Source organism: Coregonus clupeaformis, chromosome 1, assembly GCF_020615455.1.
Source record: "Coregonus clupeaformis isolate EN_2021a chromosome 1, ASM2061545v1, whole genome shotgun sequence".
Lineage (NCBI taxonomy): Eukaryota > Metazoa > Chordata > Actinopteri > Salmoniformes > Salmonidae > Coregonus > Coregonus clupeaformis.
Genome location: NC_059192.1, coordinates 48,051,225 through 48,123,313, shown reverse-complemented (window position 1 = coordinate 48,123,313; position 72,089 = coordinate 48,051,225). Strand labels below are relative to the sequence as shown.

Here is a 72,089-nt window from a genome sequence, read left to right as displayed (position 1 = left end):
ACAAGTCTTTGGAATGGCAGATCCGAGAGATAGAGATAGAAGATGGACACAATCTTGAAATCGCAGGTAAAATAAGTTTGGTTGCACTCTCCCTTTCTCACACATAGGCTATACGCACGCACACAAACCCCTATGCACAGGTGCGTTAGCCTGTGTTGGGGAAGTGAGAACATCATGCCTTCGCACAATGGAGAAGATTACGCACGATTACGCACACAAATTATTTGTAAAATGAACACATTTTAGTGCATGATTTCTATTGCCATGGGTAGCCGTCTTTGCATCTTAAAACATGTTTATTATTTTGAGACTGTTGTAGGCCTATGCTCTGGGATAAGACACTAATATCTGGAACTCGACCTCCCCTGTCCATGGTGCTGAAATGCTCTAAACCTGAGACCGCACTAAGAGGCAGGGTCGCCCTTGCGCTCTCTAAATAAGAGGATTTCTAGCAGATAGCAGCAAGTGTAAAGTTCTGCTTGAATCGTGTCACAGCTATATGTCTTGTCCAGATGAGAAACTGAGAAGGGGCTCGTTTGGTGTGAGGTCATGTTGTCATCATATCACTACCACTCTCACTCTGCTTGACATGACAGGAAACATTGTCACGTCGGCGTCCAGAGTAGTCTACTAACCTAGCTTCAACCCCGTAGAGTAGACTGACCAAATGCACTGCATTATACTGAACTGACCCCATGTATGATACAAAGGGACAGATCGATCAAAATAGGGGAGTGTTGTAAAAAAAATATTTTTGCTTTGGGAAGGGTTGTGTGGCTTTTTATTGGGCACAGGGGAGGGTAGTGCGTATTTTACCTGGTTTACATTCGCTCTGCTGCTTATATTTTCCCCATAAACAATGGCTTACTTTAGAAACGTTTGTGAAGGTTTGGTATGGTGTGGCTATTATTAAGCTTTAGCTACTGCAGGCCTATGATATGAAGGCAGTGTGCCCCGGCGCACCAACTGACTCCAACAGTTGAACTTGAGGCGAGGAAATCTGTTTCAGGCCTACCAGAGTTACTCCTATAAACTTTATACAAAATATTCGGATTGAACATTTACCAATTAGCCTCCTTCTCAGGGGCGGTGTGTTCAATAGGGCGATATGGGCGACGCACTGCCAAACGGGAAAAGGAAGGGATTTTTTTTCTAATCAATTATATCACGGCAACAGTAGTTATCAGTGTTGTAATCTAGACGTCTGATCTGCCACAGTGCCACTAAATGTCCAATCAGGCTAAAGTCGTGCTTCAAATGGCCCCCCTTTTGGGGCGATTTCAGTCAGGTTGAAAATCGCCCAGAAGTCTGTCATAGACTCCCATGTAAAATCTATTTTTTTCAAATATCAGAGCTTTCAATACAATCTCTATGGGTTTCTGAGGGCTTGCACTTACGCGCTTTCGTCATACGTAACGTAACCATGAACGTAACTAAGAAAAGAGCGGGTAGCCTCATCAATCAATTCACGTACTACTATCAAGATGGCTATAGCGTTCAGTGCAACTCGATTGTGTCTTTGAAAGAAGTTCCTTTTTGTCGGCGAACAAATGAAGATAAATTGGCAACGAAACAATTAGGACCTCCCAGACCAAATTTAATAATTCAACAGGTTTCTACTAAAGGGGGGAAGTCCTACACCCGAGGATTTTCCAAAAATTGGTACGAACGAAAAACCTGGCTAGCAGGCTGCGATGTAGCTAATGCAGTCTTCTGCTACCCCCTGCTTACTCTTTCACCCTGAAGGCGGCACGGCAGACAGCACCGCTTGGACAGCGACTGGTGTGTAACGGACATGCACCATCTTTCAGGAAAGATTAAGAAACATGAGCTGTCAAAGACCCACATGGATAGCTGTTTGAGATTGTCTGCTTTGGGGAGAGTGAACATTCCCACTCAACTGGATGAGGGATACAGGCTAGCTGTCCGCCGCCACAACGATGAGGTTAGTGTTGATAATCACAAGTTTACTGGAGAACTGAAACTGACAAGGCTGACAAGATAGGACCCTTTTGTCCATTGTTATTGGATAGGAACAGAACTTATAACCAGCTCCTGACCTAAATAGATCTTAGCACAACATTTTACTCAACATATCATATTCCATATTCACTATAACAAATATATTTACTACGACATTAGCAAGAACCGCCACATCCTCAGCCGGCTAATCCAGTGTGTGAAGTTTTGCGGAGTGTTTGAGTTAGCTTTGCGAGGCAAAGATGAAACTGAGGGGCTCCACCAACCCTGGTAAGCCAACACTTTTGAGATCAGTCAATAAATGCTTCTGGTATTGACTTATATGCTGCCCCTGTCTTCATGTTGTTGCTGGACATATCTTTTTAAAAATGTGTGTAGGTCACCTAAATCATCAGAAAAATTGCCCCCCCTGAGAATTTTTTCAGGAGCCGCCACTGCTCCTTCTGTACGTCTATATCTGTATAGCAGACGCAGTAGCCATCTGACATAAATAAATGCATGTCGGTGTCATAGCATGCCAGCGGCATATCTCTCTGGGGTTAGGCCTAAGCTTCTCTTCCTTTGTATACTGAACAAATATATAAATAAAACATGCAACAATTTCAACGATTTTACTGAGTTACAGTTCATATAAGGAAATCAGTCAATTGGATTTCACATGACTGGGCAGGGGCGCAGACATGGGTGGGCTTGGGAGGGCATATGGCCCACCCACTTGGGAGCCAGGCCCAGCCAATGAGAGTTTTTCCCCACAAAAGGGATTTATTACAGACAGAAATACTCCTCAGTTTCATCAGCTGTCCGGGTGGCTGGTCTCAGATGATCCCGCAGGTTAAGAAGCCAGATGTGAAGGTCCTGGGCTTTATTTAAAACAAATATTTAACCTTATTTAACTAGGCAATTCAGTTAAGAACAAATTCTTATTTACAATGATGGCCTACCAAAAGGAAAAAGGCCTCCTGCGGGGACGGGGCTGGGATAAAAAATAAAAATATAGGACAAAACACACGACGACAAGCGAGACACCACAACACAACAGAAAGAGAGACCTAAGACAACAACATAGCATGGCAGAAACACATGACAACACAGCATGGTAGCAACACCACATGACAACAACATGGTAACAACATAACATGGCAGCAGCACAACATGGTAGAAGCACAAAACATGGTACAAACATTATTGGGCACAGGAAACAGCACAAAAGGCAAGAAGGTAGAGAAAACAATACATAATGCAAAGCAGCCACAACCATCAGTAAGAGTGTCCATGATTGAGTCTTTGAATGAAGAGATGGAGATAAAACTGTCCAGCTTAAGTGTTTTTTGCAGCTCGTTCCAGTCGCTAGCTGCAGCGAACTGAAAAGAGGAGCGACCCAGGGATGTGTGTGCTATGGGGACCTTTAACAGAATGTGACTGGCAGAACGGGCGTTGTATGTGGAGGATGAGGGCTGCAGTAGGTATCTCAGATAGGAGGGAGTGAGGCATAAGAGGGTTTTATAAATACAGTTGAAGTTGGAAGTTTACATACATTTAGGTTGGAGTCATTAACTCGTTTTTCAACCACTCCACAAATGTCTTGTTAACAAACTATAGTTTTGGCAAGTCGATTAGGACATCTACTTTGTGCATGACACAAGTAATTTTTCCAACAAACAGATTTTCAGACAGATTATTTCACTTTTCAATTATATCACAATTCCAGTGGGTCAGAAGTTTACATACACTAAATTGACTGTGCCTTTAAACAGCTTGGAAAATTCCAGAAAATGATATCATGGCTTTAGAAGCTTCTGATAGGCTAATTTACATCATTTGAGACAATTGGCGGTGTACCTGTGGATGTATTTCAAGGCCTACCTTCAAACTCAATACCTCTTTGCTTGACATCATGGGAAAATAAAAAGAAATCAGCCAAGACCTCAGAAAATAAATTGTAGACCTCCACAAGTCTGGTTCATCCTTGGGAGCAATTTCCAAACGCCTGAAGGTACCACGTTCATCTGTACAAACAATAGTACGCAAGTATAAACACCATAGGACCACGCAGCCATCATACTGCTCAGGAAGGAGACATGTTCTGTCTCCTAGAGATGAACGTATTTTGGTACGAAAAGTGCAGATCAATCCCAGAACAACAGCAAAGGACCTTGTGAAGATGCTGGAGGAAACAGGTAAAGCTTGGTCGCAAATGGGTCTTCCAAATGGACAATGACCCCAAGCATACTTCCAAAGTTGTCGCAAAATGGCTTAAGGACAACAAAGTCAAGGTATTGGAGTGGCCATCACAAAGCCCTGACCTCAATCCTATAGAAAATGTGTTGGCAGAACTGAAAAAGCATGTGCGAGCAAGGAGGCCTACAAACCTGACTCAGTTACACCAGCTCTGTCAAGAGGAATGGGCCAAAATTCATCCAACTTATTGTGGGAAGCTTGTGGAAGGCTACCTGAAACGTTTGACCCAAGTTAAACAATTTAAAGGCAATGCTACCAAATACTAATTGAGTGTATGTAAACTTCTGGCCCACTGGGAATGTGATGAAAGAAATAAAAGCTTAAATAAATCATTATTATTCTGACATTTCACATTCTTAAAATAAAGTGGTGATCCTAACTGACCTAAGACAGGAAATGTTTACTAGGATTAAATGTCAGGAATTGTGAAAAACTGAGTTTAAATGTATTTGGCTAAGGTGTATGTAAACTTCCGACTTCAACTGTATATACACTACCGTTCAAAAGTTTAGGGTCACTTAGAAGTTTCCTTGTTTTCGAAAGAAATGTAATTTTTTGTCCATTAAAATAACATTAAATTGATCAGAAATACAGTGTAGACATTGTTAATGTTGTAAATGGCTATTGTAGCTGGAAATGGCTGATAAAAAAAAAAGTTTTATCTACATATGCATACAGAGGCACATTATCAGCAACCATCAGTCCTGTGTTCCAATGGCAAGTTGTGTTTGCTAATCCAAGTTTATCATTTAAAAGGCTAATTGATCATTAGAAAACCCTTTTGCAATTATGTTAGCACAGCTGAAAACTGTTGTGCTGATAAAAGAAGCAATAAAACTGGCCTTCTTGAGACTAGTTGAGTATCTGGAGTTTCTGGCCATTTTGAGCCTGTAATCGAATCCACAAACCGATGCTGGCATTAAGATTGCACTCAATGAGCTGTATAAGGCCATAAGTAAACAGGAAAACGCACATCCAGAGGCAGCGCTCCTAGTGGCCCGGGGACTTTAATGCAGGGAAACTTAAATCTGTTCTACCTCATTTCTACCAGCATGTTAAATGTGCAACCAGAGGAAAAAAAACTCTAGACCACCTTTACTCCACACACAGAGACGCATACAAAGCTCTCCCTCGCCCTCCATTTGGCAAATCTGACCATAACTCTATCCTCCTGATTCCTGTTTATAAGTAAAAACTAAAGCAGGAAGCACCAGTGATTCGGTAAATAAAAAAGTAGTCAGACAACGCAGATGCTAAGTTACAGGACTGTTTTGCTAGCACAGACTGGAATATCTTCCGGGATTCTTCAGATAGCATTGAGCAGTACACCACATCAGTCACTGGCTTCATCAATAAGTGCATCGATGACATCATCCCCACAGTGACGTACGTACCCCAACCAGAAGCCATGGATTACAGGCAACATCCGCACTGAGCTAAAGGGTAGAGCTGCCGATTTCAAGGAGCGGGACTCTAACCCGGACGCTTGTAAGAAATCCCGCTATGCCCTCCGACGAACCATCAAACAGGCAAAGAGTCAATACCGGACTAAGATTGAATCGTACTACACCGGCTCTGACACTCGTCGGATGTGGCAGGGCTTGAAAACTATTAGACTACAAAGGGAAGCACAGCCGCGAGCTGCCCAGTGACACGAGCCTACCAGACGAGCAAAATCACTTCTATGCTCGCTTCGAGGCAAGCAACACTGAAGCATGCATGAGAGCACCAGCTGTTCCGGACGACTATGTGATCACGCTCTCCGTAGCCAATGTGAGTAAGACTTTTAAGGAGGTCAACATTCACAAGGCTGCAGGGCCAGACGGATTACAAGGATGTGTACTCAGAGCATGTGCTGACCAACTGGCAAGTGTCTTCACTGACATTTTCAACATGTCCCTGACGGAGTCTGTAATACCAACATGTTTCAAGCAGACCACCATAGTCCCTGTGCCCAAGGAAGAGAAGGTAACCTGCCTAAATGATTACCACCCCGTAGCACCCATGTCGGTAGCCATGAAGTGCTTTGAAAGGCTGGTCATGGCTCACATCAAAAGCATAATCCCGGATACCCTAGACCCACTCCAATTCATATATCACCCCAACAGATCCACAGATGACGCAATCCACTCTGCCCTTTCCCACCTTGACAAAAGGAACACCTATGTGAGAATGCTGTTCATTGACTACAGCTCAGCGTTCAACACCATAGTGCCTACAAAGCTCATCCCTAAGCTAAGGACCCTGGGTCTAAACACCTCCCTCTGCAACTGGATCCTGGACTTCCTGACAAGCCGCCCCCCAGGTGGTAAGGGTAGGCAACAATACATCTGCCACGCTGATCCTCAACACTGGGGCCCCTCAGGGGTGCGTGCTTAGTCCCCTCCTGTACTCCCTGTTCACCCATGACTGCGTGGCAAAACACGACTCCAATACCATCACAACAGTGGTAGGCCTGATCACCGACAACAATGAGACAGCCTATAGGGAGGAGGTGAGAGACCTGGCCATGTGGTGCCAGGACAACAACCTCTCTTTCAATGTGAGCAAGACAAAGGAGCTGATCGTGAACTACAGGTAAAGGAGGGCCGAACAGGCCCCAATTAACATCGACGGGGCTGTAGTGGAGCGGGTCGAGAGTTTAAGTTCCTTGGTGTCCACATCACCAACAAACTATCATGGTCCAAACACACCAAGAGGGCACGACAACACCTTTTCCCCCTCAGGAGACTGAAAAGATTTGGCATGGGTCCCCAGATCCTCAAAAAGTTATACAGCTGCATCATCGAGAGCATCCTGACCGGTTGCATCACCGCCTGGTATGGCAACTGCTTGGCCTCTCACCGTAAGGCGCTACAGAGGGTAGTGTGTACGGCCCAGTACATCACTGGGGCCAAGCTTACTGCCATCCAGGAACTAAATTATATACTAGTGGGATTTGATATGTCTTCTTTGTTTGTTAATAATATTATATATGGAAGATAGGTAGGTAGTTGAAAGGAGTGATAATTTTATTTTGACCAATAATTGTGAAAGACAATAATTTAAACACAAAGACAATATTTTTAATGAACTGCTCAAAAAAATAAGGGGAACACTTAAACAACACAATGTAACTCCAAGTCAATCACACTTCTGTGAAATCAAACTGTCCACTTAGGAAGCAACACTGATTGACAATAAATGTCACATGCTGTTGTGCAAATGGAATAGACAACAGGTGGAAATTATAGGCAATTAGCAAGACACCCCCAATAAAGGACTGGTTTGCAGGTGGTGACCACAGACCACTTCTCAGTTCCTATGCTTCCTGGCTGATGTTTTGGTCACTTTTGAATGCTGGCGGTGCTTTCACTCTAGTGGTAGCATGAGACGGAGTCTACAACCCACACAAGTGGCTCAGGTAGTGCAGCTCATCCAGGATGGCACATCAATACGAGCTGTGGCAAGAAGGTTTGCTGTGTCTGTCAGCGTAGTGTCCAGAGCATGGAGGCGCTACCAGGAGACAGGCCAGTACATCAGGAGACGTGGAGGAGGCCCTAGGAGGGCAACAACCCAGCAGCAGGACTGCTACCTACGCCTTTGTGCAAGGAGGAGCAGGAGGAGCACTGCCAGAGCCCTGCAAAATGACCTCCAGCAGGCCACAAATGTGCATGTGTCTGCTCAAACGGTCAGAAACAGACTCCATGAAGGTGGTATGAGGGCCCGACGTCCACAGGTGGGGGTTGTGCTTACAGCCCAACACCGTGCAGGACGTTTGGCATTTGCCAGAGAACACCAAGATTGGCAAATTCGCCACTGGCGCCCTGTGCTCTTCACAGATGAAAGCAGGTTCACACTGAGCACATGTGACAGACGTGACAGAGTCTGGAGACGCCGTGGAGAACGTTCTGCTGTCTGCAACATCCTCCAGCATGACCGGTTTGGCGGTGGGTCAGTCATGGTGTGGGGTGGCATTTCTTTGGGGGGCCGCACAGCCCTCCATGTGCTCGCCAGAGGTAGCCTGACTGCCATTAGGTACCGAGATTAGATCCTCAGACCCCTTGTGAGACCATATGCTGGTGTGGTTGGCCCTGGGTTCCTCCTAATGCAAGACAATGCTAGACCTCATGTGGCTGGAGTGTGTCAGCAGTTCCTGCAAGAGGAAGGCATTGATGCTATGGACCGCCCGTTCCCCAGACCTGAATCCAATTGAGCACATCCGGGACATCATGTCTCGCTCCATCCACCAACGCCACGTTGCACCACAGACTGTCCAGGAGTTGGCGGATGCTTTAGTCCAGGTCTGGGAGGAGATCCCTCAGGAGACCATCCGCCACCTCATCAGGAGCATGCCCAGGTGTTGTAGGGAGGTCATACAGGCACGTGGAGGCCACACACACTACTGTGCCTCATTTTGGACTTGTTTTAAGGACATTACATCAAAGTTGGATGAGCCTGTAGTGTGGTTTTCCACTTTAATTTTGAGGGTGACTCCAAATCCAGACCTCCATGGGTTGATAACTTTGATTTCCATTGATAATTTTTGTGTGATTTTGTTGTCAGCACATTCAACTATGTAAAGAAAAAAGTATTTAATAAGATTATTTCATTCATTCAGATCTAGGATGTGTTATTTTAGTGTTCCCTTTATTTTTTTTTGCAGTGTATTTTTGTAGCCTGGTCGCCAGATCCGTTTGCGCTTTAGCCAACTCCACTGTGGTTCCTTGTCATGCCATGCATGTACAGTAGTATATGGGGCTCTGTTGATGAAGCCATTGAAAATTTACTGTAACCATTTTGTCACGATTTATTGAACCTTGTGAACAAATCAATAAATGACTGACAAGTCTGTTCACTGCTCTCTCAGATTTCCCATCGAGTTGAGTATGAAAAAAGGTTTGATTTAGATCCAGGCCATGATTTAGATAAGACCTGAGCTGAGAGAGGATATTTACTCTCCACAGCTAATGGGCTTACTTTTTGATCAACTTGAAAATCATTCTTTCAACGCTGACAACCTGTTAAAGACAAACACATTTTTATTAAAATGTTACATAGTTTTGTTCAGTATAGTTACTGCAGAGTGATAAGACTTCCCATTACCTCCCTGTCCCGCTATGAAAGGCGCTGGCTACGGCATGAGCTCAGGGTCAGTCCTAGCTCAGTGACTAAGAGGATGACACTGCACTGGACAGATCAACCCTGACCCCTGGGGAGTCACAATCCTGCTTCAGAGCCTCATAACAGGTCAAATCATAACCTAAACCTCCTTAGCATATACAAACGTGACCAGAAATCAAATTCACATCATTAACATATCAAACCTGCTAATACAAAATGTAGCCCAACCAAACACAAAATTGGTATATAATATATTGCATAGTATTTTATTTGTGTTAATATTGAGAAACTGCATGTAAGAAATGTTTGTTGTATCAAATCCCAATTTGTTGTATTGGTTGTATCAAAAAGGCCTGTTTAAATCATCTTCAAGTAACAGCTGTGTGTCTCTAAAATCTGGTCAGGAAAAACAAACGGTTCATCAATATTCAAGACAATGACATGAAGTGACAATAAGCGTTTACAGACAGTCTGTACAAATGTTCATCGCTCTTAAATTATGTTTGATGTAAACATGTAAACAGTACAGAACACAGATACAGATTCAACTCATTGTAGCAAAAACATGATATCAGTAGCATTACGGGTCCTTTTAGTCTTCATCAACTTATACATTTTAAAGCTGCAATATGTAACTCTTTGGGCGACCCGACCAAATTCACATAGAAATGTGTTATAAATCTGTCATTCTCCTTGAAAGCAAGTCTAAGAAGCAGTAGAACTGTTTTATGTGCACTATTTCTATGCTTCCCGTTCTTAAGTTTCGCTTGAGTCTTTTACTTTTGGTTTTGTACACCAGCTTCAACAATATTTTTCACAGTGGTTTAGATGGTACCACGATTCTCTACACTACACTTGCTTGCTTATTTTGTCACATAACCTGAAATTAGGCGAATTATTAAAATTTTAGCAACCAGGAAATGGCGGAGCGATTGCTGCATAATGCATCTTTAAGTTTGTTCACAGACTGTATTTAACACCAAGGAACTGTTTTACGATTAAATTGTCCCCAACTGCCAACTGTTCAGTGTCCCCTAAATCTGGTCGGCAAATTCCTTCATATGATGTGGGAGTACCCTGCAGTTAAATGCTTCTGGAGCAAAGGTAAGAAATTAAAATATTCAATGCTTTGCATCTATTATGTTACTTAACCCTGATAGCCCCTTGAATCTCTCAGTGGAGGCTCCTCAGGGGACGCAGGGGAAGACCATCCTCCTTAGTGAATTTCAGAAAACTTTAAAATAGTGAAACATTAAAATGTATCCTTTTTAGATAATACTATATTAAATATATTCACGTCACCAAATAATTGATTAAAACACACTGTTTTGCAATGAAGGTCTCCTGTAGCCTTAACAGCACTCTGTAGGGAAGTGCCACGGTGTAGCCGGAAGACAGTTAGTTTCCGTCCTCCTCTGGGTACATTGACTTCAGTACAAAACCTAGGAGGCTCATGGTTCTCACCCACTTCCATAGACTTACACAGTAAATATGACAACTTCCGGAGGACGTCATCCAACCTTTCAGAGCGCTTGCAGCATGAACTGACGTTGTACACCCAAAGTGTGGTGAACAGTTGACTCAAAGAAAGACAATAGTTGAACAGTTTTGAACAAATTAATTTCTTCAAAAATGAAGGAGAAGCGAGAGCTAGCTATATTTAGTATTTTTTTCCACTTTCACTAACTTAGAAAATACAGCTCGCTAGTTTAGCCTACTCAAACACTCGACTCAAACATAGGGATGCTAGCTGGTTATGGCTATCTAACACTGGAATTCTTCCAAGACAAGGTAAGCTTTTGGTTTTATAATGTATTGCCACTGGGGCCTGCTGGTGTAACTGCTAAACTTCTTGCTGACTATACACTATACTGCAAGATTGTAGCAGGTTTACTAACGCGTTAGTTCTAGTAGCTATGTTGACTATGATGTTCTAATATTGTGACAATGTAGGCGATGTGTAGCGGTTAATATATGAAGGTTTGGAATGTTTTTTTTGCCTGGTCACAGACAGCTGATGTGTTGTGCACTGAAGTCCACAAGCGAAAGGAAAAGGTGATAGGAGAGCGCGTAGATGCGAGAATAAATTATACAACGATCAAAGGGATCATGCTGTATTGTATGTATGTGGCTGCTATGAAAGTGGTGTTCACGGGTGATCAGGTGTGTATTCATTCCGCCGATTCAGTTGAAAAACGTTTCTTAAAACGGAAGCAAACGGAACGAAACAGGGATAAACATAGCTGAAGTTGTCCAATAGAAACTTGTTTGCAACTGTTGGACAAATGATTACACCCTAGATCAGCTAGATGCAGGCAAGAGTGTGCAAGGCAGTATTGAACGTGTCAATGTATATCACCTTGATTTCTCTCGACCTGTGCACCTAGCGTACTTTGTACACTTTCATTTATAGGCTAGGTCGTAGCAACCTCATGATGGGTTTGGGAAAATTTTAGTATCATGTAGTAGCCTAAACCTATCGATATTACATTGAGCTGGGTAAATAGTCATCCAATATGCTGTAATAGAAATAAGACCAAGCTTATAAAAAAATAATATATATATATATATATTGAGTTCTCCCTCATCTTAAAACGGCACCAACCGCCACTGCTCTCAATCAGAGAAGATTACTGCTGGCAAGCAGCTCTGCTGCTGCAAAAAAAATGTTGGCTCTAAGATGGCAACCACCGCACTCTCTCCCATTTAACCAGTGGACACAGTTATTATTAGATGTTATAACGTTATAACATTATAATTATCGACAGCGAGAATGAAATGGTGCTAGTCAAGGAACAATTGAGACCTGGATTAATTCATATATTTGACTCTAAAGAACAATCTCAGCTAAAGCCCCACACATACAAACAAATGATATATGTATTTATACTTTTGTCTAAATAGAGACTCTGGGAATGGATGGATGGGAGGGGGACTGAAAAAGGTTGGTCACAAAATAAAAATAACATAGGGTGTACTTTCAACTCATAAAGTGTAGCGTAGCAAAAACATGAGCTTTTGGTATCAGTAGCATGACAGGTCCTTTTAGTCTTTCAGCCCTCTGAAATCACAGTTTCGGAGATATAAAACTATAACCTAATCCTAACCTTACCGGGTTTCTGGACCCTGGATTCAGCAATTCCCTGTTAACTGTCAGGTATAGGTAGGCAGAGGGTAGAAGACTTGATTCTGTTAGGCATTAGCAACAGAATGAAGACCGTGGTTCCCTGAAGGTCAGCGTTAATATCAGGATCACATCCATCCCACTTCCTTCCCCCTGCTCACGTGTGAGCAGACAGCACCAGTCCAAAGTGGAGAATCAAAAGACCATCCTGGGAATAAAAACACATACAAGAAAATAAGCACACATAAAACTCATAAATGGAGGCTAACGATATCAGTGCTATTTCCAGACCAGAGAGTAACTACAAATACAGTGGGGGAAAAAATATTTAGTCAGCCACCAATTGTGCAAGTTCTCCCACTTAAAAAGATGAGAGAGGCCTGTAATTTTCATCATAGGTACACGTCAACTATGACAGACAAAATGAGAAGAAAAAAAATCCAGAAAAATCACATTGTAGGATTTTTAATGAATTTATTTGCAAATTATGGTGGAAAACAAGTATTTGGTCAATAACAAACGTTTCTCAATACTTTGTTATATACCCTTTGTTGGCAATGACACAGGTCAAACGTTTTCTGTAAGTCTTCACAAGGTTTTCACACACTGTTGCTGGTATTTTGGCCCATTCCTCCATGCAGATCTCCTCTAGAGCAGTGATGTTTTGGGGCTGTCGCTGGGCAACACGGACTTTCAACTCCCTCCAAAAATGTTCTATGGGGTTGAGATCTGGAGACTGGCTAGGCCACTCCAGGACCTTGAAATGCTTCTTACGAAGCCACTCCTTCGTTGCCCGGGCGGTGTGTTTGGGATCATTGTCATGCTGAAAGACCCAGCCACGTTTCATCTTCAATGCCCTTGCTGATGGAAGGAGGTTTTCACTCAAAATCTCACGATACATGGCCCCATTCATTCTTTCCTTTACACGGATCAGTCGTCCTGGTCCCTTTGCAGAAAAAACAGCTCCAAAGCATGATGTTTCCACCCCCATGCTTCACAGTAGGTATGGTGTTCTTTGGATGCAACTCAGCATTCTTTGTCCTCCAAACACGACGAGTTGAGTTTTTAACCAAAAAGTTCTATTTTGGTTTCATCTGACCATATGACATTCTCCCAATCCTCTTCTGGATCATCCAAATGCACTCTAGCAAACTTCAGACAGGCCTGGACATGTACTGGCTTAAGCAGGGGGACACGTCTGGCACTGCAGGATTTGAGTCCCTGGCGGCGTAGTGTGTTACTGCTGGTAGGCTTTGTTACTTTGGTCCCAGCTCTCTGCAGGTCATTCACTAGGTCCCCCCGTGTGGTTCTGGGAGTTTTGCTCTCCGTTCTTGTGATCATTTTGACCCCACGGGGTGAGATCTTGCGTGGAGCCCCAGATTGAGGGAGATTATCAGATTATCAGGTCTTGTATGTCTTCCATTTCCTAATAATTGCTCCCACAGTTGATTTCTTCAAACCAAGCTGCTTACCTATTGCAGATTCAGTCTTCCCAGCCTGGTGCAGGTCTACAATTTTGTTTCTGGTGTCCTTTGACAGCTCTTTGGTCTTGGCCATAGTGGAGTTTGGAGTGTGACTGTTTGAGGTTGTGGACAGGTGTCTTTTATACTGATAACAAGTTCAAACAGGTGCCATTAATACAGGTAACGAGTGGAGGACAGAGGAGCCTCTTAAAGAAGAAGTTACAGGTCTGTGAGAGCCAGAAATCTTGCTTGTTTGTAGGTGACCAAATACTTATTTTCCACCATAATTTGCAAATAAATTCATTAAAAATCCTACAATGTGATTTTCTGGAATCTTTTTTCTCAATTTGTCTGTCATAGTTGACGTGTACCTATGATGAAAATTACAGGCCTCTCATCTTTTTAAGTGGGAGAATTTGCACAATTGGTGGCTGACTAAATACTTTTTTCCCCCACTGTACATAGGGCCTTAGAGTGGACCCACCTGTAGAGCGTCATCTCCCATGGAGCTCTGAACCTCTCGCAGCGACTGGTAACGGTCCAGGAGGTGGTCTCCACACACAACATCCACCTGCACCACAACGTGACATCATACCACTGCGACAGACTGCATGACATCATATGAGAGTGACACACTGAATGACAACATTCACCTGAGGTAGGGAATATCTGAGAGCGAAAACTGGTAGGTGCAGTTTGGGATGTGCAAATGAAAACCGAAATAAAGGCTACTGATAAATTTCAATTAGACACAGAAATAGTATTCCTAATTAGAAATGAAATCCCAAGTTCAAGAACATTGGGAAACGGTGGCACACCAATTTTTTATTTTTAAGACGTCACCTCATTTCACCTTTTATTTTCGGCTGGGCAGGCCAATGCATTTCGGCAGTTATGCCTTGTTCAGAGCATCAAGAGATACGCCAAAGCCATAGTTTTTTATGCAAGTGCCTAGGTGATAATTACAATTGCCCACACCTGTAAGAGGGCAGTGCATAGTGGTATTCAAAACATTAGTCAACCAACAATTGTTACAATATATATACACAAATTACGGTTGGGCGTTATACAGATTTTCATACCGAACAGATCCAGTACAAGCTTCATTTCGAAAGACCCTACAAAGAACGAGAGACCCTAACCCAGCGGTCCCTCCCTGCCCTCGCCCTTTCTCTAAATCCTCATAATTTGTCCCCCCCTACCCATACAAGCCCAGCTGTCACCACATTTGCCAGACTGGTTGAAAAGGAATTGGAAACTATACTCAAAAATGACAAGGGACCCCAATATCACAATCTTCCTCCAGCCAAAAGATGAGTACTAAAATAACTCCATGAGAATAAGGACATTGTCATAAAACCCGCGGACAAAGGTGGGGCAATAGTTATGGACATGCGCTATCTGAAAAACACCTGAACCTGTCATGTTCCTATCGACCGTTGCAAAGTGACCCTATTGATAGCTTGTTACAACATGCGTCTGACCAAAACTGGATCACGGGTTCCTAAAAAAAGTCACCTATCCAGTCATCCCAGTTATCTATTCCCTTCCGAAAGTGCATAAGAAACCTACTCAGCCTCCACCCAGACCTATTATCAGTGGCATAGGATCAGTCACAGAGCCCCTTTCGAAATTCATATATTTATTTCCTGAAATATATCATTTTTAAGTTGCCAACCTTTTAAAGATGCAAAACATCTACTCAACTGCTTAAACAACTGTCAAAGGGATTCAGATGTACTACTCGTTACGCTAGATGTGGCCAGTCTGTACAAATTCCTAAAATCACGTGACGACTCGGTGAATCCCCCTAATTACTTTGTTGGAGCTCTTGAAATTGGTACTTGCAAATAACTATTTCAGCTATGACAAATTCTACCTACAAACCAAAGGCACAGCAATGGGCACAGCAGTACCCCAGATTATGCAAACCTTGTCGTTGGAGATTGGGAGGCAGTTGAGATGGTCAAAATAAAGACAATAAGCCTTTTCTTCCCCATATTAAGTTTAGGAAGCGCTACATTGAGGACACAATTTTATTTTGGGGTTCATCTAAACAAAATATTGATGACTCCGTTATCTGAACACCACAACGACTTTCCTTCAGTTCACTGTTAAAAGTGACCCCAAAAGTATCAACTTCCTGGATCAAAATATTCAAGAACTTCCACCAATCAGGTGGCAACCTCCCTAAAATGCTCTCACAACGAGAGATGTTTTGGATTGATAGAATAAACACCATGCATTCTAGAGGTCTAAATTATCATTTCCCATTCAGACCATTCTTGTAGACCAGTGGTCTCCAAACTTTTCTGAGCCAAGATCACTTTTGGAGTAAAAATGCAGGACGAGATCTACCGCTCCAAAAAAACATGACTTAAAAAATGTAAGCCTATGCAACATTAACCTATTAAAAAGGGTAGGTAGCATAAACGTAACCACATGTTACATATGGATTTGCATTAGTATACGCATCAAAAGACCCAATACAAAGTCACATCTCACTTTTCTTTTTTTCGAGTTATTACATAAAACCGATCAGAATTCCAAAGAATGACGAAGTAAGTCATGTTGGAGAAAAGAAAAACCAGGGTGTTATGTAATATGGAGGACATGGCAAGCAAGCCTATTCTCTATAATGTAAACACCGACAGAAATAACTTCTAATGTATAACTTCAAATTAAACCAAATCATTTGTACTGATGACTACTGGTTTCAATTACATTTTCAGCCAACTTACAAGCAAATACTAAATTAATTTATTGTTACAAATCAACTTGCAAGGTTGCTAGCCACCTAGCCTGCTAACGTTAGCCCTACTAGCCTGGTAACATTACGATAGCAGTGCATGAGCCAGCCAGTTGCTATCAACACCTAGCTCACAGCTACATTAAAGTAAACCAACGTTTTGGAAATACATAACGCCATCTAACCTGTTATCAAAACAATGTTAACTATATGCAGTTATATTAGCCAGCAAGCTAGCCAGCCAGCTAACGTTAGCTATTTAAACAACTAGCTCTTAGCCTAGCCAACTACCGTGGTTATGGTCGGCAAACTAGAGCCCAACTACTGGAGACCAGCTAGACCACAACACAACCAAAACATAACCTCAGATTAAAAGCAACGAGAGAGCAGATTTACAGATTGATGGATGGGGCCAATCCGATGGTAAAACTTATAAAAGAGTGTAGGCTGAGTTAGCTACCAAAGTGAGGGGGAGGCAGGCACGTCGCCGGGCAGAGGGAGAGTCAGGGAAATCCTAAATAGACAGATTCCAGATGTCAGTCAGCTACTGCGCTAGCACTATGCCAATGTGGAAAAAGTTACAAAAACCCCGTAGCCTACTTCACAGACAACATGCCGAAAAGTTGACGCAACAAAAGGAGAACAGACGAGGTACTACACAATTAGAGCAAGCAGGTATGATTCTCGCTTTCGTTTTGAACCCACAGCAAGAAGGCACCAGACCCTGCTGTTATAATGGGTTCCCACTAGATAACACAGCCAAAGTCCGTAAAGAGTATGCTGCATGGCCGCACGTGCCCCATCTGCTTCTTGTTTACATCACACTTCCTCATGATTAGTGGATTGTAACTCACCACCGCTAACACTTGGTCTGGAATGTAATTACATGCTAGCATGGCTAGTGGCTAACATTAGCCAGTTTGAGCTAGCTACCGAGCTAGCATACGAACTCTGCAGCACAGAGTAGATCCTCCATACAACTTTAATAAATAGTGCATTGTGGGTAGTTTAGACTTTAGGAGATATCCGGAAATAAGTAAGTAAATATGCAATAACTCAAAAACAAAAAACTGTTTGTACTTATTGGTAACCAGATCGTGACAACAACTAAGTTACTAAGTCTGACCACACTGTGTTGTTACATTGGTGAGTAAAAACTCATGCATCCTACCCTTTAAAAAGTTTCTTCAAGTGCAGTCGCAAAAACCATCAAGCGCTATGATGAAACTGGCTCTCATGAGGACCGCCACTAGAATGGAAGACCCAGAGTTACCTCTGCTGCAGAGGATAAGTTCATTAGAGTTACCAGCCTCAGAAATTGCAGCCCAAATAAATGCTTCAGAGTTCAAGTAACAGACACATCTCAACATCAACTGTTCAGAGGAGACTGTGTGAATCAGGCCTTCATGGTCGAATTGCTGCAAAGAAACCACTATTAAAGGACACCAATAAGAAGAAACTTGCTTGGCCCAGAGACAAGAGCAATGGACATTAGACCAGTGGAAATGTGTCCTTTGGTCTGGAGTCCAAATTTGAGATTTTTGGTTCCAACTGCTGTGGTTTTGTGAGACGCGGTGTGGGTGAACGGATGATCTCTGCATGTGTATTTCCCACCGTAAAGCATGGAGGTGGTGGTGTTATGGTGTGGGGGGTGCTTGCTGGTGACACTGTCTGTGATTTATTTAGAATTCAAGGCACACTTAACCAGCATGGCTACCACAGCATTCTGCAGTGATAAGCCATCCCATCTGGTTTGGGCTTAGTGGGACTATCATTTGTTTTTCAACAGGACAATGACCCAACACATCTCAAGGCTGTATAAGGGCTATTTTACCAAGAAGGAGAGCGATGGATTGCTGCATCAGATGACCTGGCTTCCACAATCCCCCGACCTCAACCCAATTGAGATGGCTTGGGATGAGTCGGACCGCAGAGTGAAGGAAAAGCAGCCAACAAATGCTCAGCATATGTGGGAACTCCTTCAAGACTGTTGGAAAAGCGTTCCAGGTGAAGCTGGTTGAGAGAATGCCAAGAGTGCGCAAAGCTGCCATCAATGCAAAGGGTGGCTATTTGAAGAACCTCAAATATAAAATATATTTTGTTTAACACTTTTTTGGTTACTACATGATTCCATATGTGTTATTTCGTAGTATGTCTTCACTATTATTCTACAATGTAGAAAATAGTAAAAATAAAGAAAACACTTGAATGAGTAGGTGTTCTAAAACTTTTGACCAGTAGTGTATATTTGTCCTACATTCAATCAAGCTATCTTTCTGTCCAGATGTTTATTTTTCATACACCAAAGCATCTATTTTTGTATGTTTTTATTGTGCACTAGGAAGTGACTATTACACCAGAATATCTCAAATGTACTACTTCCACCTAAATGCTAATTTGTTAAGTTTATTCTGCTGATCTGTGTATTTGTATACAGTTCCTTCAGAAAGTATTCAGACCCCTTGACTTTTTCCACATTTTGTTACATACAGCCTTATTCTGAAATGGATTAAATAGATACTTTTTTTCTACATACAATACCCCATAATGGCAAAGTGAAAACATGGTTTGAAATTTTGGCACATTTATTGAAAATGAAATACAGAAATATAATTTACATAAGTATTCACACCCCTTTGCTATGACACTCCAAATTGAACTCAGGTGCATCCAATTTCCTTTGCTCATCCTTGACATGTCACTAAAACTTGATTGGAGTCCATCTGTGGCCAATTCAATTGTTTGGACATCATTTAGAAAGAAACACACATGTCTAAGGTCCCACAGTTGACAGTGCATGTAAGAGCAGAAACTATACCATGAAGTCCAAGGAACTGTCCGTAGATCTCAGAGATAGAATTGTGAGGAGGCATATATCTGAGGAAGGGTATAAAACAATTTCTAGAGATTGTTGAAAGTTTCCAAGAGCACAGTTGTCTCCCTCATTGGGAAATTGAACAAATATGGAACTACCCAGACTCGTCCGACCAAACTGAGCAACCGGGCATTATGGACCTTGGTCAGGGAGGTGACCAAGAACCCAATGACCACCCTGACAGAACTACAGAATTTATTTGCTGAGATGGGAGAACCTGCCAGAAGGACAACAGTCTCTACAGCACTTCACCAATCTGGGCTTTATGGGAGAGTGGCCAGACGGAAGCCACTCCTGAGAAAAAGGCACATGACAGAACACCTGGAATTTACAAAAAGCACGAGAAAGACAAATCATAAGGCAAAAGATTCTGTGGTCTGATGAGGCAAAAATGTAACTCTTTGGCCTGAACGCAAAGCGCTATGTCTGGAAAAAACAGGTACAGCTCTTCACCCATCTAACGCCATCCCTATCGTGAAGCATGGTGGTGGCAGCATCATGCTATGGCGATGCTTTTCAGCGGCAGGGACTGGGAGACTGGTAAGGATAGAGGAAACAAAGAATGGGGCCAAATACAGGCAAATCCTTGAGAACCTGCTTCAGAGTGCAAACGACAGACTGGGGGCGAAGATTTACGTTCCAACAGGACAATGACCCCAAGCATACAGCCAAACAAACACAGGAATGGCTTCAGAACAAGAATGTGAAAGTCCTTGAGTGGCTCAGCCAAAGCCCAGACTTGAATACCATTGAAAATCTGTGGAAAGACTTAAATTGCTGTTCACCGCCGCTCCCCATCTAAATTAACAGAGCTTGAGAAAACCTGCAAGGAAGAATTGGAGAAAATCCCCAAATCCAGATGTGCAAAGCTGATACAGACATAACCAAGACGACTCAAAAGCTGTAAATCGCCGCCAAAGGTGTTGTTTCTACAAAGTATTCACTCAGGGGTGTGAATACTTATGTAAATGAGATATTTCTGTATTTCATTTTAAATACATTTTCAAAGATTTCTAAAAACATGTTTTCACTGTCATTATGGGTTAGTGTGTGAAGATGGGTGAAATATATATTTTGAATCCATTTTGATTAAAGTCAAGGGGTATGAATACTTTTTGAAGGCACTGTATATATTGTAAGAATTGTTGGTTGACTAATGTTTTGAATACCAGTTTGCACAGCCCTGACACAGGTGTGGGCAATTGTAATTATCACTTAGGTACTTGCATAAAAAAAAAAAAACATTGGCTTTGGAACATCTCTTGATGCTCTGATCATAACTGCCTAAACGCATGAGCCTACCCAGCCGAAAATAAAAAAAGGTGAAATGAGGTGACGTCTTCTTGACTTAAAAAAATACATATTGGATTTCCGCCGTTCCCCAATGTTCTTGAACTTAGGATTTCATTTGAAGTCCTTGTCATATACACTGAGTATACAAGACATTAAAAACACCTGCTCTTTCCATGACAGACTCACCAGGTGAATCCATGTGAAAGCTATGATCCCTTATTGATGTCACTTGTTAAATCCACTTAAAAATCAGTGTAGATGAAGGGGAGGAGACAGGTTAAAGAAGGATTTCTAAGCCTTGAGACATGGATTTTGTACGTGTGCCATTCAGAGGGTGAATGGGCAAGACAAAAGTTAAGTGCCTTTAAACGTGGTATGGTAATAGGTGCCAGGCGCACCGGTTTGTGTGAAGAACTACAACGTTGCTGGGTTTTTCACGCTCAACAGTTTGCTGTGTGTTTCAAGAATGGTCAACCACCCAAAGGACATCCAGCCAACTTGGCACAACTGTGGGAATTGGCTGGCATTGGAGTCAACATGGGCCAGCATCCCTGTGGAACGTTTGACACCTTGTAGAGTCCATGCCCCGACGAATTGAGGCTGTTCTGAGGGCAAAAGGGGAGGTGGGGTGTAACTCAATATTAGGAAGGTGTTCCTAATGTTTGTTATACTCTGTGTACAGTGCATTCGGAAAGTATTCACACCCCTTCCCTTTTTCCACATTTTGTTACGTTACAGCCTTGTTCTAAAAGGGATTACATAAATAACAAATCCTCAATCTACACACAATACCCCATAATGACAAAGCGAAAACAGGTTTTTTGAAATGTTTAAATTGAGAACAAATTTAAACAGAAATACCTTATTTACATAAGTATTCAGACCCTTTGCTATGAGACTCAAAATTTAGCTCAGATGCATCCTGTTTCCTTTGATCATCCTTGATGTTTCTACAACTTGAAGAGTCCACCCGTGGTAAATTCAATTGATTGGACATGATTTGGAGAGGCACACACCTGTCTATATTAAAGGTCTCACAGTTGACAGTGCATGTCAGAGCAAAAACCAAGCCATGAGGTCGAAGGAATTGTCCGTAGAGCTCTGAGACAGGTTTGTGTCAAGGTACAGATCTGGGGAAGGGTACCAAAACTTTTCTGCAGCATTGAAGATCCCCAAGAACACAGTGGCCTCCATCATTCTTAAATGGAAGAAGTTTGGAACCACCAAGACTCTTCCTAGAGCTGGCCACCCGGCCAAACTGAGCAATCGGGGGAAAAGGGCCTTGGTCAGGGAGGTGACCAAGAACCCGATGGTCATTCTGACAGAGCTCCCGAGTTCCTCTGTGGAGATGGGAGAACCTTCCACAAGGACAACCATCTCTGCAGCACTCCACCAATCAGGCCTTTATGGTAGAGTGGCCAGACGGAAGCCACTCCTCAGTAAAAGGCACATGACAGCCTGCTTGGAGTTTGCCAAAAGGCATGTAAAGGACTCAAACCATGAGAAACAAGATTCTCTGGTCTGATGAGGTCAAGATTGAGCTCTTTGGCCTGAATGCCAAGCGTCACGTCTGGAGGAAACGTGGCACCATCCCGACAGTGAAGCATGGTGGTGGCAGCATCATGCTGTGGGGATGTTTTCAGCAGCAGGGACTGGGAGACTAGTCAGGATCGAGGGAACGATGAACGGAGCAAAGTACAGAGAGATCCTTGATGAAAACCTGCTCCAGAGCGCTCAGGACCTCAGACTGGGGCGAAAGTTCACCTTCCAACAGGACAATGACCCTAAGCACACAGCCATGACAACGCAGAAGTGGCTTTGGGACAAGTTTTTGAATGTCCTTGAGTGGCCCAGCCAGAGGACTTGAACCCGATCTAACATCTCTGGAGAGACCTGAAAATAGCCGTGCAGCGACGCTCCCCATCCAACCTGACAGTTAGAGGATCTGCAGAGAAGAATGGGAGAAACTCCCCAAATACAGGTGTGCCAAGCTTGTAGCATCATACCTAAGAAGACTCAAGGCTGTAATCGCGCCAAAGGTGCTTCAACAAAGTACTGAGTAAAGGGTCTGAATACTTATGTAAATGTGATATTTCAGTTATTTAAAAAAATATATATTCTAAAAACCTGTTTTTGCTTTGTCATTATGGTGTATTTTTAGATTGATGAGGGGGAAAAAACAATGGTATCCATTTTAGAATAAGGCTGTAACGCAACAAAATGTGGAAAAAGTCAAGTGGCCTGAATACTTTCCGAATGCACTGTATATGGCAGAGCACCCAGCTAATAAAGCGAGATACCGGAGTGGGTAATAGGTGCGCTGAGTGCCAAGAAATCAACCTAAACCTCTAATCCCTGTTACTGCTAAACACGCTACGTACAGGTAGCTCTGTTCCCTGGCTGTGCTGTTAGGCTCTGCAGTTTTATATAAGACACACAAACACACTTCCCTCTGTCCTTGTGTGAGCATTTGGCTCTGTATCTAACCCTCTCACCTGGTTACTTAGCCCTGATGTCCTAGAGTGCCCTGGAATTGCAACAATACAGGCCTCTAAAGTATATTACAGGGGATGAAATTGAGATGGGTTCAACATACCGCTTTCTTGAAGCAGAGAGCTCTCTCACATAACGATCAGATATGTGTAAATATTTATGCTTTTCCCTTGTCAGGTCTCCCTCTGAGAAATAGTTCATAACCCAATCAGACATCATGGTAAAGTAAATGGGTAACTCCTCCCACAGACCTGGCAAGTGGGACTCAGCTCCATCTTCCTCCTGATGAAGAGCGCCACATGGCGGACAGTGGCATCCCCCGATACTCGCACATACCGCCTCTCCAAAGGCTGGCCAGGGACACCAGTGTTAGAGCTTATTCATTTTACCAATATAACTCAATATCAACATTTCTTTATGTATGACCATTACTATATAGTGGCTGGATAGCAGCGTTATGCTGTTATTTATTTTAACAGTCTCATACAACCGTTGTTAAAACATGAGAAAATAGCTTGTCAGCAGTAAATTACCTTATAGCTGTCTATGCCTTCTTCCGCTCTGGAAACAAAACAAAACACAACTTTACATAGAATTTTCTTAATCCCTGCCACCAATTTTGTAAAGTTAACCATCAGTCTTGTAACTTCAAATGTTCTCCCTAGTCCAGGGTTTGCCAATCTCAGTCCTGGGGACCCCAAGGGGTGCACGCTTTAGTTTAAGCCATAGCACTTCACAGCTGATTAAAATAATCAACTAATCATCAAGCTTTGATTATTTTAAAATCAGCTGTGTAGTGCTAGGGCAAAAACAAAAACGTGTATCCCTTGCGGTCCCCAGGACTGAGTTAGGGAAACGCTGCCCTAGTCCATATGCACACAAAGGAAGCACTCCAGCACCATCTACTGGTGGAGACAAGAATGACCAGAGACAAACAAACAATCCAATTTCAAAATCTCTCAGGGAATACCCCTCAATCCCTCAAATAGAAGATGCTAGGGAGAGACTCACCCCACAAACTCCAGCTGCAGAGACACGTCCAGTTCAGGAGGGATGGTGAAGACAGACTGGGGCAGCAACTCCCTCCTCTGCTTCTGGTTCTTCAGCACAGGGACCGCAGGGGACGCCATCACTGAGGTCACAAAGGAAGCGTTACAGTAGCATTAGGGGAATGTTCCACACACAGCACTGAGACAGACAGAGACTCAGACATGGCTAAAATCAGAGGGTAGTCTTCAAATACCCAAACCATTTCATATAAACAAAGCTGCATCAAATCTCTACCAAAAACACAATTAACAGCAACAACATTCATCTTATATACCTGGTTTAGGCACCTCCAGTCCTCTCTGTTTGTAAAAATCAATCATCCTTGCTCTCTCCACTGCAACGACATAAAGAGTAAAGACAATACTAATTTTAACTGCAAAACTAAAGATTAACAAGAGGCAGTTGGGGAAAATCTGAGAAATGGAAGGCTTGTAGATACTTACTTTCTTCCAGATGTGGCAGCATCTTGTAAACAATATCTTGCAACTGTCTGTCAGGTCTGTGGAGATGCAAAAACACCCACTATACAGTAAGTATCTACATACCAGTGTATAAGTGACTATTAGCCTATAGCTCATTGTATTAATTGATAATGGGCCAATGGGAGAGGTATAGTAAACTACTGCAAAGCTGACTTCTGCACACGTCGTTTCAGTGAACATTTCTGTTAATCGTGGCAATGTTTTCATTCAAATGAGTTTGCACAATAGTAATATTTACATTTGTGTCCCTTTGGACTGTGCAGAAAGCAGAGTTGTGCAATAGACAAGTGTGCTTGGACATTAATAACAGTAGTGTCTACAGAGAGGCATCAGTATCTGTGCGTCACACCAGGACTTTGTGTTCCAGGTAACTCCCCAGCAGGGAGACTGTAACCATAGAAACAGACTCATGGGATGTCCTCTTTAAATAACACTAATGATGGCAAGTAGAAAAACAACCTTTGATGAAGTCTGAAATCTCTGTTTTTGACCAACTCTCATAAAACTGCATGAACCGATGTCTTCAAATGTAAAACAAGACAAGAGCCTGTGTGCTCGTAGATTTCAGGCAGGCATGCTTACCTTATATTGTACAGTGGCTGTGTCTGGTGGACCACAATGCTGCAATTGGGACACCTGTTGCTGTAGAAGAAGTGTTTCACTATGCAGCTTTTACAAACTGAGGAAAAGAGAACAGATTACAAAGCAAGTATGACTGATGTAATGAGACTGAAGTGATAGCAGTCATATTTCAGGAATATTTATCTCAATCATTGTAACTCACAAGTGTGCAGACACTCTGTTATGGTGGTGGAATCAATGAGGAATCCGCAACAGAGAGCACAGCGGATATAAGGGTAAAATTGATTAAGAGGTTGTTCAGGCTGTGAAAAGAAGAAAAAACACAGTCACAATGGCATTCCACATTACAGAACTGGAGTGTATCACATTTACAGTAGAGTACAAACCATTGTAGCAGCTATCATATTCATAACAGTACATTATGATTCTCGTCACTCTAGCAAAATAAGAAACACTAGATATTGTCCAAGTCTGCAACACTGTACCTCATCCTCTGAATCCGAGTCAACATTATTGGATGTCCCATCGTTGTCGACACTGTTCTGGCGGCTACCATCGGTTGGTGTCGCCTTTTCTGACTGCTGACCGACACTCAAGCAACCGGGTCTTTCGACTTCCGTGGTGCTGTCCTCCATGGTACTGCAAATTGTGTTGATTTCCGTGCCAATAAATTATTCAATTAATAATTTGATAATCACCTGACCCTGGCATTAGCAAGCGTGCTGGCTAGCTCAAGGAATACAAAAAACAAAACACACTACGATAACAGTTCAACCTTTCCCTTAACGGACTACCAATAAACCCCTTACGTGATTTAACTATTAACTCTTGCTTCAATGATTTAACCATTAACTATTGCTTAAACCTTATCGTTAACCGCAAATAAACAAACAAAACCAACTGTAACCTCCTTCTTCTTCTTATGTGGATTATATATGGCGGTTGGCAACCAACTTTAAGGTGCATTACCGCCACCAACTGGACTGGAGGGTGGACCAGAGACCGTGAAGGTCTAAATCAGGGCTGCCCAACCCTTTTCCTGGAGATCTACTGTCCTGTAGGTTCAGTCCAACCCTAATTTAGCATATCTGATTCAGCTAGTTAAGGTCTTGTTGAGCAGCTAATAAGTAGAAACAGGTGTGTTAAATTAGGGTTGGACTGAAAACACACAGGACAGTATATCTCCAGGAAGAGGGTTGGGCAGTCCTGGTCTAAATCCTACCCAATAATCTGGTCTCCCTAAGGAAACGAAATACATCATTAAATACTACATCCCCTGAAGATTTCCCCAGCAGTTCACTTAATCCTTGCTCTTCAACCCAATTACTCCTCAAATCTAATAACAATCGCTCCCTTTTTCTCACATATTTCTGGCACTGAAATAGAACATGTTCCACTGCCTCCATCTCCTCCTGACAATGATTACACCTCCCAGTCGGATGTTTCCCCACCACTTTCATTGTACTATGTATGCCAAGGTTTCCATTAGGAAAATTTGGCGACGGACAACGTCACCGGCAGAATTTAATTGAAAGGACATTTCAGACATTTACCGGATATCCATATGCATTCAGATCTGACTTGGCACAGCCAGTGCCATGAATAAACCAGGGACATTGGCCAAATGAGCCACATTTACGTGTCCTTAAAAACAGCCTATAACTAATTACAGAACTACTATTTCTTGTGTTTCTACAGTTGAAGTCAGAAGTTTACACACACCGTAGCCAAATACATTTCAACTCAGTTTTTCACAAATCCTGACGTTTAATCCTAGTAAAAATTCCCTGTCTTAGGTCAGTTAGGATCACCACTTTATTTTAAGAATGTGAAATGTCAGAATAATAGTAGAGAGAATGATTTATTTCAGCTTTTATTTCTTTCATCACATTCCCAGTGGTTCAGAAGTTTACATACACTCAATTAGTATTTGGTAGCATTGCCTTTAAATTGTTTAACTTGAGTCAAACGTTTCGGGTAGCCTTCCACAAGCTTCCCACAATAAGTTGGGTGAATTTTGGCCCATTCCTCCTGACAGAGCTGGTGTAACTGAGTCAGGTTTGTAGGCCTCCTTGCTCGCACACCCTTTTTCAGTTCTGCCCACAAATGTTCTATAGAATTGAGGTCAGGGCTTTGTGATGGCCACTCCAATACCTTGACTTTGTTGTCCTTAAGCCATTTTGCCACAACTTTGGAAGTATGCTTGGGGTCATTGTCCATTTGGAAGACACATTTGCGACCAAGCTTTAACTTCCTAACTGATGTCTTGAGATGTTGCTTCAATATATCCACATCATTTTCCTTCCTCATGATGCCATCTATTTTGTGAAGTGCACCAGCCCCTCCTGCAGCAAAGCACCCCCACAGCATGATGCTGCCACACCCGTGCATCACGGTTGGGATGGTGTTCTTCGGCTTGCAAGCGTTCCCCTTTTTCCTCCAAACATAACGATGGTCATTATGGGCAAACAGTTCTATTTTTGTTTCATCAGACCAGAGGACATTTCTCAAAAAAGTACGATCTTTGTCCCCATGTGCAGTTGCAAACCGTAGTCTGGCTTTTTTATGGCGGTTTTGGAGAAGTGGCTTCTTCCTTGCTGAGCGGCCTTTCAAGTTATGTCGATATAGGACTAATTTTACTGTGGATATAGATACTTTTGTACCTGTTTCCTCCAGCATCTTCACAAGGTCCTCTGCTGTTGTTCTGGGATTGATTTAAACTTTTCGCACCAAAATACGTTCATCTCTAGGAGACAGAATGCGTCTCCTTCCTGAGCGGTATGATGGCTGCGTGGTCCCATGCTGTTTATACTTGCGTGCTATTGTTTGTACAGATGAACGTGGTACCTTCAGGCATTTGGAAATTGCTCCCAAGGATGAACCAGACTTGTGGAGGTCTATAATTTATTTTCTGAGCCTATCAGAAGCTTCTAAAGCCATGACATCATTTAATGGAATTTTCCAAGCTGTTTAAAGGCACCGTCAACTTAGTGTATGTATACTTCTGACCCACTGGAATTGTGATACAGTGAATTATAAGTGAAATAATCTGTCTGTAAACAATTGTTGGAAAAATTACTTGTGTCATGCACAATAATTTGTTAACAAGAAATGTGTGGAGTGGTTGAAAAATGAGTTTTAATGACTCCAACCTAAGTGTTTTAATGACTCCAACCTAACTTCCAACTTCAGCTGTGTGTAGGATATGTGTGACGTAAACAAAAGGTATGGTCACATTTGTGTTTATGTATTGTTTCTTTGTATTGGGGCAGAAGGCTTTTACTGAAATGTCAGTCCTCCAAGGTTTTGACATTGCGATGACCTTATACTACTGTTGGCCAGTAGGGGGCAGTGATACGTTTTCGCTTTGCACTGGGACTACATGCGATCCTGCACCTGTGTGTTCTCATAATTGAGAGAACCTTTAAAAGAGAAGCCAGGTTCTCTTATTTCATCATTTATCCTGTGTTACAGGTCAGTAAAGTACAAAAATACCACAATATACTTTTGTAACTTGGCTGTTGAAGTGAATGTAATGGTTTTGAACAACATAGTAATTGTATAACTTCGTACTAGACAGAAAACGCATGTTGAGTGTAAAAAGAAATTATGGCGGTGCATTCCTTTGATCTAGAAAAAACGAATTGTTAACTCCTGAACATTTCTATTTTTGAAAAAGACACTCCTGACAATATCCTAAGGGTTTAGAGAATGTAATGTTGCAACTGTGATGTTTAAGAACTTGTAATTGTTGTACTGCAAATGTTAGAAAAGCCGCTAGCTTAGAGCTAGCTCTGGTTAACTATTATCTGCTCCGGTTAGCTTTTGGCTCGCCCCGGTTAGCTGTTTGCTAGCTCCGGTCAGTTGATGCTGGCTTCGGTTAGCGCTATGCTAGCTTGTTCAGTCATTTTCCAATAATTAGCATTAGTCTTGTCTTTCTATTAGCTCTTCTTACACTGGGTGAATGTATTTTGAGCATGAGTATAAAGTAACTTCTTTAAAGGCTTTCATGTTTTAGTCTCCTATGAGGCTATAGTGGGCAACAGTCAACTACATAATTATAACCTAAACAGCTGAATTAAAGTTAAGAGTAAATATGTTTTGGGTATAAATGTAAAGAATTTGAGGATGTGAATTGGAATTTAATATTTCTGATGTGTAAATTAATGTATGTTTGATATGTTTATAAAGTAATATGTCAGGGATTTATGAGACAGAACCTCACGGGTCAGCACTAAATGCATCAGGGCATTGCATGCATAGGCCTATAGGCTTAGGCATCCACTGTATAATATTTATATTTACTGAAAAAATATATAAATGTAACATGCAACAATTTCAACGACTACTGAGTTACTGTTCATATAAGGAAATCAGTCAATAGAAATAAATTCATAAGGCCCTAATCTATGAATTTCTCATGACTGGGTAGGGGTGCAGTCATGGGTGGGCACTCACCCACACGGGTGGGCACCCACACCCAGCCAATCAGAATGAGTTTTCCCCCACAAAATGGCTTTATTACAGACAGAAATACTGCATGGAGAAATGTGCCTTGAGGGATGACGTCAAAGCTTGCGACAGGATGTGTAGTTCTGTATGATAGCCACATTAGCGGATAATTAGCGTTTCATTTTGGGGGGGGGTAATGACAGGCGAATATATTGATAAAAGTTACCTTGTCCGAGAGAGAGTTATATGGCTATCATAACGTCACACCAGCCTACACGAAACACAGACCTTATAGGAAGTAGTTCAAAAATCCCGACACAAAAATGAATGGCGAAAAAACGATTGGAAACACTTCCGGCTTTTACCGCTAGGTTTTATGGTATTATGACTCATACTGTGGTACTCAATATCAGTCTGCTAATACAGGACTAGTAAAGGGCCAATGCAATACTTTTGTGATTTTTTAAAAATCTAAATGTATTTGAGTGTTTACCAGCATTTGTAACTTGAGTCTGATAATTATCTGTTCTAAACAGTTAATCTGATAATACCTGTGGAATATAGAAATACTTGCTTGATATATGTTTTCCAGTTTCTTGAAATACTTAGCAAATGCAACTTATTTCTATGTGAAAACTGAAAGGGTCTATTCATTCCATTTTTAGTAGACGCTCTAATCCAGAGAAATGTACAGTAGTGATTGCATACATTTTCATACAGGTCCCCCGTGAGAATCGAACCCACAACCCTAGCGTTGCAAGAGCCATGCGCTACCAACTGAGCCACATCATCACATCATCACAAACCACTTGGTGTCTCAATGTACTTAATTACTGTATTGTGCATTGCTTCTGTTAATGGTGATGGAAAGTCTACAGGTACAAACCTAGATGACCAGCCTATGTACAATACAGTAATGTACATTTACATTAAGTGGTTTGTGAGGATGGTAAATTAATAATGCATAAAAAGTGGTTGTTTTTAATGTTATTTGATGAAGAAAAATATTTAATTTGATGTGGATGTTTTGTGTCTTTGCCCATAACTTTGCACCTTTTGATGTAAATGTTTGAGGACAGGGTTTTGTTCTTTCTGGATTCCATTAGAATGACAATTGCAGAGAAAGGGACAGGGCAACAACTCTTACAATTCCAACTATTGAATCCTGTTCTTAATTATACAACTACTTTTTTTCCAAAGCAGATATGCTGAAAAAGTTCAGATGTCTATATCGGTCCGCAAATACTAGTAAAGGATGCAGTGCACTACTTTTGTGAGGGGAAAAAATCAAGTTATGTTTTTCTTTTTATATATACAGTACCAGTCAAAAGTTTGGACACACCTACTCATTCAAGGGTTTTTCTTTATTTTTACTATTTTCTACATTGAAGAATAATAATGAAGACATCAAAACTATGAAATAGTATGGAATCATGTAGTAACCAAAAAAGTGTTAAACAAATCAAAATATATTTGATATTTTTCAAAGTAGCCCCCATTTGCCTTGATGACGGCTTTGAACACTCTTTGCATTCTCTCAACCAGCTGTTTTTTTTTTTTTGTCATTTAGCAGACGCTCTTATCCAGAGCGACTTACAGTTAGTGAGTGCATACATTATTTTTTTATTTTTCATACTGGCCCCCCGTGGGAAACGAACCCACAACCCTGGCGTTGCAAACGCCATGCTCTACCAACTGAGCTACATCCCTGCCGGCCATTCCCTCCCCTACCCTGGACGATGCTGGGCCAATTGTGCGCCGCCCCATGGGTCTCCCGGTCGCAGCCGGCTACGACAGAGCCTGGATGCTTTTCCAACAGTCTTGAAGGAGTTCCCACATATGCGGAGCACTTGTTGGCTGCTTTTCCTTCACTCTGCGGTCCATCTCATCCCTAACCATCTCAATTGGGTTGAGGTCGGGTGATTGTGGAGACCAGGTCATTTTATGAAGCACTCCATCACTCTCCTTCTTGGTAAAATAGCCCTTACACAGCCTGGAGGTGTGTTGGGTCATTGTCCTGTTGAAAAACAAATGATAGTCCCAATAAGCCCAAACCAGATGGGATGGCGTATCGCTGCAGAATGCTGTGGTAGCCATGCTGGTTAAGTGTGCCTTGAATTCTAAATAAATCACTGACAATTTCACCAACATAGCACCCCCACACCATCACACCTCCTCCTCCATGCTTCACGGTGGGAACCACACTTGCAGAGATCATCTGTTCACCTACTCTGCGTCTCACAAGGACACGGCGGTTGGAACCAGAAATCTCACATTTGGACTCATCAGACCAAAGGACAGATTTCCACCGGTCTAATGTCCATTGCTCGCGTTTCTTGGCCCAAGCAGGTCTCGTCTTCTTATTGGTGTCCTTTAGTAGTGGTTTCTTTGCAGCAATTCGATCATGAAGGCCTGATTCACGCAGTCTCCTCTGAACAGTTGATGTTGAGATGAGTCTGTTTCTTGAACTCTGTGAAGCATTTATTTGGGCTGCAATTTCTGAGGCTGGTAACTCTAATGAACTTATCCTCTGCAGCAGAGGTAACTCTGGGTTTTCCATTCCTGTGGCGGTCCTCATGGGAGCCAGTTTCACCATAGCGCTTGATGGTTATTGCGACTGCACTTGAAGAAACTTTCAAAGTTCTTGAAATGTTCCATTTTGACTGACCTTCATGTCTTAAAGTAATGATGGACTGTTGTTTCTCTTTGCTTATTTGAGCTGTTCTTGCCATAATATGGACTGGGTCTTTTACCAAATAGGGCTATCTTCTGTATACCCCCCTACCTTGTCACAACACAACTGATTGGCTCAAACGCATTAAAAAGGAAAGAAATTCCACAAATTAACATTTAAGAAGGCACACCTGTTAATTGAAATGCATTCCAGGTGACTACCTCATGAAGCTGGTTGAGAGAATGCCAAGAGTGTGCAAAGCTGTCATTAAGGCAAAGGGTGGCTACTTTGAAGAATCTCAAATATAAAATCTATTTTGATTTGTTTAACACTTTTTTGGTTACTACATGATTCCATATGTGTTATTTTATAGTTTTGATGTGTTCACTATTATTCTACAGTGTAGAAAATCGTCAAAATAAAGAAAAACGCTTGAATGAGTAGGTGTGTCCAAACTTTTGACTGGTACTGTATATATTTTTTATTCAGATTTTTAGGGGGTGCTGCAGCACCCTCAGTACCCCTACTTCCCGCGGCTATGCACAATTATCAAAAATAAAATATAATCACGGCTTCCTCGCTCCTGCATGAAGTTAACACATGCAATACACCCTCTAGACTTAAGCTGCTGTCACACCCTGGCTCTGGGGACTCTGTGTTGAGCCAGGGTGTGTAGATTCTATGTGGTTTGTTCTATGTTCACAGTCTAGTATTTGTATTTCTATGTTGGCCAGAGTGGTTCCCAATCAGAGGCAACGAGTGTCAGCTGTTACTGGTTGTCTCTGATTGGGAGCCATATTTAGACAGGCTGTTTTCCCACAGGTGTTGTGGGATCTTGTTCCTTTTGGTTTGTTCCGTGTTGGTTGTGTTTAAACTAGGACGTCACGTTATCGTTTATTGTTTTGTTCGTGTTATCACTTTGGAAAATAAAGTATGTTCGCTCATCACGCTGCGCCTTGGTCTACTCCGTTCAACGATCGTGACAGAAGATCCCACCATACCAGGACCAAGCAGCGTGTCCAGGAGCAGGCAGCCTGGACGTGGGAACAGATATTGGACGGGCAGGGGTCCTGGACCTGGGAGGAAATCCAGGCCGGGATGGATCGCCGTCCATGGAAGGAGACGGTGGAGGCGCGACGGAGAGAGGAGCAACGGCGTCAACAGTGTCGTCGTCGGACGGACGAGAGGCAACCCCAAACATTTTTTAGGGGGGGGCACACGGCATGGGCGACGGGGCAGCAGGAGGCAGCTACAGGGCGTATTGGGAGGTTAGGTGAGGAGGCCACCAGGTTAAGGGGGCTATTGGTCCAGAGGGAGCAGGAGTTAGTGGTTCAGAGGGTGGAGCTACTGGAGGCGATAAGGGAGAGGGTGAGAGTAGAGGCACGGCGAGAGGAACTGTGTAGGCAGCTGAGGGAGCGGAGGGTTATGAAGAAACCCAGTCCCGCTCCTCACACCAAGCAAGTGGTGTGCGTCACCAGTCCGGTCCGGCCCGTTCCTGCTCCCCGCACTAAGTTGATGGTGCGCGTCGCCAGCCCGGCCCGGCCTGTTCCTGCTCCCCGCACCAAGCCTACGGTGCGCGTCGCCAGCCCGGCCCGGCCTGTTCCTGCCACTCGCACCAAGCCTACGGTGCGCGTCACCAGCCCGGCCCGGCCTGTTCCTGTCACTTGCACCAAGCCTACGGTGCGCGTCGCCAGCCCGGCCCGGCCTGTTCCTGCCACTCGCACCAAGCCTACGGTGCGCGTCGCCAGCCCGGCCCGTTCCTGCCACTCGCACCAAGCCAGGGGTGCGAGTCGTCAGCCAGGTACGGCCCGTTCCTGCTCCACGCACCAAGCCAGGGGTGCGCATCGTCAGCCCGGTCCGGCCCGTTGCTGCTCCACGCACCAAGCCAGGGGTGCGCATCGTCAGCCCGGTCCGGCCCGTTCCTGCTCCACGCACCAAGCTAACGGTGCGCGTCTCCAGCACGTCCCGGCCTGTTCCTGCTCCCCGCACCAAGCCAATGGTGCGCGTCGCCAGCCCGGCCCGGCCTGTTCCTGCCACTCGCACCAAGCCTACGGTGCGCGTCACCAGCCCGGCCCGTTCCTGCCACTCGCACCAAGCCAGGGGTGCGAGTCGTCAGCCAGGTACGGCCCGTTCCTGCTCCACGCACCAAGCCAGGGGTGCGCATCGTCAGCCCGGTCCGGCCCGTTGCTGCTCCACGCACCAAGCCAGGGGTGCGCATCGTCAGCCCGGTCCGGCCCGTTCCTGCTACTCGCACCAAGCCTACGGTGTGTGTCGCCTGCCCGGCCCGGCCTGTTCCTGCCACTTGCACCAAGCCTACGGTGCGCGTCGCCAGCCCGGCCCGGCCTGTTCCTGCCACTCGCACCAAGCCTACGGTGCGCGTCGCCAGCCCGGCCCGGCCTGTTCCTGCCACTCGCACCAAGCCTACGGTGCGCGTCACCAGCCCGGCCCGGCCTGTTCCTGCCACTCGCACCAAGCCTCACGGTGCGCGTCGCCAGCCCGGCCCGGCCTGTTCCTGCCACTCGCACTGAAGCCTACGGTGCGCGTCGCCAGCCCGGCCCGGCCTGTTCCTGCCACTCGCACCAAGCCTACGGTGCGCGTCGCCAGCCCGGCCCGGCCTGTTCCTGCCACTCGCACCAAGCCAGGGGTGTGAGTCGTCAGCCAGGTACGGCCCGTTCCTGCTCCACGCACCAAGCCAGGGGTGCGCATCGTCAGCCCGGTCCGGCCCGTTGCTGCTCCACGCACCAAGCCAGGGTGCGCATCATCAGCCCGGTCCGGCCCGTTCCTGCTCCACGCACCAAGCCAGGGGTGCGCATTGTCAGCCCGGTCCGGCCCGTTCCTGCTCCACGCACCAAGCCAGGGGTGCGCGTCGTCAGTCCGGCACAACCCGTGCCTGGGTTACCGGTGCCTGGTCAGGTACCGGTCAGCTGCTCCACACCGGAGCTTAAGCAATCCGCTCCTACGATGTCCAGTCCAGCTCCAGCCAGCGGGGCCAGACCGGACCAGGGGCACTACGGGGGGATTATTGGAGGGTGGTGGGCAAGCCCGGAGCCGGAACTGCCTCCGAGGAGGAATGCCCACCCAGCCCTCCCCTGTTTGGTTTATGTTAAGGCATGGTCCCAGTCTGCGCCTTTGGGGGGGGGTACTGTCACACCCTGGCTCTGGGGACTCTATGTGTTGAGCCAGGGTGTGTAGATTCTATGTGGTTTGTTCTATGTTCACAGACTAGTATTTGTATTTCTATGTTGGCCAGAGTGGTTCCCAATCAGAGGCAACGAGTGTCAGCTGTTACTGGTTGTCTCTGATTGGGAGCCATATTTAGACAGGCTGTTTTCCCACAGGTGTTGTGGGATCTTGTTCCTTTTGGTTTGTTCCGTGTTGGTTTTGTTTAAACTAGGACGTCACGTTATCGTTTATTGTTTTGTTCGTGTTATCACTTTGGAAAATAAAGTATGTTCGCTCATCACGCTGCGCCTTGGTCTACTCCGTTCAACGATCGTGACAGAAGATCCCACCATACCAGGACCAAGCAGCGTGTCCAGGAGCAGGCAGCCTGGACGTGGGAACAGATATTGGACGGGCAGGGGTCCTGGACCTGGGAGGAAATCCAGGCCGGGATGGATCGCCGTCCATGGAAGGAGACGGTGGAGGCGCGACGGAGAGAGGAGCAACGGGCGTCAACAGTGTCGTCGTCGGACGGACGAGAGGCAACCCCAAAAAAATTTTTAGGGGGGCACACGGCATGGGGCGACGGGGCAGCAGGAGGCAGCTACAGGGCGTATTGGGAGGTTAGGTGAGGAGGCCACCAGGTTAAGGGGGCTATTGGTCCAGAGGAGCAGGAGTTAGTGGTTCAGAGGGTGGAGCTACTGGAGGCGATAAGGGAGAGGGTGAGAGTAGAGGCACGGCGAGAGGAACTGTGTAGGCAGCTGAGGGAGCGGAGGGTTATGAAGAAACCCAGTCCCGCTCCTCACACCAAGCAAGTGGTGTGCGTCACCTGTCCGGTCCGGCCCGTTCCTGCTCCCCGCACTAAGTTGATGGTGCGCGTCGCCAGCCCGGCCCGGCCTGTTCCTGCTCCCCGCACCAAGCCTACGGTGCGCGTCGCCAGCCCGGCCCGGCCTGTTCCTGCCACTCGCACCAAGCCTACGGTGCGCGTCACCAGCCCGGCCTGTTCCTGCCACTCGCACCAAGCCTACGGTGCGCGTCGCCAGCCCGGCCCGGCCTGTTCCTGCCACTCGCACCAAGCCTACGGTGCGCGTCGCCAGCCCGGCCCGGCCTGTTCCTGCCACTCGCACCAAGCCAGGGGTGCGAGTCGTCAGCCAGGTACGGCCCGTTCCTGCTCCACGCACCAAGCCAGGGGTGCGCATCGTCAGCCCGGTCCGGCCCGTTGCTGCTCCACGCACCAAGCCAGGGGTGCGCATCGTCAGCCCGGTCCGGCCCGTTCCTGCTCCACGCACCAAGATAACGGTGCGCGTCTCCAGCCCGTCCCGGCGTGTTCCTGCTCCCCGCACCAAGCCAATGGTGCGCGTCGCCAGCCCGGCCCGGCCTGTTCCTGCTACTCGCACCAAGCCTACGGTGTGCGTCGCCTGCCCGGCCCGGCCTGTTCCTGCCACTTGCACCAAGCCTACGGTGCGCGTCGCCAGCCCGGCCCGGCCTGTTCCTGCCACTCGCACCAGGCCTACGGTGCGCGGCGCCAGCCCGGCCCGGCCTGTTCCTGCCACTCGCACCAAGCCTACGGTGCGCGTCGCCAGCCCGGCCCGGCCTGTTCCTGCCACTCGCACCAAGCCTACGGTGCGCGTCGCCAGCCCGGCCTGTTCCTGCCACTCGCACCAAGCCAGGGGTGCGAGTCGTCAGCCAGGTACGGCCCGTTCCTGCTCCACGCACCAAGCCAGGGGTGCGCATCGTCAGCCCGGTCCGGCCCGTTGCTGCTCCACGCACCAAGCCAGGGGTGCGCATCGTCAGCCCGGTCCGGCCCGTTGCTGCTCCACGCACCAAGCAAGTGGTGTGCGTCACCAGTCCGGTCCGGCCCGTTCCTGCTCCCCGCACTAAGTTGATGGTGCGCGTCGCCAGCCCGGCCCGGCCTGTTCCTGCTCCCCGCACCAAGCCTACGGTGCGCGTCGCCAGCCCGGCCCGGCCTGTTCCTGCCACTCGCACCAAGCATACGGTGCGCGTCACCAGCCCGGCCCGGCCTGTTCCTGCCACTCGCACCAAGCCTACGGTGCGCGTCGCCAGCCCGGCCCGGCCTGTTCCTGCCACTCGCACCAAGCCTACGGTGCGCGTCGCCAGCCCGGCCCGGCCTGTTCCTGCCACTCGCACCAAGCCTACGGTGCGCGTCGCCAGCCCGGCCCGGCCTGTTCCTGCCACTCGCACCAAGCCAGGGGTGCGAGTCGTCAGCCAGGTACGGCCCGTTCCTGCTCCACGCACCAAGCCAGGGGTGCGCATCGTCAGCCCGGTCCGGCCCGTTGCTGCTCCACGCACCAAGCCAGGGGTGCGCATCATCAGCCCGGTCCGGCCCGTTCCTGCTCCACGCACCAAGCCAGGGGTGCGCATTGTCAGCCCGGTCCGGCCCGTTCCTGCTCCACGCACCAAGCCAGGGGTGCGCGTCGTCAGTCCGGCACAACCCGTGCCTGGGTTACCGGTGCCTGGTCAGGTACCGGTCAGCTGCTCCACACCGGAGCTTAAGCAATCCGCTCCTACGATGTCCAGTCCAGCTCCAGCCAGCGGGGCCAGACCGGACCAGGGGCGCTACGGGGGGATTATTGGAGGGTGGTGGGCAAGCCCGGAGCTGGAACTGCCTCCGAGGAGGAATGCCCACCCAGCCCTCCCCTGTTTGGTTTATGTTAAGGCATGGTCGCAGTCCGCGCCTTTGGGGGGGGGGTACTGTCACACCCTGGCTCTGGGGACTCTATGTGTTGAGCCAGGGTGTGTAGATTCTATGTGGTTTGTTCTATGTTCACAGTCTAGTATTTGTATTTCTATGTTGGCCAGAGTGGTTCCCAATCAGAGGCAACGAGTGTCAGCTGTTACGGGTTGTCTCTGATTGGGAGCCATATTTAGACAGGCTGTTTTCCCACAGGTGTTGTGGGATCTTGTTCCTTTTGGTTTGTTCCGTGTTGGTTGTGTTTAAACTAGGACGTCACGTTATCGTTTATTGTTTTGTTCGTGTTATCACTTTGGAAAATAAAGTATTTTCGCTCATCACGCTGCGCCTTGGTCTACTCCGTTCAACGATCGTGACAGCTGCTGTCATTTCATCAGTGATCATATGATAATTCAGATTGATTCACATTACGACAGATCATGTCTATGAACTCAATGGGCTTGGAGAGGCACTTCTCACTATCTTACCTGTTGGTTTCTGGCCTCTCTCTCTCCCTCTCTGCCTGTCTGTCTGTTCATGGCTGTCACTCTAATACCATGATCATGATAGCACCAAACAAAGTTTTAACACATGGAACACACCTTCATGACCCATAATCACTGTGATTTTTTCAAAATTGCCAGCTAGTTTGCCATGGGGTGGTGTGCGGGCAGTTGCCTAGAACCTTACTTACAGTCCTTTTTCACTCCTTTGAAAAAATACTCTTATTTACTCTTTTTTTTTTATCTTCTTGACTGGTGGCACACCCATTGCTAACTTGCTGACCCTATGATGAAGACTATGACAGTGATTATGCAAGTAATTCTGTAGATAGCAAGTATTCTTGGCTTCAAAACATCTGTTTTTCACACAGCCAGAACTACCCAGCTTTAGCTAGTTAGATAAAACCTGACACAGCTTAAAATGACAACTGTAAATGTAAAGCTAACTAGCTACTAGCCAGGAGAAAGCTTGTAGTTGTTCATGTTCGTTCTAACATATCAAAGTTTATTCACATTCATACACTTTTTACTTAAACTTACTCTGTTGTTGTCGTCTCCATAAAACTGTCAGATTTATAAAGGGAAACATACTTCTATATGGGGTGCGCCAAGTTTATAAATCTCAATATTTTTGTAGATGTAGGCCTACTTATTCTTTTCAGAAATGGCGCATGCAGATACTTGAAATGGTTATAAACTAGGCCCCAGCTGAATATAACATCAGAGTTCTCAATATCACTGAAACAATATACTTTATTGAAAGCCAGTTATAATACAAAACAATTCCTTAGAAATAATTTAAAGATTATATATTTCATTGATGGGTCATTCTTGAATTGCAGTGGCATTTGCGTCCCTCAGCTTTGCAACAATGAAAAACACTTTAGACAAATAGTTACACATCATATACATGTTTTTGTTTATATTGAACCGTTTATAAATGATAAAATATAGCTAAATCAATTTGTACTGCAAAACTGTATACTTAATTCATTGTTTAAAGTGACTTCGCTAGTCTCATTAGTAGGCCTATCTTTTTTCATACATCTGCCCCAGAACGTAATCAGGCATCTGACGCAATTACACCAGATTTTAGTTTGGGGTTTCTGAGATGACTCATTACACAAAATATATACAAGGACCTTGAGCATTCCCTCCAGTTGCAAACTGTTATTGGGGGAGGGGTCTATATTAAAGAAAGTTCTTAGCTAATCACACCCTTTTAGCATGTCATAATTTTGAGGATTCCATTGATAACTTGGTGTCTAAATAAAAATTGTCATTGGTATTACTCAATTTAAAAGAAGGGAAATTACATTGTGAGTAAAATATTAATAATTTCCCTTTAGTAAATTATTTTTCAAGGGTTAAGCATCTGTGGCCTCCATTTAAGAAAATCCTCAATTACCTAAAATGTGTAATTACCGTCCTTGATATTTAAAGTGATTAAGCTGCCATATTAGTTTATTTAGAATGGGATGTACCCAAATACAGTACATTTAAATAAAAACAATTCAACAAAAATGAAGTTAATTTCTTCCAAAATGCCATGCTTAAATGGCAATGCAAATCAAGAACGATCCTGATGTGTTATCTAGTGACAGGGTCACTGCACCCTATGTCATAGCTGGATACCTCATAGGCCCATGATGGCAGCTGTGGGCGTGGTATGTAGATGTCACCTCCATCCAGGCCCCATGTTACTCATCAACCAATCAGGACACCCTATCTTCACTTGGCAACAATTGGATGGAGGGTTATTGACTATGATTTGGGAAAGTAGAGCCCAATGCACAGCATCCCAACTTTTTTTCAGTACCTCTCCTGTATGGGTTGGCTGGTGGTCATGGGACAGGGTCTCTTCATCCATCCCCTGCCTTTCAGATATTGTTCTATAAGTTCCACTTTAAAGTCTCATCTCACACACACCTGCAGGGGTCTAACACCTTCAAAACCAGAGTAGAGTGGATTCAAATGGTCTGTCAGAACTCTAGGATGGGGGTATATTGGAGAGGTCAGGATGGAATGCCTGATTCACTTCAACTGGACCAGGGTGTGATTTGTAGGGGTCGGGTGGAGTGGGATGAGGCAGGTTGGAACTGTAGTTAGGGGTGTTGAGGTGCTGTGGTGGGTCCCTCTCTCATCTCACACCTCCATTGGGCTTGGGGGCCCCTCTGCGCCCTGTGGGGGGTCTGGCTGCAAACGGCAGATGGGTTTGTTGCACATGGGGCAGACACTGCGGATCTCCAGCCATTTTAACAGACACCTGCGTAGGGGTAGAGAGGGGAACATATTATATTACAGAAAGAAATTGAGAAGAAAAGGAGAGATAATGAGGGGGGGGAGAAAAAGAGACAGAGAGGGAGAGAGGGAGAAAGTGTGAAAGATAGCGACAGACAGACAGAGCGAGCGAGCGAGAGATAGAAAGACATACAGAGAGAGCGGTAAGTATTCAGACCCCTTGACTTTCCTAACATTTTGTTACGTTACAGCCTTATTCTAAAATGGATGAAATAGTTTTTTTTCTTCATCAATCTACACACAATACCCCATAACGACAAAGCAAAAACAGGTTTAGATTTTTTTTGGCAAATGTATAAAAAATAAAAAACAGATTTACATAAGTATTCAGACCCTTTACTCAGTACTTTGTTGAAGCACCTTTGGCAGTGATTACAGCCTCCAGTCTTCTTGTGTATGACGCTACAAGCTTGGCACACCTGTATTTGGGGAGTTTCTCCCATTCTTCTCTGCAGATCCTTTCCCTCGATCCTGACTAGTCTCCTAGTCCCTGCCGCTGAAAAACAACCCCACAGCATGATGCTGCCACCACCATGCTTCACCGTAGGGATGGTGCCAGATTTCCTCCAGACGTGACGCTTGGCATTCAAGCCAACGAGTTCAATCTTGGTTTCATTAGACCAGAGAATCTTGTTTCTCATGGTCTCAGAGTCCTTTAGGTGCCTTATGGCAAACTCCAGGCGGGCTGTCATGTGCCTTTTACTGAGGAGTGGATTCCGTCTGGCCGACTACCATAAAGGCCTGATTGGTGGAGTGCTGCAGAGATGGTTGTCCTTGTGGAAGGTTCTCCCATCTCCACAGAGGAACTCTGGAGCTCTGTCAGAGTGACCATCGGGTTCTTGGTCACCTCCCTGACCAAGGCCCTGCTCCCCCGATTGCACAGTTTGGCCGGGCGGCCAGGTCTAGGAAGAGTCTTGGTGGTTCCAAACTTCTTCAAATTAAGAATGATGGAGGCCACTGTGTTCTTGGGGACCTTCAATGCTGCATAAATGTTTTGGTACCCTTCCCCAGATCTGTGCCTCGACACAATCCTGTCTCAGAGCTCTACAGACAATTCCTTCAACCTCATGGCTTGGTTTTTGCTCTGACATGCACTATCAACTGTGCAACCTTATATAGACAGGTGTGTGCCTTTCCAAATCATGTCCAATCAATTGAATTTACCACAGGTGGACTCCATTCAAGTTGTAGAAACATCTCAAGGATGATAAATGGAAACAGGAAGCACCTGAGCTCAATTTCGAGTCTCATAGCAAAGGGTCTGAATACTTATGTAAATAAGTATTTCAGTTTTATTATATACATTTGCAAAAGAAAAAAAAAAAAACTATTTTCACTTTGTCATTATGGGGTATTGTGTGTACATTGATGGGAATTGTATTTTATTTGATCCATTTTAGAACAAGGCTGTAACGTAACAAAATGTAGAAAAAGTCCAAGGGGTCTGAATACTTTCCGAATGCACTGTAAGCCCGTTGGCTACTAACATGCAAAACATACACTACCAGTCAAAAGTTTGGACACACCTACTCATTCAAGGGTTTTTCTTTATTTCTACTATTTTTTGCATTGTAGAATAATAGTGAAGACATCAAAACTATGAAATAACACATATGGAATCATGTAGTAACCAAATAAAAATGTTAAACGAATCAAAATATATTTTATATTTGAGATTCTTCAAATAGCCACCCTTTGCCTTGATTACAGCTTTGCACACTCTTGGCATTCTCTCAAACAGCTTCATGAGGTAGTCACCTGGAATGCATTTCAATTAACAGGTGTGCCTTGTTAAAAGTTAATTTGTGGAATTTCTTTCCTTCTTAATGCGTTTGAGCCAATCAGTTGTGTTGTGACAAGGTAGTGGGGGTATACAGAAGATAGCCCTATTTGGTAAAAGACCAAGTCCTTATTATGGCAAGAACAGCTCAAATAAGCAAAGAGGAACGACAGTCCATCATTACTTTAAGACATTAAGGTCAGTCAATCCGGAAAATGTCAAGAACTTTGAAAGTTTCTTCAAGTGCAGTCGCAAAAACCATAAAGCGCTATGATGAAACTGTCTCTCATGAGGATCGCCACAGGAATGAAAGACCCAGAGTTACCTGCAGAGGCTGCAGAGGATAAGTTCATTAGAGTTACCAGCCTCAGAAATTGCAGCTCAAACAAATGCTTCAGAGAGTTCAAGTCACAGACACATCTCGACATCAACTGTTCAGAGGGGACTGTGTGAATCAGGCCTTCATGGTTGAATTGCTGCAAAGAAACCACTACTAAAGGACACCAGTAAGAAGAAGAGACTTGCTTGGGCCAAGAAACACAAGCAATGGACATTAGACCGGTAGAAATGTGTCCTATTGTGTAAGGGTGCTTTGCTGGTGACACTGTCTGTGATTTATTTAGAATTCAAGGCACACTTAACCAGCAAGGCTACCACAGCATTCTGCAGCGATACGCCATCCCATCTGGTTTGGGCTTAGTGGGACTATATATATTTTTTCAACAGAACAATGACCAAACACACCTCCAGGCTGTGTAAGGGCTATTTTACCAAGAAGGAGAGTGATGGAGTGCTGCATCAGATGACCTGGCCTCCACAATCCCCCGACCTCAACCCAATTGAGATGGTTTGGGATGAGTCAGACGGCAGAGTGAAGGAAAAGCAGCCAACAAGTGCTCAGCATATGTGGGAACTCCTTCAAGACTGTTGGAAAACATTCAAGGTGAAGCTGGTTGAGAGAATGTCAAGAGTGTGCAAAGCTGTCATCAAGGCAAAGGGTGGCTATTTGATGAATCTCAAATATAAAATATATTTGGATTTGTTTAACACTTTTTTGGTTACTACATGATTCCATATGTTTTATTTCATAGTTTTGATGTCTTCACTATTATTCTACAATGTAGAAAATAGTCAAAATAAAGTAAAACCCCTAAATGAGTAGGTGTGTCCAAACTTTTGACTGGTACTGTATCCTGTGGGAGAGGTCGTTATACTATTCTACCCTTGCCCAGGGAGCGAGATGGTAGTCTATTATCTCAAGCTAACAGTCTGCAAACAATGTCATAGGGGTCTTGCCTTAGGGGTAAACAGGTGCATTTAGTCAAATGACTGAAAGTCACACAGACAGTAAATGCCTGTCAGTTTCACACTAGACCTGGAGGGCTTTGTCAATATTTTTGTCTCTGTTTTTTAAATTAAAATGTTTGTTTCATTGCTTTTGATCTCTTCTTCCCTGGGTATGCCTTCAGCTTTTCACTTCACGCCATCAAAGCCAGGACTGTGGGAGGGGCCTTACTTCTTGTGAAAGGCATGTGAGCAGGGACACACTCCAAGCTCATCTCTGCTTTTGAACTCTTCTAAGCACACGGCACAGGTCTGCTGTAGGATGGGAAAGAAATCACGTTAACACTATCCTTCAAAAAACAAACTCTCAATCCCCACCCTAACCCTCTGATGCTGAGGCCTAAATTCTACTCCCCTGCAAAAACAGTTTGCAAAGTCATGGAACAACAAAATGAACTTACTCCAAGAAGACTCAGTTTATTTCCTGCTCCTTTCAAAACCACCTAGAGACAAAGATTAATTTATGACAGAGGGAATTATTTTCTACAATAAAAGCGCAACAAAATAACACCTTTTTAATTAATATAACAGAGATCGATTTTCGAAACAACAACTGGCAATCCAAAGATATCAAGAAGAAACAGATCAAAGTCATTCTCATCAATTGAGAAATGTACCATGTTTGAGAGATCTTTCTACTGTCTGTATGTCTTACACTACAAATGTTTTATTAATGCAAGATGAAATTACCTCATTATATCCATATTGCTCCCTTGTGCCTTGTCGCCTTAACCTGAAACATAATTATATAAAAAGGCATATTGACTGATATCCACACGATCTGTTTATAATTTACATTTCATAATTCCATATTACATTGATCTGTTATGAAAGCTTTTCCCATTACTTTTGATCATATGTCCCAACATGCTTGATGTGTCGTCATGGAGACCGCTATTCATTAGGTTGCACCTCCGTCACTTTGGTCGCGTCATGCCATTATTATGAATGTTCTCAAGCCGCCCTCTACCGGCGGCGCCATAATGGTACCCTAAAGTGGTGATAAGCACAGTCATGGAAGCGGATGTTCTGTTTGAATCAGATGGCTTGTCGAGTGGAGATGAGAGTGAGAATAATTGGATTACAGTGGCGAATGCAAAAGGAAACGAGAAGTAAAGTGGTAGTGGAAATTAGTAAATCCAAACCTAGGTCTGAGTCTTTTTTGGTTGGAATAAGGGTTTTGGATCAATGTTGTTACCTGGGAGATCCGTTTGAAGTCTCTGTTAAAATTGGGGATGCGTTGGATGAGGTGCCGTCGATGAGAATAACGAGAAGTGTTTTTTGTGTGTTTTTTTGTGTGTTTTCTATGGAACTGAAGGAACCACAAGAAGATGTCGGATTGCAATGTGTCGTGTTTCTGGATCTTCGAAGCAGGGCACCTATCAAGGGTGTTATCTCTGGGGTGGCACTAGAAGTAAATGCAAAGGATATACACTACCGTTCAAAAGTTTGGGGTCACTTCGAAATTTCCTTGATTTCCATGAAAACATACATTAAATTAATTTGAATAGGAAATATACAGTTGAAGTCGGAAGTTTATATAAACTTAGGTCGGAGTCATTAAAACTCGTTTTTCAACCACTCCACAAATTTCTTGTTAACAAACTATTGTTTTGGCAAGTCGGTTAGGACATCTACTTTGTGCATGACACAAGTAATGTTTCCAACAATTGTTTACAGACAGATTATTTGACTTATAATTCACTGAATCACAATTCCAGTGGGTCAGAAGTTTACATACACTAAGTTGACTTTAAACAGCTTGGAAAATTCCAGGAAATGATGTCACGGCTTTAGAAGCTTCTGATAGGCTAATTGACATCATTTGAGTCAATTGAAGGTGTACCTGTGGATGTATTTCAAGGCCTACCTTCAAACTCAGTGCCTCTTTGCTTGACATCATGGGAAAATCAAAAGAAATTATCCAAGATCTCAGTAAAAAAATGGTAGACCTCCACAAGTCTGGTTCATCCTTGGGAGCAATTATAAAACCACGTTCATCTGTACAAACAATAGTACGCAAGTATAAACACCATGGGACCATGCAGCCGTCATACCGCTCAGGAAGGAGACGCGTTCTGTCTCCTAGAGATGAACGTACTTTGGTGCGAAAAGTGCAAATCAATCCCAGAACAACAGCAAAGTACCTTGTGAAGATGCTGGAGGAAACAGGTACAAAAATGTATTTATATCCACAGTAAAACGAGTCCTATATCGACATAACCTGAAAGGCCGCTCAGCAAGGAAGAAGCCACTGCTCCAAAACCGCCATTAAAAAGCCAGACTACGGTTTGCAACTGCACATGGGGACAAAGATCGTACTTTTTGGAGAAATGTCCTCTGGTCTGATGAAACAAAATTAGAACTGTTTGGCCATAATGACCATTGTTATGTTTGGAGGAAAAAGGGGCAGGCTTGCAAGCCGAAGAACAGCATCCCAACCGTGAAGCATGGGGGTGGCAGCATCATGCTGTGGGGGTGCTTTGCTGCAGGAGGGACTGGTGCACATCACAAAATAGATGGCATCATGAGGAAGGAAAATTATGTGGATATATTGAAGCAACATCTCAAGACATCAGTCAGGAAGTTAAAGCTTGATCGCAAATGGGTCTTCCAAATGGACAATGACCCCAAGCATACTTCCAAAGTTGTGGCAAAATGGCTTAAGGACAACAAAGTCAAGGTATTGGAGTGGCCATCACAAAGCCCTGACCTCAATCCTATAGAACATGTGTGTGCAGAACTGAAAAAGCATGTGCGAGCAAGGAGGCCTACCAACCTGACTCAGTTACACCAGCTCTGTCTGAAGGAATGGGCCAAAATTCACCCAACTTATTGTGGGAAGCTTGTGGAAGGCTACCTGAAACGTTTGACCCAAGTTAAACAATTTAAAGGCAATGCTATTGTCGTATATGATGAGTGGTAGCAATTATTGCTGTCAACAAAAAGTCCGCTATGCTGCATCGTGTTCGAGGCTTTTATTAAAATCACGAATTTACAGCATAGATACAGACTCGCGATGTCCGGAGAACGGCTCCCCAGATTGCTATGGCCGTTCTCCGGACATCGCGAGTCTGTATCTATGCTGTAAATTCGTGATTTTAATAAAAGCCTCGAACACGATGCAGCATAGCGGACTTTTTGTTGACAGCAATAATTGCTACCACTCATCATATACGACATAATGGCGCCCAACGTGGGGCTGGGTTTGCGTCTCTTCCTTGCCTCAGTCAATCGCCGGGCTGACTCACTCTGAAGCGTGGGAAAAAACAAAACAAAAATGGTGAGTGTTTTCTTACCGCTTCGGAGTTTGTTAGATTGGATATGACTTGTGTACACTGGAGAGATGTTCCATTTCGACTTGGCCTCGGTGGCGTTATTGCGGTCGACTGGAGTCTGCTAAAATGTTATTTCATTGGTAACAATAGACAATGATAATTTAGAGCATTAAGATGGTCCATTGGTAACGGGTGACAATGGGAAATTCAGATATGTATACATTTTAGAGCATTGCAGGTTTAGATAAGCCCTCGTGACGAGGCGACCGCATGGTGGGCCAAAATCCTGGAAGGGCGTTAGGACTTTCCAGGTCAGTCTTGGACTGGGGTTTGGTTGAAAATTTATTGGGGATGGCTTGCTCAACTTCTGTCCGACGGGATATTTGCATTGGGGGGGATCGCTCACTTAAATAGCCTTACCCACGGCAGAATAAATTTAGGGCAAACGAAACAGTACTCAATTAAAGGAACGCAATGCTGGGTTTTGTTACATGTTGTAGGCCGCAGTTAGCGAAAGGCTAATGCTAAAGGCTAATTGTGTTGCGTGCTACATGATAATCTCAACCTTAGAGGTCCACTGCGATGGATTCAAGCCTCTTAAACTTGTTTGTATGTGGTGGAACTGAAAGTTCTACGCAAATGTGAGCTCTGTTATGTGTAATTGTGTGAGTATAACGTATAAAATAGTGACGCTGTAGCGTAATGCTATCGGTCTATTGTGTGGTAAGCATGGGCTTAAGGGGATGTGCGCATGCGTGTGATTTTACGGGGCTAAAACTACAACATGTGTTTATGTGCTAAGCCTACAAAGCACGGCATTATGGGTAAGGGTCATAGGTCCCATGTGGGGGGTCGGAAGGGACAATAGTCACAGAATAGAGAGATTTTGGAAAAAATCTCCTAGGTGTTAAACGGCTGTTGTTTGAATGTGAAACTATTTGGCGAGATGTAGTACATTTATAGATCAAATATATGTTGACGGAGTATAATTAATTAAATTAAGACGATTAAAATTAAATGAAAAGTTTTGGAGCGATCTATTTAATAAATGTATGGCCATGCATTTAATTTTGTGACACTACACTACAGAACGGGGGAGTTGGAGTTTATGGCACGAGATTAGGTAACGTTTTGTTTTACGGCACTAGTCGGCACCACGATGGGATGCTGAAACTCAAGCATGAGGTTAAAATGATATTTGCGCATGCGTGGAATTCTGTAAAACAACACATTGGTTAAACTGCAGGGGGAGACAGAGGAACACAGACGACGGAACAAATACGCATAAAGAGATTTTAACACGAATTTAATAAGTTTAAACGGCGGTGGGTTAAGATGAAACTTGTTTTGGGACCTATTGAATTTATAAATTAAATATATGATAACGGATTATAATAGATTGAATTAAATAATTAAATGACGGATTAAAATCAAAATGTTTGTGAGTGATCTATAATTAGTCCTGAGTTAAAGTCTTAGAACGAATGTAGAACGGACGAATATTGAATGTGGATAACTTGGTTAATTGCATTAACTACTAAAAATGTGATTCTGTGTTTCTATGTTTTTTGAAATATGAGAGACACAGGGAGCGAGGTGAGACGACAGGAGGAGAGAGAGAGGAGGGGCTGACGTGTGCGTGGCGTGACGTGACGTCACATGACGTAACAAGGTGTGACGCAGGCAGAGGATCAGATATCAGGCTAGGTTACAACATTTTCCAATTTAAAGAAATGTGATAAAATGACAATTTTGCATAGGCTTGGCAAAAACTATTTTAATAAAGTTTACATTTTGGAGGCTATGTACATCACTGGGCTGGATTACAGTTCGATTGGAAATCAGGTACTGACATTATTTTGCAATAATGATACTTGGGGATTATATCATAGGAAGAAATAAGGGGTATGGGGATTGTAGTGTTGTAGGGGTACAGGCTTTGTATTAGGATTATAGTCTGAAGTTTAATACTTGCATTTGATGGGTTATGGTGAGAGAGCCATTAATAGCTAAATTGATAAGATAGGGAAATAAAAATTGATTTTAATTATTCATTTTTTTTAAATTAGATTTTTAATTGATTTTTAATTTTTATTGGACGTGGGTTTTGAATAAAACATTGAATTGAATTTTTGATAGTCATATTTTCGTCCGTTTATTTATTTAAAAAAAAATATATATATATATATATTTTTTTTTTTTTTTTTTGAGTTGTTTAGGTTATATTAAGAATTACAGGGGGGAAGCCTATATAAGTTATATAGTCTAAAATAGGATAGTTCACAATAAAGGAATAGAAAGGCTTGTTACAATGGGGAAAAAGATATTAGGACTATGAAAGTCATTACACGGGTTGAAATAGTGGTAATCCTTTAATACAGTGTTGCTAGGGTATCTGGCAAGTGAAACAAAAGTTGCCCTTCATTCTCAAACAGTAATTGATAAAATAGGTTTAAAAAGTAGAGCTTAGGGATGTTTATTCTCAGCTTACAATGATCATCCAGGAGTGATTATTGCATCAGAAATATAGACAAATAATAGATAGGGTACCCGCAGAAACAACGATGAAGATGAATCCAGAAGACGGAAGAAAATGAGATGTCTGGAACGTGAAGGAGAAGAGGATGATGAAGATGAGAGCGATTGATGAGAGGTCATGGGTGGAGGTGCCTCTGTGATCAGAAGGAAGTGGCAAGAGAGGAAAGAAGGATACTGGAGACTTGATCTCTGATGAAGGTTGAAGAAAGAAGGGTACAAGAGCAAAGAAGAAATGGAGATATAGGCAGATTGCTTATCATGCCTGGATAAATCGAATAAGAAGTAACACGACTGGATGAAGAATTCAAGAATGGAAGGAGAAGAACACATTGAGGTCAAGAAGAGCCCACTAGTAAGAAGATGATGGAAGATGATATTTCGAGGACAGAACTTAGAAGAGAACCTTTTGAAGAATACTGATATGTCAACGACGAGAAGAACAGGACGAAGAAAACTCAATCAAATACAACTTATAACTGGTGGTGGAGAAGAAGAAAAGAAGTGTTGGTTATGAAGAATCAGAGTGAACCAAATCAACAATCACTGTTACAGCTTCAACTGAACAATATCAAATGCAATTGTACCAGCCAAAGGGGGGTACCAGATGCTCCATATCCACAGCAACAAGTCAGGAGAAAACAACAGAGGAAGATGAAGGAGCAAGTGAAGATCACCTGTTCTTCAGGTGAACCCTAAATATTCTAGAGGGCCTAGAATATCCGGAAGGGGGGTGTTAGCTGATAGCACCGATTAGAGAAGAACAAAAATATCCAACAATTGAAGTAAAAATAGAGGACTGTGATAGTGAAGAGGGGAACATTTATGTGTTCAGCCTAAAGAGGTTAAACATATCACTCTGTAAAATAAACTAATTAGGTTAGGATAGGGATTTGAAGTAGTAAAACAGTTTAAATACTCTTAGGGAATCAATTGAGCTAGGAATTAAAATAGACATACCAATATTAGGACAATATACCAATGGCATTGTGGGAAGAGATGCATGGTGTAAATTGAAGTGTTCAATCAGAGGCACGTTAGACGACTGACTGTCTGGTAGAATATTTTAAGAAGTAGGGTTTTTGGGAATCATTTGCTTAAAAGATAATATCATAGGAAGGATGATAATCTATTGTTCTGTCTATTAGACACTGTCTGGGAAAATAAAGTTAAAAGGGGTGACTGTTTATTCTGGGTGACATTCTTACACTAAGGGATTTCAGGCTAGGCTAAAAGGTGTTTAGTCGTTTTGCCAAGTCTGTGTGTAATGAGTCAGAAGCAGGTGGGGAACTTTCCGAATCACATATTCTACAAATTTGGTGGTAAGGGATTTTGTGAAAATCAGGGGGAAAGGTTTTAAATGTTATGAGAGAAAAGATTAGATTAAAATAAGTTAGGAGTAGATTAGGGTTGGAAGAACTCTGAGACAGTAAGCTAAGTTTCAAAGTTAGTAGTAAGAGAGAGAGAGAACAGTAATGAATGACACTTTAGAATAGAAAGATCAAGGTAATTGTGGGTACCTTTTGTTATAATCAAAAGGTTTAAAGTTTAGAGGTAGAACTGAAAGGGGGGAAAAAAGTGACACTAGTGGTGATGGATGGAAGTACAAGTAAAGAGTTCAGAGCTTTGGGAAAACTAGGGATGAGGAAGTAACAATAATGACATCACCACGTGAGTCTATTAAAACAACAGTGAGAAGTAATTTAACTCTTTCAACATTGATAGTTATTAAAGCCATAAATATAGCGCATTTGATTATAAGGGTCCAGCATCAATTATAGGGGGAAAATACTGTTATTAGGGTTAGGATAATAATAATTATAATATGCCATTTAGGATGATGACGTTTCTTTCACAGAGAGAGAGAGATAATTAGGGAGAATAAGTATTGTTAGCAGGATCAGAAGTAGAAGCTGTTGCACTTAATCAAACAAGGGATTATTTGGCGTAAGGTTACAGATAAAGATCAGGGAGAATGTGTACTTATCTAGTGAAAGCATAGAAATTTGTTCCGGTTAAGAATTATTGGTTAAAGGGCTATGTAATTCGTAAAGTGATGCTTATAATGGAAGATTTGAAGTCTGTAGAACGTTCCACAGTCACAGAGGGAGTTAAGGATAAGTTTATTACAGTAGTCACTCCAACAGGGAATAATCGAATAGGATGTTGGTAGTTTCCCACTAGAGGGAATTAAGGGTTTTAATTCATCAACTAAATCAACAACGTTAATGGTAACTTTGGGAAGGGATTAATGATACGATGGTAATAGCAAATGTAGGAAGGATGACAACAACTGTTCTGAAAGTAGAGGTAGCAAGAGGGACTCAGGAGGTTATGGTACGAATGGGGTTAAAATAAGAGAACAGATAGAAACAATATAGATTAATCTGAAATGGAGAATATAGATTCACCATGGAAGCTGCAGGATGGGGTCTTTTGATTTTGATGACAGAGGGGGGGGATCTGATCAGTACTGCTCGTTCCTCTGTTGTGAAAATTAGAGATAGATTAACTCATTCTGTAAGAATCAGTGAGGAATCTTGAGGGTTGATGTCTGTTGGGGATGCCAGCCCAAGACGTGTTAGACGGTCGCGCGGCCTCTGTCAGGTATGGGTTAGAGTTATGCTTTGTCATGACTGTGGTATCGGCAACAGTCATTGACCGATAAAATAATGTCGTTGTCAGAACAGTGGTTTAAGCCTAGGTTTAAGTAGTGTTCTTGGGTAAATGAATTACCCTATGGGAATTGTTAAATGGGAAAGGAAAATCAGGTAACAACGGAATCCTGAAGTATTCAGGTGAAACATTGAGGGCTAAAAGTTATTTTTGTTCTAATAAAACATATGAGGTAAAGGGTATGTTTATGGGAATATCATATTGGGATGTTATATGATAACTTTGGATAAGCATGAACATAAGGTTAGAGATGACAAATATAATGTAACTTTTTATGTACCAGGTAGTAGAAAAGCAGGACTTTGATGGTTAAATTATTAGCTTTTGACTGACAATGTGACTATGGGGAATTTTAGAGATATTTAGGGGTTTGGGGGTGATAAAGCATCTATATTCTTACATTAGGGATGGACAGGATTTGGTTACATGTCAACGTTGAAGCTTCCATATGAGGTTTCTACTATTATAAGAGGGATAGCACCGGACACAGCTAAATCTAGGGTTAAAAGGGTGACATGTCATAGTCTTCAAGCCTATCATTGAAGGATGAATTTAAGGGAGAAGGGGGGACTTTATTCATGGTATGGTGTAACATTTGGGAAGATCATATTGATAAATATTAGTTATACTTTGAGTCCAGATAGTTCAGATAAGATCACTGGGGTTATAGATGCATTATAAGGGATGTGTTTGGGAGATCTGAGAAGATTTGGTTGCAAGATCAATTAGGCCAGTAGGGGCAGTGATGGGTCAGATTTTAGTTTCAGCTTTGATAACACTGTGTGATGTTTGTAATTTGTTACTGACCTTTGAGAAAGCTATGATATTGAGATAGGTTGGAGAGTGATTCCTGGAGACAACACTCAGATGCCGGTGTTGACTGTTCCTGATCTGGATAAAGATGGATGGACTACTGATGGATAAATATCATTTTTTTATGAGTTGATTATTTTTTGATTTTTTTTCAATAGTAGGGTGATGTTGGTATGATTTATGAATCAAGGGGGGGATAGGTTAATGTGATTCATACATCATTTATAGGTCATTTTTATATTCTTAAATTGATGTTGAGGTTTAATTTGAAAATGTTGTTTTGCAAAAGATACTGTTTGGTCGTTTATTTTCTTGTCATTCCAGAAGTATTTGGGAGAACATGTGGAGATTGGAATACTCAAACAAAGACAATATGAAGGGACAATATGACTGGAGGAGATGAAACAAGGAGGGTGTGGCTGATTCCATCATCAACAAGTCCATGGGAAGAGGACACTACAGGGAGATGAAGTGTAGTGGACTACATTCCAGTGTTTGCAATGAAATATAGACATGTGTAATACATAATTGTGTAATAGCCTCAGGGATTAATTTTTGTAGAATGATGTTTGATGTTATTGATTACATGTAAGGATCTTAGATGTTTTTGTTTATTTCGGTGAATGTTTAGGGACAGAGAGGCTAGGAAGGGAGAGTTTCATTGTCCGGTCCTATGGGTTGACCAGCCGTACAATGGATGTTTATGGATAGGATTTTGTTTGCATGTTTGCAGGGGCTTACATGTGTATTTAATTGCATCATAGTTTCAAATGCATTTACATGGTTAATGAGGTTATCTGGAGTACCGACGGTGGTTGCCTGGGGCAGAGGGACCGTGAGAGAATTTTACTGTCTTGATTGATATGGATGGATGGCTGCTGGACAGTTTTTCGCTCTTACACTCCATAGAGATTTCTTCATATTTCATAGTAATGTATTCACACTTCATATTTCATAGTAATGTATTCACACTTCATATTTCATAGTAATGTATTCACACTTCATATGTTATAGTAATGTATTCACACTTCATAAACAGGTATTTCATAGAAAGGTATTTACACTCTAGAGGAGAATGTGTTTGGTTTAATGTTAAAGATACTCAATAAGATAAATGGTTAATAGTCATAATCTTATTCTGTTTGTTTTCGAGACGTTTATTTCGTCTCGAAAGGGGGGAATATCGTATCTGAAGATTATGCCTTTGTTAAATGTTTTGGAGGAACAAAGAATGTTGTTTTATGATCTTAGTTCAAATGTAGCGTTGGGAGGGTGATGCCCCAGGGGAGACTGGTGATTGGCCAGAAGAGGGGAGTCACTCCTCTTTTTGCATTGTTTATAAATAGGGGGTAAACGATGAGACGGCAGAACGGCCATAGCAATCTGGGGAGCCGTTCTCCGGACATCGCGAGTCTGTATCTATGCTGTAAATTCGTGATTTTAATAAAAGCCTCGAACACGATGCAGCATAGCGGACTTTTTGTTGACAGCAATAATTGCTACCACTCATCATATACGACACTATCAAATACTAATTGAGTGTATGTAAACTTCTGACCCACTGAGAATGTGATGAAAGAAATAAAAGCTGAACTAAATCATTCTCTCTACTATTATTCTGACATTTCACATTCTTAAAATAAAGTGGTGATCCTAACTGACCTAAGACAGGGAATTTTTACTAGGATTTAATGTCAGGAATTGTGAAACACTGAGTTTAAATGTATTTTGCTAAGGTGTATGTAAACTTCCGACTTCAACTGTAGCAAAATGCATAGGAAATGTACTCATTGACAAGGTTAGAAATAATGATTTTTAGTAGAAATAATAATTGTGTCCTTCAAACTTTGCTTTCGTCAAATAATTCTCCATTTGCAGCAATTACAGCCTTGCAGAACTTTGCCATTCAATTTGTTGAGGTAATCTGAAGAGATTCCACCCCATGCTTCCTGAAGCACCTCCCACAAGTTGGATTGGCTTGATTGGCACTTTTTACGTACCATAGCTGCTCCCACAACATCTCAATAGGGTTGAGATCCAGTGACTGTGCTGGCCACTCCATTATAGACAGAATACCAGCTGACTGCTTCTTCCCTAAATAGTTCTTGCACAGCACTCCTCCAGCATCTTTCCAGTTGGTCTGCGTCTCACAAATGTTCTTCTTTGTGATCCGAACACCTCAAACTTCGATTCGTCTGTCCATAACACTTTTTTCCAATCTTCCTCTGTCCAGTATCTGTGTTCTTTTGCCCACCTTAATCTTTTCTTTTTATTGGCCAGTCTGAGATATGGCTTTTCTTTGCAACTCTGCCTAGAAGGTCAGCATCCCGGAGTCGCCTCTTCACTGTTGACGTTGAGACTGGTGTTTTGCGGGTACTATTTAATGAAGCTGCCAGTTGAGGACCTGTGAGGCGTCTGTTTCTCAAACTAGAAATTCCAATGTATTTGTCTTGCTCAGTTGTGCACCGGGGCCTCCCACTCCTCTTTCTATTCTGGTTAGAGCCAGTTTGTGCTGTTCTGTGAAGGGAGTAGTACACAGTATTGTATGAGATCTTCAGTTTTTTGGCAATTTCTCGCATGGAATAGCCTTCATTTCTCCGAACAAGAATAGACTGACGAGTTTCAGAAGAAAGTTATTTGTTTCTGGTCATTTTGATCCTGTAATTGAACCCATAATTGCTGATGCTCCAGATACTCAACTAGTCTCAAGAGGGCCAGTTTTATTGCTTCTTTAATCAGCACAACAGTTTTCAGCTGTGCTAAGATAATTGCAAAAGTGTTTTCTAATGATCAATTAGCCTTTTAAAATGATAAACTTGGATTAGCAAACACAACGTGCCATTGGAACACAGGACTGATGGTTGCTGATAATGGGTCTCTGTATGCCTATGTAGATATTCCATTAAAAATCAGCCGTTTCCAGCTACAATAGCCATTTACAACATTAACAATGTATACACTGTATTTCTGATCAATTTGATGTTATTTTAATGGACAAAAAATTTGCACAAAAAACAAGGACATTTCTAAGTGACCCCAAACTTTTGAACGGTAGTGTACGTGAAGAATTGGATCAAGTGGTTGGTGCACAACGACTGACCCGCATGGTAGATGAAGTGTGGAAGCCCACTCCATCCATTATATTGTTTTTTGATGAAGAGTCTCTCCCTTCTCACGTGTATTTAGGTTATATGAGATTCCCTGTGAGAGCCTTTGTGCCCAAACCCATGCAGTGTGATAAATGTAAATTATTTGGTCATGTGTCAAGTGTATGTAGACGGGAAGAGTATTATATGTCAGCTGAGCCTAAATGCTGCAATTGTGGTGCTGAACATTCACCCGAATTTCTGAAGTGTCCTGTTAGGTGAAAGAGATGGAGGTGGCAAGAATAAGGGCTGTCTAGAATGTCTCCTATTCGGATGCATTGAGAAGAGTGGAAGAAAGGAGTGAAGTTGTGGAAGTAGGAGTAGAGACACAAGATTATGTTCTTATTATTAGTCATCAGAGGGATCCTGACATGTTGCATGTTAGGAAGGTGGACTTTGTAGCATTTATTACATTTACATTTGACATTTTAGTCATTTAGCAGACGCTCTTATCCAGAGCGACTTACAGTTAGTGAGTGCATAAATCTTTTCATACTGGCCCCCCGTGGGAAACGAACCCACAACCCTGGCATTGCAAGTGCCATGCTCTACCAACTGAGCTACAAGGGCCCATATTACTTTGGTTATCAACTGCACAGCGCAAAAGGAGAGGAAATCTGAGAAAATAGGCATCATTGTTGACCGTTTTTTGGGACTCAGGGACTTTTCTGCAGAGGCATTACAAGGAATCCTGTCGATGAGTGCCCCGTCCTCACAGGCACCTGAGCCTGTGTAGGGATGTGATTTGAATGTGACTGAAGGAGTGGGATGGTTTTTGGATTTATTTATTTATTATATTGTATTTATATATATATATATATATATATATATATATATATATATTTGTTTGTTTCATCTAAATTACACTATAGTGCCTGGAAATATGATGACATTGCTAAAGTATTCAAATATTTAGTAGGAAACAACGTTGCCAGCATTATCATGCCGTCAAATTTACTTTAGACAGATGGCAATGTTGTCATTAGCTAGCAAAGATCATAAAAAATCTGGTGGCCTCAATCTTAGCTGGTTAGCTAACATTATACTGCATCTAAAGTCAATCTGGCGACATCAATATCATAATAAAATAATTTGCCTCCTTTTGAATGCATTGTATTTCCATGACACTGTAATGTACTTTTGATGAAATCTTCATCAGTGCTCATTGATGATGCATTGAGTAGAATGCTCAGTCGGGCATCAGTCCAAAACGAGCGTTCAAAACAATATTGTAACGAAACATGCAACCCATGAATAGTATGCCAAATGCAAGTGACAATGTGTCTACACTTGGCTGTGCTACAGCTGCAAAGCACCTCATCAGGAGCAGATCTGAGTATGTAATTTTGGTTCCACATCTCGACAACAAGAAAGTCTAAAAGAAGTCGCCTCAGATTTGGCCAGAAAACACATTTTGCTCCAGGTGTAAACACAGTCTTAGCAAAAGGCTCGCAGCTGATGATGTCATGAGGTTGTTCAACACCTAGCATTGATCACATTGATGTTTAAAGATGCACTATGCAGAAATCGCTCCGCCATTTTCCTGGTTGCTAAAATTCTAATAGTTTGCCTAATTTCAGTTTATGTGACAAAACAAGCAAGTATAGTGTAGAGAATCATTGTAAACTGCTGTGAAATATATTTTCCTTAACCAAAAATATTGTATTTTCAACTGTTGAAGCTGGTGTACAAAACGTAAGAAAGGGAAGCATAGAAATAACGCACATAGAACAGATCTACCACTTCTTAGACTTCCTTTCAATGAAAGAGCGCATAAAGTTACAAATTGCAGCTTTTAAACATATTGTACAACTGATTGCCTCAGGGTTGTATTTTCCAAAGCAGGATCAATAGGTCAGCCAGCTGAGCTAACTTTGACAAAAAACATAACTCAATGTTGTGGGCCCAGTTTCCCGATAGCGATGGCTTACAAGTATTTTACATTTACATGTACATTTACGTCATTTAGCAGACGCTCTTATTCAGAGCGACTTACAAATTGGTATTTTAAAGATGCATCTTTCCTACAATGGCCGAAGATGTAACATGCATTTCCCAAAACACCACACAGAGAGAACAGTCGCTAAGTGTGTCGTTGGAGCATGTGAAAGGCAGTGCTGCTCTCGGATCAGCTTTCTCAAATCAAATCTTACCTTCAAATAAAAATTATTTCACAATATTGATGACGGATCAGTTCCTAGAGAGGAGGGTGATTGGTTTATAACATTTATGACATGCGTTTTTCTGGATTTTTTTGTTATTCTGTCTCTCACTGTTCAAATAAACCTACCATTAAAATTATAGACTGATCATGTCTTTGACAGTGGGCAAACATACAAAATCAGCAGGGGATCAAATACTTTTTTCCCTCACTGTATATATTCCCTGAAATACCTTGACTAACCGGTGCTATCGCACATTGACACATTGACATATTTTTATTGACTATGACTTTTCAGATCACCCAGTAATGCTAAAACTGCATTGTTGGTTAAGGGCTTGTAAGTAAGCATTTCACTGTAAGGTCTACACCTGTTGTATTCGGCGCATGTGACAAATAAAATTTTATTTGATTTTATTTGAAATATTGAGGCGGCTTATTCTAATGCTTACCCAATAAAAATGCACTAAATCACCAATTTGGCACATCATTGTGCACATGTTAGGCTACACATCATGAAATATTACAGACAGTAGCCTACAAGTAGCTAAATAAAACAAAATGTATTGAACTTGAATGCAGTCATCTCAGTTTTCATTTGAAGCATCTTTTTATATGTCTGTTTGTATCAAGTGCAAAGACATTGGCAACTTTGTATTTCAACCTGGACTCAGGGGTAGACATAACTTAGTAAAAGTAAATCTGTCTCCCTCCATTTAGTATGATATGTTACGTTTTGTATGATATGTCTTAATTTGTGGATGTCCATCATCCATTTCAAATTATATTTTACGAATTGCAATTCGTATGATATTTTATGTATTACAATTCGTATGATATGTTACAAATTCCTATTTGTTGAGGCTAACGTTAGCTAGCTGGCTAACACTAATGTTAGCTAGGTTGGCTAACATTAGCTAGGCTAGGGGTTAAGGTCAGGGTTAAGGAAAGGGTTAGTTAACATGCTAAGTAGATAAAACGTAGTAAGTAGTTGCAACGTTGCTAATTAGCTAAAATTCTAAAGTTGTCCGTGATGTGATTCGAACATGTAACCTTTGGTAGACGTTCACGTTATACGCCCAACCATCCACTCCGACCAATCACCCTCCTTTCGTTTTTGCTTTAAGTAATCTTATGTCTTATGTAACCATACCAAACGTAACATTCTAATTTCAGTGTCCTGGATTTACATTTACTATGTTACGTCTAGTCTATGAGACCAGGCTGTGTATTTGTTGTCAACTTTGTTTTGACTTTATGGGTGGTTACAGAGAGACAGATAACCAATGTGATTCTATGTTTAGCGGAGATCTGTCCTACGAGTAGTCTGAGGCTGGCGTTAGATTACGAGTGTTTTCAAATGCAACGTTAATAACGATGGTTTTGGGAAACAGCTCGGAGATTTAATGATGCTCCTACGAAGGTTCTAACGATGAACTTAGCCTTAAGATGCTTTCGGGCCCTGGTCTATAAAGAAAGCTATAGCTGACTATGGGTTAATGAGAGTACCAAGCCCATAACTCATTGACCCTGATTAATGACATGGCCCTTTGGTCAGGGATCAACAACTAGATTCAGCCGAGGGAGGATTTCTTTCTTGAGCGGATGTTCAGGGGCCGGAATATAATTACAAATAATTTGTAGACTTCAAATTGACCACAAGAACCCCAAACAGATGTATACTGAACAAAATGTTTAATGCAACATGCAACAATTTCAAGTTACGGTTTATATAAGGAAATCAGTCAATTGAAATAAATAAATTAGGGCCTAATCTTTGGATTTCACATGACTGGGCAGGGGCACAGCCGTGGGTGGGCCTGGGAGGGCATAGGACCACCCACTGGGGAGCCATGCCCACCCACTGGGGAGCCATGCCCAGACAATCAGAAATATTTTTTCCCCCCACAAAAGTCCTTTATCACAGACAGAAATAATCCCCAGCACCAACGGTCCTGGGCTGGTGTGGTCTGTGGTTGTGAGGCCGGTTGGACATACTGCCAAATTCTCTAAAACGACGTTGGAGGTAGCTTTTGGTAGAGAAATGAACATCCAATTATCTGGCAACAGCTCTGGTGGACATTCCTGCAGTCAGCATGCCAATTGCACACTCCTTCAAAACTTTAGACATTTGTGGCATTGTGTTGTGTGACAAAACTGCACATTTTAGAGTGGCCTTTATTGTCCCCAGCATTACATTTGACATTTTAGTCATTTAGCAGACGCTCTTATCCAGAGCGACTTACAGTTAGTGCATACATTATACTTTTTTTTAAATGTCATACCCCCTGTGGGAATCATTGCAAACGCCATGCTCTATCAACTGAGCTACATCCCTGTGTAATGATCTGTGTAATGATCATGCTGTTTAATCAGCTTCTTGATATGCCACACCTGTCAGGTGGATGGATTATCTTGGCAAAGGAGAAATGTTCACTAACTGGGGTGTAAACAAATTTGAGAGAAATAAGCCTTTTGTGCATATGGAACATTTCTGGGAACTTTTATTTCAGCTCATGAAACATGGGACCAACACTTTACATGTTGCGTTTATATTTTTGTTCAGTATAATATTTGAATAAAACATAATCATTTCAAACCTTGATTACATTTGTATACAATCAAATATTAATGAATCTGTGAAGGAAGAAACCTCATGGAAAAAGTGCTAAGCAAGTTAGGTCCAAAAAACAGATTTTCACTATATCAATTGTACTTGTGTTAGAGGTTTCACGATACTTGTATCTAAGCCAAAGTAGATACTTTTAATATTGTTCTATACATGAGTTGGGGTCTCTATAAGCTTCCATATGAGGTCCTAAACCTCGCATGAAAGTGCATTATTGTAGCTGTGTGGGCTAATATAGTCAAAATGTTAGCCTTGGGGTAAGTTGAGCCAATGGTTGAGCCAATGGCAAGTTGAGCAAATTGAAGTGCTTTCTTTCCAGGCGTAATGCAAGGCATTGTCGCTGGGATATGAGGTAACAACAGGGTCTGGCCTATGTTAAAAGTGTTTTAAAAAGTGTTTGTTAGGTGTTAAGCCTGTGTTAAAATATGATTTAAATGATTAAATGACAAAAAAGCGATTGTGATTGTGTTGAATTGTGCTAGGGAAATAAAGATAGACATGGTTTTAGAAAGGTAGTGGTAATACTTAATTTAGTACAGAAATGTGTAGGCGGCTTAACTTACCCTGTTCCGTGACTCAACTTACCCCATATCCTGGTAAAGTTTTGGCCAGAGACCACTTTTTTGGACAAACTATGTTTTCAAAACTGTCATGTTTACATGAATTCTGATTATTTCCAGGGATACCCAACATCCTGAAATATATGTAGATATCTTTGTTAGAAAGAATACTATATTTCCCTTGACGGAGTGATACTGAATGTAAAAAATGGCTCAATTTACCCCACTCTTCCCTAAGCCTCACCTGAACATGTAGCAGCAGAAGATCAGGCTGAGCATGAAGATGAAGAGGCCAATGCCCAGGATGATGACATACACGTTGAGGGGCAGGTGGTAGATTTCTTCCGATGTCATCTTGCAGTAGGGGTCTGAGCTCTGCGATACTTAACCACACAGACATCCTGAGAGGAGGAAGACAGACAGAGAGCCTTGAGTTTACTTGACCAAATGCTACAGGCCCTTCTGTCGTCACAGACAAAAGACAAGAGGGGTTCAGTACGTATGTAATTCTCAATAATGGATTCTGAAGCACATTTCTGTGGCATGTGTGTTTCATTTACAATGTATAAGGATGTTTTACATTCAAGAAATTAGTATGTGGCATTTTAAAACATTGTGGTATGTCTGTGTGTGTGTTTGTTCATCTACAAAGCGCACAGAATGGCGCCGGAGAAGATGGCTGCCGTTTTACAGCCCTCTAACCAATTGTACTATTATGTGTGTTTTTTTGCGTTATTTGAAATGTATTCTGTACATAATGTTTCTGCCACCGTCTCTTATGACCAAAAAGTGCTTCTGGATATCAGGACAGCGATTACTCACCTCGTATTGGAGGAAGATTTTTTTCTTCAACTAGTCGGACGTGAAGGATATCCTACAGACACCCGACAAGGCCCAAATCCCCGTCATTCGCATGAGCAAGTGACAGAGATATTGTGGACGTAGGTCGGGGTGCCTTGTAAGGATCCGACGGCGAGCGAGTAAACTGCCTCTTCCATCAATTCTATTAGCCAATGTTCAATCATTTGAAAACAAATTGGAAGACCTAAGATTAAGGTTATCCTACCAACGGGACATTAAAAACTGTTAAAAATCTTATGTTTCACCCGAGTCGTTGCTGAACGAAGACATGGATAACATACAGCTGGCGAGATATACGCTACATCGGCAGGATAGAACGGCTGACTCCGGTAAGACAAGTGGTGGCGGTCAATGTATATTTGTAAACAACAGCTGGTGCATAAAATCTAATACTAAGGAAGTCTCAAGGTTTTGCTCGCCGGAGGTAGAGTATCTCATGATAAGCTGTAGACCACACTATTTACCAAGAGAGTTTTCATCTATATTTTTCGTAGCTGTCTATTTACCACCACAAACCGATGCTGGCACTAAGATTGCACTCAATGAGCTGTATAAGGCCATAAGTAAACAGGAAAACGCTCATCCGGAGGCAGCACTCCTAGTGGCCTGGGACTTTAATGAAGGGAAACTTAAATCCGTTCTACCAAATTTCTACCAGCATGTTAAATGTGCAACCAGAGGAAAGAAAACTCTAGACCACCTTTACTCCACACACAGAGACCCGTACAAAGCTCGCCCTCCATTTGGCAAATCTGACCATAACTCTATCCTCCTGATTCCTACTTATAAGCTAAAACTAAAGCAGGAAGCACCAGTGACTCGATTAATAAAAAAAGTGGTCAGATGACGCAGATGCTAAGCTACAGGACTGTTTTGTTAGCACAGACTGGAATATGTTCCGGGATTCTTCCGATAGCATTGAGGAGTACAACACATCAGTCACTGGCTTCATCAATAAGTGTATCAATGATGTTGTCCCCACAGTGACCGTATGGACATATCCCAACCAGAAGCCATGGATTACAGGCAAAATCCGCACTGAGCTAAAGGGTAGAGCTGCCGCTTTCAAGGAGTTGGACTCTAACCTGGACGCTTATAAAAAATCCCACTATGCCCTCCGACGAACCATGAAACAGACAAAGAGTCAATACAGGACTAAGTTTGAATCGTACTACACCAGCTCTGACGCTCGTCGGATGTGGCAGGGCTTGAAAACTATTACTGACTACAAAGGGAAGCACAGCCGTGAGCTGCCCAGTGACACAAGCCTACCAGACGAGCTAAATCACTTATATGCTCGCTTCGAGGCAAGCAACACTGAAGCATGCATGAGAGCATCAGCTGTTCCAGATGACTATGTGATCACGCTCTCCGTAGCCGATGTGAGTAAGACTTTTAAGCAGGTCAACATTCACAAGGCCGCAGGGCCAGACGGATTACCAGGACGTGTACTCAGAAAATGCGCTGACCAACTGGCAAGTGTCTTCACTGACATTTTCAACATGTCCCTGACTGAGTCTGTAATACCAACATGTTTCAAGCAGACCACCATATTCCCTGTGCCCAAGGACACTAAGATAACCTGCCTAAATGACTACCGACCCGTAGCACTCACTTCTGTAGCCATGAGAATGCTATTCATTGACTACAGCTCAGCGTTCAACACCATAGTGCCCTCAAAGCTCATCACTAAGCTAAGGACCCTGGGACTAAACACCTCCCTCTGCAACTGGATCCTGGACTTCCTGATGGGCCGCCCCCAGGTGGTAATGGTAGGTAACAACACATCTGCCACGCTGATCCTCAACACGGAGGCCCCTCAGGGGTGCGTGCTCAGTCCCCTCCTGTACTCCCTATTCACCCATGACTGCATGGCCAGGCACGACTCCAACACCATCATTAAGTTTGCTGACGACACAACGTTGTTAGGCCTGATCACCGATAACGATGAGACAGCCTATAGGGAGGTGGTCAGAGACCTGGCTGTGTGGTGCCAGGATAACAACCTCTCCCTCAACGTGATCAAGACAAAGGAGATGATTGTGGACTACAGGAAAAAAAAGAGGATTGAGCACGCCCCCATTCTCATCGACAGGGCTGTAGTGGAACAGGTTGAGAGCTTCAAGTTCCTTGGTGTCCATATCACCAACAAACTATCATGGTCCAAACACACCAAGACAGTTGTGAAGAGGGCACGACAAAGCCTATTCCCCCTCAGGAGACTGAAAAGATTTGGCATGGGTCCTCAGATCCTCAAAAAATTATACAGCTGCACCATCGAGAGCACCCTGACTGGTTGCATCACCGCCTGGTATGGCAACTGCTCGGCCTCCGACTGCAAGGTACTACAGAGGGTAGTGCTTACGGCCCAGTACATCACTGGGGCCAAGCTTCCTGCCATCCAGGACGTCTATACCAGGTGGTGTCAGACGAAGGCCCTAAAAATTGTCAAAGACTCCAGCCACCCTAGTCATAGACTGTTCTCTCTGCTACCGAACGGCAAGCGGTACCGGAGCGCCAAATCTAGGTCCAAACGGCTTTTTAACAGCTTCTACCCCCAAGCCATAAGACTCCTGAACAGCTAATCATGGCCACCCGGACTATTTGCACTATGTGATTTGAAGATGTTTTACATATGAAGCAGATTGAATCAAATTCAATTTGGAATGTCCTATTAGCATAAATGTTTTGCGTTCTTTACTGTGAAGTGGGCTGCGCATCGTATGTCTGACCGGTACTGGACTCTTGGCTCATCACATTGCATGTGTGCTCCCAAGGCTGGGTGGGCATGCATATTGCATACTGTTAGCCACTCAGCAGCTTCTTGTTTTACATACTGTATCAATGTAACACTACTTCCATTGTTGAACTTCATTGAGTTGCATGAACTTTTCAAAACGTACTGCGTTACTTCAACTGAAAAGTGAGCTCTCAGTGGGAGTGGGGTGTGTGTTGGACCAGCTCCCCCAGTAAGGCCTGTGTGTGTGTGTGTGTTTGACAGGTGTGTGTGTGTGTGTGTGTGTGTGTCCCATATCTGAAGGCCACCCCAGCAACGAGGCACTCCACAATGACAACAAGAAAAACACTTTAGTAACATTCCTTGGAGGTTAATCTGTTATGAAACATTTCCATAGCCAATGTTTTCCAGCACAGAAACATTCCACGACCACATACTGTATTCTCTCCATTCATGGTCCTTTAAACACAAACTATATCCCTAGAATTCAACATCTAAAAGCAATTACATATAAATAACAACAGGCCATACATAAAATGCATGCACGAATGAGTGTAAGTCGCTTTGGATAAAAGCTTCTGCTATATGGCATATATTATATCAGTGGTATTCAAATCTTAAGCGGGGACCCCATTTTTTCTGCTAGAATTTCTGGGGACCCCACCCCAAATCTAATGACAAAACCTTAAAATCAGTACATTTAGATTTTTACGTCAACAAATAACCTTCAATTTATTGCATTATAATCTCTTATCAAAATGAAAAGAAACCAATAAATACATTTACTCAATAAAATATATATTTTTAAACGGTTGTATATTGTCCCATACAATCATCTGATTTTTTTGTTCCTAATCCCGATTTTGAATACCACTATTATATTATACAGTATATTGTTGGACTGTAATGTGTTACGCTTGTTCATCGGCCTGGGGATGTGTGTGTGCGTGTGTCATTTTGTGGGCCTGAGTGGGAGATGGGGAATTGGCAAATTGGAGTTGTGTCCTTTCAGTCCATGCAGCCGTTTCAGACCATCACCAGCAGAACTATCTATGGAGAGAATGGTGAGCAACCCTAATGTCTAATGCCACCCATATTCCCACAATGAGTAGAGTACTTCCTGGGTCAAAGGTGGTCACTTCTGCCTGTGTGAGGGTCTGGCCAGAAGGGCCATTCCACCGGGTCTGTCTCTGAGGGGGGTGGGGTACTGGGTTTGGGTGAGGGAGGGGGCATCTGTAATCTTAGGAGGATGTTAGTAAATCATTGACAGTCGAGCTCTAAGAGGTAGGCCACTGTGAACACATGCTGTCTGGGAGAGGGTTTAGGGCCTAGCATTAAAGGGAAAGGCACACAACAAAACACACAGGACCATACAAGTCATACCCACTCAAATGCAAACCAATTGTAACGAGACAACACATTGTTACACCACAAACACAAAGGTCATTATTACGCCACTACACATAGGAAGGACGCACTCACCGTGACACCACTGGACCGGGTGAAATCAGCCTCCAGACAGCCAGAGGGACCCAGGGAATCAGTGGACAGGGGTCAAAACGTCTGAAGTTACTCACAACCTCTAGAGTCACTGTGTCTGGTGTCACAACCAGTCCTGGTTCTTTGTTTGTTGGGGTGCCGACAGATCGAGGAGGTTTTCCCCAAAAAAGTCACTGTCTTTCAGACAATGATGTGAGTCCAACCTCTTCTGTGTCCCCAATGAAAATGACTTTTGTCTGTAGGCTATGAGTCAATCCCATTGGGACAAACACTCTCAGTTCCCCAAGATGCTCTCCTGTAGATGATGATCTGTTTTCCAGTAAAACATTACAAAAACAAGTCACTCATTGTTGAAATCCACACTCTTTGTGATGATTTGTCATGATGTGAATAATGAAGCAAAAATGTAATCAGGAATTGATAGCTACTTTTTAAAATCCAAAATTATGCTTAAAAGTGTGAAAAGTTATTAAAGGCAACATAATCAAATATAGCTGTATTGCAATGGCTCCCCTCTTCAAATAAACAAATGGATTTCCAGATCATATATTATGGGATAAACATCCTACCCTCGCAGGTTAAAGACACATCAATGTCATTGTTAATATTTCAAATGGAGAGAGAACTGTCCAAGTCCCATGCAGCTAACTGAATCTATCCAGCTGAGTGCAGTCGCTGCTTTGCTTTGTCTCCCCTTCAAAACATTGTCACAAGGCTTACCCCTCCCTCCCCTGCTCCTCTGAAGGCCTCTGTTTTCCTCTCCCTCTCTCTCTCTGCCTCTGCCTTCCTTGGATACTTGTCTCGACATAGATTTCCTCTCTTGCTGTGAAAACCTGCCAATTATGGGAAACAAAGGAAGAACTTGAATGGCTCTCTGCAGTGCCTAGTGTTCCTGTAAAAGCAGCTCCTCATGCCCGCACTGGCATTGTGCTCTCTGCTCTGTCAGGCCCAACCATCTGCTCCCCTTCTTCCAAAACAGACAAAGAGGGGGTGGAAAAGGAGACAGCGAAAATTAGCCTAACACTGATAATTTTAACCCAGGCAGCCGCTCTCCTCTGGTCCCACTCGCTCTTTATCTCTCTCTCTGCTCTCAGTCCCTCTTCCTCATAATGGAGCTAGTGAGCACACCTCCTCAGCTCCGTTTGTAAACAAAACCCTGCTCATGTGATTCGCTGTCTGCATCCCAGCTCTGCTTTCACCCTCCCCCTCCTTTCTCTCTGCCTTGCTCACTTTCCCTCTCTCATTTTCCCTCTCTTTCCAACTGAAAGCTATTACTAGGTGACAACAGAGCAGGAGCTATACAGGCATACAGACAGAAACCCAGCTAACAATTCTAGGCAGAAAGAACATTTTTGTAATGTTACCCGTAATGATCCCCTAATGTTTGACTGTCCAGTTTTCCGTTAGATAGGGGAACATTCTATCTATGTTAGTAAAGATCTTGTGAGAACCTTTTTAGCATGTTTTGCCATTAGAGTTAGAACATTCCCTTAATGTCAAACAGAACCATGTTCTCAGAAAATATACAATGTTAATGTTCTAGACACATCCATGTCACAGGAGGTTGGTGGCACCGTAATTGGGGAGGACGGGCACATGGTAATGACTCGAGCAGAATAAGTGGAAAGGTATCAACAACATCAAACACATGGTTTCCCCTCACCTGGGATTTGACTCGCAATCTCTCGGTTCATGGTACACCGATCTTCTTGCTATGCCACCATGTCCTTGTTAAGTATCGGTTAATCTGACTATTCTCATCACTGATTTGATGTACTTATTTCAGCAATTTAAGGGCTTTCAGTATAGTTGTCTAATGTTGGTGGGGCATGTTAACCTGTTTTAATGATACTCCTGAATCACTATGATCAATAAAAGTTTTTCTTGAGTGTACTTTTAAAAGAGCTGAGATTTACTTCAAAGTGTATTTTTTTGGAGAACCTTTCTTTCGGACCATCCGTCGAAGTCCTGAAAACTGATACACAGAAATGTTCCTGCAACGTTCCCATGAAACTTGTTTAGAACATTAATATCATGTTCTGAGAACATGGCAACCATGTTCTGTGTATGTTTGGTGGGACGTTGATGGAATATTCTCCTAGCCCACAGAAAACTGGACACATTGCAACGTTCCCATGAAACGTGTCTAGAGCATATTAGTTAGTAGGCCAAACCGTTCGGATGCAACAGACATTTTCTTGAGAAGACCGATATTCGGGATGTCTCCTGGACTGACAAACAGCGCTGTAGCTCTGCCACTTTCCACCGCAGACATGGAGGGTCGACATAGGCTGATGCGGTAGATTGAGACGCAGCCCATGCAAAAAAAACAGCTTAATCTCTTAAGGGTCGTACCCTTTTTTTCAATTTTCGCCTAAAATGACATACCCAAATCTAACTGCCTGTAGCTCAGGACCTGAAGCAAGGATATGCATATTCTTGGTACCATTTGAAAGGAAACACTTTGAAGTTTGTGGAAATTTCAAATGAATGTAGGAGAATGTAACACATTAGATCTGGAAACAGATAATACAAACCATCTTTGAAATGCAAGAGAAAGGTCAGACAGTGATGTAGGAATCTAGGTGTAATCTAGATATTGTCCACAAGATGGCATCATTGTGTGTGCAAAGTTTCAGACTGATCCAGTGAGCCAGAGACAGCAGGGGGACAAACTGTAGAACCCAGTTCCTACATTTGAATATAAAAATGGATTTTATCAAACAAATCTATGCTACATCTTATCTCTGGGATCCTCAGGGTGACAAATCAGAGCAAGATTACTGAATGTAAGAACATTATTTACCTTCAGAGGTGAATGTATCAAACCAGTTGCTGTGACAAAAGTGTTTTGTTGTGCACTATCCTCAAACAATAGCATGGTATGTTTTTGCTGTAATAGCTACTGTAAATTGGACACTGCAGTTAGATTAACAAGAATTTAAGCTTTCTGCCCATATAAGACATGTCTATGTCCCGGAAAGTTGGCGTTGTTTATAATAATAAATACACAATGACTAACGATAATTTGGCTATATGCACGGGGTACCAGTACCGAGTCGATGTGCAGGGGTATGAGGTAATTGAGGTAGATATGTACAGTGAGGTAGATATGTACAGTGAGGGAAAAAAGTATTTGATTCCCTGCTGATTTTGTTTGTTTGTCTACTGACAAAGACGTGATCAGTCTATTATTTTAATGGTAGGTTTATTTGAACAGTGAGAGACAGAATAACAACAAAAAAATCCAGAAAAACCCATGTCAAAAATGTTATAAATTGATTTGCATTTTAATAAGGGAAATAAGTATTTGACCCCTCTGCAAAACATGACTTAGTACTAGGTGGCAAAACCCTTGTTGGCAATCACAGTGGTCAGACGTTTCTTGTAGTTGGCCACCAGGTTTGCACACATCTCAGGAGGGATTCTGTCCCACTCCTCTTTGCAGATCTTCTCCAAGTCATTAAGGTTTCGAGCCTGACGTTTGGCAACTCGAACATTCAGCTCCCTCCACAGATTTTCTATGGGATTAAGGTCTGGAGACTGGCTAGGCCACTCCAGGACCTGTTTTCAATGCCCTGGCTGAGGGAAGGAGGTTCTCACCCAAGATTTGACGTTACATGGCGCCGTCCATCGTCCCTAAGATGCAGTGAAGTTGTCCTGTCCCCTTAGCAGAAAAACACCCCCAAAGCATAATGTTTCCACCTCCATGTTTGACGGTGGGGATGGTGTTCTTGGGGTCATAGGCAGCATTCCTCCTCCTCCAAACACGGCGAGTTTAGTTGATGCCAAATAACTCAATTTTGGTCTCATCTGACCACAACACTTTCACCCAGTTCTTCTCTGGATCATTCAGATGTTCATTGGCAAACTTTCGATGGGCCTGTATATGTGCTTTCTTGAGCAGGGGGACCTTGCGGGCGCTGCAGGATTTCAGTCCTTCACGGCGTAGTGTGTTACCAATTGTTTTCTTGGTGACTATGGTCCCAGCTGCCTTGAGATCATTGACAAGATCCTCCTGTGTAGTTCTGGGCTGATTCTTCACCGTTCTCATGATCATTGCAACTCCACGAGGTGAGTTCTTGCATGGAGCCCCAGGCCGAGGGAGATTGACAGGTCTTTTGTGTTTCTTCCACATTTGTGAATAATCGCACCAACTGTTGTCACCTTCTCACCAAGCTGCTTGGCGATGGTCTTGTAGCCCATTCCAGCCTTGTGTAGGTCTACAATCTTGTCCCTGACATCCTTGGAGAGCTCTTTGGTCTTGGCCATGGTGGAGAGTTTGGAATCTGATTGATTGATTGCTTCTGTGGACAGGTATCTTTTATACAGGTAACAAGCAAAGATTAGAAGCATTCCCTTTAAGAGTGTGCTCCTAATCTCAGCTCATTACCTGTATAAAAGACACCTGGGAGCCAGAAATCTTCTGATTGAGAGGGGGTCAAATACTTATTTCCCTCATTAAAATGCAAATCAATTTATAACATTTTTGACATGAGTTTTTCTGGATGTTTTTGTTATTCTGTCTCTCACTGTTCAAATACACCTACCATTAAAATTATAGACTGATCATTTCTTTGTCAGTGGGCAAACGTACAAAATCAGCAGGGGATCAAATACTTTTTTCCCTCACTGTACATATAACTAAGAATAAAGTGACTAGGCTACAGGATGGATAATAAACAGTAGCAGCAGCATATGTGATGAGTCAAAAACGTTTGCACAAAAAGGGTCAATGCAGATACTCCGAGTAACTATTTAACTAACTATTTAGAAGTCTTATGGCTTGTTTGTAAAAGCTGTTCAGGGTCCTGTTGGTACCAGACTTGGTGCATCGGTACCGCTTGCTGTGC

General features: G+C 43.1%; 2 protein-coding genes and 1 pseudogene across 5 annotated transcripts in view; 1 reads left to right on the top strand and 2 right to left on the bottom strand.

Annotated features, from left to right (window-relative positions):
* Positions 1 to 107, top strand: part of LOC121579375 — a 669-nt pseudogene extending 562 nt beyond the window's left edge.
* The window catches only part of LOC121569905 (polycomb group RING finger protein 6), a 30,116-nt gene extending 3,751 nt beyond the window's left edge, over positions 1 to 26,365 (bottom strand). The window contains exons 1-10 of one of the 3 annotated variants that reach the window (XR_006001399.2): positions 25,918 to 26,365; positions 25,635 to 25,734; positions 25,433 to 25,529; positions 24,812 to 24,867; positions 24,643 to 24,741; positions 24,330 to 24,450; positions 23,852 to 23,879; positions 23,570 to 23,668; positions 14,393 to 14,479; positions 12,434 to 12,653 (exon numbers count right to left, since the gene is read on the bottom strand). Coding sequence is in view for 2 of the 3 variants with exons in the window: in XM_041881222.2 (XP_041737156.1) it covers positions 12,603 to 12,653; positions 14,393 to 14,479; positions 23,570 to 23,668; positions 23,852 to 23,879; positions 24,330 to 24,450; positions 24,643 to 24,741; positions 24,812 to 24,867; positions 25,433 to 25,529; positions 25,635 to 25,734; positions 25,918 to 26,067 (888 nt within the window). In the remaining variant the exon portion in view is untranslated. Of the gene's footprint in view, positions 1 to 11,857; positions 12,654 to 14,392; positions 14,480 to 23,569; positions 23,669 to 23,851; positions 23,880 to 24,329; positions 24,451 to 24,642; positions 24,742 to 24,811; positions 24,868 to 25,432; positions 25,530 to 25,634; positions 25,735 to 25,917 lie in introns of those variants that run through there. The other 2 variants (XM_041881222.2, XM_041881236.2) reach the window with 2 other exon arrangements.
* A 13,285-nt stretch (positions 26,366 to 39,650) lies between these two features.
* Positions 39,651 to 68,398, bottom strand: LOC121569914 (RING finger protein 122-like). Of its 2 annotated transcripts, none has more exons than XM_041881250.2 (7): positions 67,806 to 68,398; positions 67,219 to 67,545; positions 62,383 to 62,539; positions 45,031 to 45,073; positions 44,742 to 44,783; positions 44,513 to 44,595; positions 39,651 to 41,181 (listed from the first exon to the last, which is right to left on the bottom strand). In XM_041881250.2, the coding sequence occupies exons 3-7, from the start codon at positions 62,490 to 62,492 to the stop codon at positions 41,061 to 41,063; spliced, it is 399 nt and encodes a 132-aa protein (XP_041737184.1). In that variant the 5' UTR covers positions 62,493 to 62,539; positions 67,219 to 67,545; positions 67,806 to 68,398; the 3' UTR covers positions 39,651 to 41,060. The 2 variants fall into 2 exon arrangements, with proteins under 2 accessions (XP_041737184.1, XP_041737193.1); XM_041881259.2 differs by having other exon boundaries at positions 67,957 to 68,398.
* Positions 68,399 to 72,089: the final 3,691 nt, after the last annotated feature.

What these genes read in the sequence shown, in the direction of transcription:
- LOC121569914 (XM_041881250.2), bottom strand. Translation starts at nt 62,492, where the DNA reads ATGACATCGGAAGAAATCTACCACCTGCCCCTCAACGTGTATGTCATC. An exon ending in TTCTGCTGCTACATGTTCAG is followed by an intron (nt 45,074 to 62,382) that starts GTGAGGCTTAGG and finishes ATTATGTTTCAG; the next exon opens with GTTAAGGCGACAAGGCACAA. An exon ending in ATAAACTGAGTCTTCTTGGA is followed by an intron (nt 44,596 to 44,741) that starts GTAAGTTCATTT and finishes CCCATCCTACAG; the next exon opens with CAGACCTGTGCCGTGTGCTT.